Source organism: Chiloscyllium punctatum, chromosome 20, assembly GCF_047496795.1.
Source record: "Chiloscyllium punctatum isolate Juve2018m chromosome 20, sChiPun1.3, whole genome shotgun sequence".
NCBI classification, from domain to species: Eukaryota; Metazoa; Chordata; class Chondrichthyes; order Orectolobiformes; family Hemiscylliidae; genus Chiloscyllium; species Chiloscyllium punctatum.
This window is the reverse complement of record NC_092758.1, coordinates 9,303,567-9,374,078: the sequence shown is the minus strand read 5'-3', so window position 1 is coordinate 9,374,078 and position 70,512 is coordinate 9,303,567.

Below are 70,512 nucleotides of genomic sequence, written 5' to 3'. Positions count from 1 at the left end.
CGTTTGGATACTCCAGTGCCGATGAGGCCACATTGCGTGCAGCCCAGCTGATACACAAGAGTGGAGGAGGTAGTGGCGAAACAGTGCTTCAGCTGGAAAGAGTGTTTAGGCCCTTGGAAGGTGAGCAGGCAGGAGGTAAAGGGGCCGGTGTTGCATCTTCTGCAGTTATGTGGGAAATTGAGGTGGGAAGGGGAGTGGTGTTGGTGTCAAGAAGTGTAGTAGGCTGTCCTGGAGGGAAGGATCCCTGTGAAATGCGGACGGGGGGGGGGTGTGGGGGGAAGGGGGAGATGTGTTTGGTGGTGGCATTGTGCTGGAGTTGAATGTGGAGGCTGGTGCGAGGAAAAGTGAGAAGTATGGGGACTCTGGTGTTTTGAGTGGGTGTTGCATTGTGTGTGAGTCTCTGTTCCCCACTCCAATGGGAGAGTGTGTTGTTTGCAGTGTGGCAGTTAGACACACCAGAGTTGTGGCAGTTCCAGATTGCGATGAATTCTTGTGAAGTATGAAGAGCCCTTCTCCCCCCAGAGTCCTCGCTGGTCGAGCCCACTATTGCATAAATGCTGGCTTGTCCACAGCAGTGAGCTGTGGTGAAGAGTGATGAAGACTGGAGAGTTTAGCTTGGTGTTTGAGGATGGATGGCGCGCGAGCGGCTGTGATGTGCAGCATTTGTGGTTTTGACTTGGAGGTAAGGACTTAGGAAGGAAGGCAGAAGGGAGAGAGTGAGTTTGAATGTGAAACTCCTCAAAGTGTGAAAAAAAAAACAGGGCGCATATCCAGAAAGAAATGACTCTTGGTGTCAGCAGTGAAATAGCTTTTGCTGGGCGCCGCTTGCCGGCGCTGGCTTTAGCTCAGTAGCTACTTCGATTTCACTCAAATCCGTCTGGCCGCGAGTTCGCGTCCAGTTAACTACGGGCGCTGCCCGGCGTTTTATTCCTTCGGTAACTTGGCTTGTTACCCCACCGGCAAATCTACACACTTTTCGGATCAATTTTATCCTGTCATTTCTCTCTTCGTGCAATCTATAAACATAGATTGCGTATAAGAAGCGCTGCTTTTCAAGTGGAACTGCGCAACAACAGCAAAGAGAGACTGTTCACAACTTGGACGGGTCTTTTGGATGAAAGTTTCAGAAATTTAATACGCTCCAAAAGTAACACTATTTTCATACATGAAACCACCTTGCTACAGTTCACGCCAGAGTTGCCGAGAAGGGGAGCTGCCTCCTCTCTCCCGTCTCAAAGCCGTCACTCTGTCTCACTGGGGTCACTCACCCTTACATTTCACAGACACCGTCGCGATGGGATTATCGGCAGCGCAAAGACGCGCTGGAAATGCCAATTGGCAAAGAATGGGATTAAAAAAAAACGGCATTTTCGCAGAAGCAGGCTTTTCGGCCGACCGTTTTAGTGGCTGCTCTGTGAGCGTTTGGAGTCAGGATCAAACTCCCGCCTTTTCCCCATCATCCTGCGCGCTGCTGCTATTTAAACCTGATGTGGAGGTGCCATAGCGACCTGAAGAAGGAGCAGCACAATTGGGTCAATGGGCTGAGGAGTGGCAGATGGAGTTTAACTTGGATGTATGCGGGGAATTGCATTTTGGTCAAACAAACAAAGGCAAGACTTATACAAAGAAAAGTAGGGCGTTGGGGCCTCTTGTAGGCCAGAGAGACCTTCGGGTTCAGGTGCATACTTTTTCTTGTAATTTGCATCACATCTAGACAAGGAGGTTAAGAAGTTGTTTAGCACGCTTGCTGTCTTTTGGTCAGACTTTGAGTTTAGGAGTTGTAATGTTCTGTTGAGGTCGTGCGGGATTTGAAGGTATTGAACTCATTATAGATCCGAGCAGGTTGTAAAGTGCCGAGTTTGAAGACGAGGTATTGCTCTCCAGTTTGCACTGCCATTCACTGGGACTTGCCCAGGACAGACAAATGGGCATGTGAGCAGGACACTGTGTTAAAATGACCGGCTTCGGGTAGGTCAGGGTCAAGCTTGCAGACAGAATGGAGGCGTTCTGCAAAGCGGTCACCCAGTCTGCGTTTGGATACTCCAGTGCCGATGAGGCCACATTGCGTGCAGCCCAGCTGATACACAAGAGTGGAGGAGGTAGTGGCGAAACAGTGCTTCAGCTGGAAAGAGTGTTTAGGCCCTTGGAAGGTGAGCAGGCAGGAGGTAAAGGGGCCGGTGTTGCATCTTCTGCAGTTATGTGGGAAATTGAGGTGGGAAGGGGAGTGGTGTTGGTGTCAAGAAGTGTAGTAGGCTGTCCTGGAGGGAAGGATCCCTGTGAAATGCGGACGGGAGGGTGTGTGGGGGGAAGGGGGAGATGTGTTTGGTGGTGGCATTGTGCTGGAGTTGAATGTGGAGGCTGGTGCGAGGAAAAGTGAGAAGTATGGGGACTCTGGTGTTTTGAGTGGGTGTTGCATTGTGTGTGAGTCTCTGTTCCCCACTCCAATGGGAGAGTGTGTTGTTTGCAGTGTGGCAGTTAGACACACCAGAGTTGTGGCAGTTCCAGATTGCGATGAATTTTTGTGAAGTATGAAGAGCCCTTCTCCCCCCAGAGTCCTCGCTGGTCGAGCCCACTATTGCATAAATGCTGGCTTGTCCACAGCAGTGAGCTGTGGTGAAGAGTGATGAAGACTGGAGAGTTTAGCTTGGTGTTTGAGGATGGATGGCGCGCGAGCGGCTGTGATGTGCAGCATTTGTGGTTTTGACTTGGAGGTAAGGACTTAGGAAGGAAGGCAGAAGGGAGAGAGTGAGTTTGAATGTGAAACTCCTCAAAGTGTGAAAAAAAAAACAGAGCGCATATCCAGAAAGAAATGACTGTTGATGTCAGCAGTGAAATAGCTTTTGCTGGGCGCCACTTGCCGGCGCCGGCTTTAGCTCAGTAGCTACTTCGATTTCACTCAAATCCGTCTAGCCGCGAGTTCGCGTCCAGTTAACTACGGGCGCTGCCCGGCGTTTTATTCCTTCGGTAACTTGGCTTGTTACCCCACCGGCAAATCTACACACTTTTCGGATCAATTTTATCCTGTCATTTCTCTCTTCGTGCAATCTATAAACATAGATTGCGTATAAGAAGCGCTGCTTTTCAAGTGGAACTGCGCAACAACAGCAAAGAGAGACTGTTCACAACTTGGACGGGTCTTTTGGATGAAAGTTTCAGAAATTTAATACGCTCCAAAAGTAACACTATTTTCATACATGAAACCACCTTGCTACAGTTCACGCCAGAGTTGCCGAGAAGGGGAGCTGCCTCCTCTCTCCCGTCTCAAAGCCGTCACTCTGTCTCACTGGGGTCACTCACCCTTACATTTCACAGACACAGTCGCGATGGGATTATCGGCAGCGCAAAGACGCGCTGGAAATGCCAATTGGCAAAGAATGGGATTAAAAAAAAACGGCATTTTCGCAGAAGCAGGCTTTTCGGCCGACCGTTTTAGTGGCTGCTCTGTGAGCGTTTGGAGTCAGGATCAAACTCCCGCCTTTTCCCCATCATCCTGCGCGCTGCTGCTATTTAAACCTGATGTGGAGGTGCCATAGCGACCTGAAGAAGGAGCAGCACAATTGGGTCAATGGGCTGAGGAGTGGCAGATGGAGTTTAACTTGGATGTATGCGGGGAATTGCATTTTGGTCAAACAAACAAAGGCAAGACTTATACAAAGAAAAGTAGGGCGTTGGGCCCTCTTGTAGGCCAGAGAGACCTTCGGGTTCAGGTGCATACTTTTTCTTGTAATTTGCATCACATCTAGACAAGGAGGTTAAGAAGTTGTTTAGCACGCTTGCTGTCTTTTGGTCAGACTTTGAGTTTAGGAGTTGTAATGTTCTGTTGAGGTCGTGCGGGATTTGAAGGTATTGAACTCATTATAGATCCGAGCAGGTTGTAAAGTGCCGAGTTTGAAGACGAGGTATTGCTCTCCAGTTTGCACTGCCATTCACTGGGACTTGCCCAGGACAGACAAATGGGCATGTGAGCAGGACACTGTGTTAAAATGACCGGCTTCGGGTAGGTCAGGGTCAAGCTTGCAGACAGAATGGAGGCGTTCTGCAAAGCGGTCACCCAGTCTGCGTTTGGATACTCCAGTGCCGATGAGGCCACATTGCGTGCAGCCCAGCTGATACACAAGAGTGGAGGAGGTAGTGGCGAAACAGTGCTTCAGCTGGAAAGAGTGTTTAGGCCCTTGGAAGGTGAGCAGGCAGGAGGTAAAGGGGCCGGTGTTGCATCTTCTGCAGTTATGTGGGAAATTGAGGTGGGAAGGGGAGTGGTGTTGGTGTCAAGAAGTGTAGTAGGCTGTCCTGGAGGGAAGGATCCCTGTGAAATGCGGACGGGAGGGTGTGTGGGGGGAAGGGGGAGATGTGTTTGGTGGTGGCATTGTGCTGGAGTTGAATGTGGAGGCTGGTGCGAGGAAAAGTGAGAAGTATGGGGACTCTGGTGTTTTGAGTGGGTGTTGCATTGTGTGTGAGTCTCTGTTCCCCACTCCAATGGGAGAGTGTGTTGTTTGCAGTGTGGCAGTTAGACACACCAGAGTTGTGGCAGTTCCAGATTGCGATGAATTCTTGTGAAGTATGAAGAGCCCTTCTCCCCCCAGAGTCCTCGCTGGTCGAGCCCACTATTGCATAAATGCTGGCTTGTCCACAGCAGTGAGCTGTGGTGAAGAGTGATGAAGACTGGAGAGTTTAGCTTGGTGTTTGAGGATGGATGGCGCGCGAGCGGCTGTGATGTGCAGCATTTGTGGTTTTGACTTGGAGGTAAGGACTTAGGAAGGAAGGCAGAAGGGAGAGAGTGAGTTTGAATGTGAAACTCCTCAAAGTGTGAAAAAAAAAACAGAGCGCATATCCAGAAAGAAATGACTCTTGGTGTCAGCAGTGAAATAGCTTTTGCTGGGCGCCACTTGCCGGCGCCGGCTTTAGCTCAGTAGCTGCTTCGATTTCACTCAAATCCGTCTGGCCGCGAGTTCGCGTCCAGTTAACTACGGGCGCTGCCCGGCGTTTTATTCCTTCGGTAACTTGGCTTGTTACCCCACCGGCAAATCTACACACTTTTCGGATCAATTTTATCCTGTCATTTCTCTCTTCGTGCAATCTATAAACATAGATTGCGTATAAGAAGCGCTGCTTTTCAAGTGGAACTGCGCAACAACTGCAAAGAGAGACTGTTCACAACTTGGACGGGTCTTTTGGATGAAAGTTTCAGAAATTTAATACGCTCCAAAAGTAACACTATTTTCATACATGAAACCACCTTGCTACAGTTCACGCCAGAGTTGCCGAGAAGGGGAGCTGCCTCCTCTCTCCCGTCTCAAAGCCGTCACTCTGTCTCACTGGGGTCACTCACCCTTACATTTCACAGACACAGTCGCGATGGGATTATCGGCAGCGCAAAGACGCGCTGGAAATGCCAATTGGCAAAGAATGGGATTAAAAAAAAACGGCATTTTCGCAGAAGCAGGCTTTTCGGCCGACCGTTTTAGTGGCTGCTCTGTGAGCGTTTGGAGTCAGGATCAAACTCCCGCCTTTTCCCCATCATCCTGCGCGCTGCTGCTATTTAAACCTGATGTGGAGGTGCCATAGCGACCTGAAGAAGGAGCAGCACAATTGGGTCAATGGGCTGAGGAGTGGCAGATGGAGTTTAACTTGGATGTATGCGGGGAATTGCATTTTGGTCAAACAAACAAAGGCAAGACTTATACAAAGAAAAGTAGGGCGTTGGGGCCTCTTGTAGGCCAGAGAGACCTTCGGGTTCAGGTGCATACTTTTTCTTGTAATTTGCATCACATCTAGACAAGGAGGTTAAGAAGTTGTTTAGCACGCTTGCTGTCTTTTGGTCAGACTTTGAGTTTAGGAGTTGTAATGTTCTGTTGAGGTCGTGCGGGATTTGAAGGTATTGAACTGATTATAGATCCGAGCAGGTTGTAAAGTGCCGAGTTTGAAGACGAGGTATTGCTCTCCAGTTTGCACTGCCATTCACTGGGACTTGCCCAGGACAGACAAATGGGCATGTGAGCAGGACACTGTGTTAAAATGACCGGCTTCGGGTAGGTCAGGGTCAAGCTTGCAGACAGAATGGAGGCGTTCTGCAAAGCGGTCACCCAGTCTGCGTTTGGATACTCCAGTGCCGATGAGGCCACATTGCGTGCAGCCCAGCTGATACACAAGAGTGGAGGAGGTAGTGGCGAAACAGTGCTTCAGCTGGAAAGAGTGTTTAGGCCCTTGGAAGGTGAGCAGGCAGGAGGTAAAGGGGCCGGTGTTGCATCTTCTGCAGTTATGTGGGAAATTGAGGTGGGAAGGGGAGTGGTGTTGGTGTCAAGAAGTGTAGTAGGCTGTCCTGGAGGGAAGGATCCCTGTGAAATGCGGACGGGAGGGTGTGTGGGGGGAAGGGGGAGATGTGTTTGGTGGTGGCATTGTGCTGGAGTTGAATGTGGAGGCTGGTGCGAGGAAAAGTGAGAAGTATGGGGACTCTGGTGTTTTGAGTGGGTGTTGCATTGTGTGTGAGTCTCTGTTCCCCACTCCAATGGGAGAGTGTGTTGTTTGCAGTGTGGCAGTTAGACACACCAGAGTTGTGGCAGTTCCAGATTGCGATGAATTCTTGTGAAGTATGAAGAGCCCTTCTCCCCCCAGAGTCCTCGCTGGTCGAGCCCACTATTGCATAAATGCTGGCTTGTCCACAGCAGTGAGCTGTGGTGAAGAGTGATGAAGACTGGAGAGTTTAGCTTGGTGTTTGAGGATGGATGGCGCGCGAGCGGCTGTGATGTGCAGCATTTGTGGTTTTGACTTGGAGGTAAGGACTTAGGAAGGAAGGCAGAAGGGAGAGAGTGAGTTTGAATGTGAAACTCCTCAAAGTGTGAAAAAAAAAACAGGGCGCATATCCAGAAAGAAATGACTCTTGGTGTCAGCAGTGAAATAGCTTTTGCTGGGCGCCACTTGCCGGCGCCGGCTTTAGCTCAGTAGCTACTTCGATTTCACTCAAATCCGTCTGGCGGCGAGTTCGCGTTCAGTTAACTACGGGCGCTGCCCGGCGTTTTATTCCTTCGGTAACTTGGCTTGTTACCCCACCGGCAAATCTACACACTTTTCGGATCAATTTTATCCTGTCATTTCTCTCTTCGTGCAATCTATAAACATAGATTGCGTATAAGAAGCGCTGCTTTTCAAGTGGAACTGCGCAACAACAGCAAAGAGAGACTGTTCACAACTTGGACGGGTCTTTTGGATGAAAGTTTCAGAAATTTAATACGCTCCAAAAGTAACACTATTTTCATACATGAAACCACCTTGCTACAGTTCACGCCAGAGTTGCCGAGAAGGGGAGCTGCCTCCTCTCCCCCGTCTCAAAGCCGTCACTCTGTCTCACTGGGGTCACTCACCCTTACATTTCACAGACACCGTCGCGATGGGATTATCGGCAGCGCAAAGACGCGCTGGAAATGCCAATTGGCAAAGAATGGGATTTAAAAAAAACGGCATTTTCGCAGAAGCAGGCTTTTCGGCCGACCGTTTTAGTGGCTGCTCTGTGAGCGTTTGGAGTCAGGATCAAACTCCCGCCTTTTCCCCATCATCCTGCGCGCTGCTGCTATTTAAACCTGATGTGGAGGTGCCATAGCGACCTGAAGAAGGAGCAGCACAATTGGGTCAATGGGCTGAGGAGTGGCAGATGGAGTTTAACTTGGATGTATGCGGGGAATTGCATTTTGGTCAAACAAACAAAGGCAAGACTTATACAAAGAAAAGTAGGGCGTTGGGCCCTCTTGTAGGCCAGAGAGACCTTCGGGTTCAGGTGCATACTTTTTCTTGTAATTTGCATCACATCTAGACAAGGAGGTTAAGAAGTTGTTTAGCACGCTTGCTGTCTTTTGGTCAGACTTTGAGTTTAGGAGTTGTAATGTTCTGTTGAGGTCGTGCGGGATTTGAAGGTATTGAACTGATTATAGATCCGAGCAGGTTGTAAAGTGCCGAGTTTGAAGACGAGGTATTGCTCTCCAGTTTGCACTGCCATTCACTGGGACTTGCCCAGGACAGACAAATGGGCATGTGAGCAGGACACTGTGTTAAAATGACCGGCTTCGGGTAGGTCAGGGTCAAGCTTGCAGACAGAATGGAGGCGTTCTGCAAAGCGGTCACCCAGTCTGCGTTTGGATACTCCAGTGCCGATGAGGCCACATTGCGTGCAGCCCAGCTGATACACAAGAGTGGAGGAGGTAGTGGCGAAACAGTGCTTCAGCTGGAAAGAGTGTTTAGGCCCTTGGAAGGTGAGCAGGCAGGAGGTAAAGGGGCCGGTGTTGCATCTTCTGCAGTTATGTGGGAAATTGAGGTGGGAAGGGGAGTGGTGTTGGTGTCAAGAAGTGTAGTAGGCTGTCCTGGAGGGAAGGATCCCTGTGAAATGCGGACGGGGGGGTGTGTGGGGGGAAGGGGGAGATGTGTTTGGTGGTGGCATTGTGCTGGAGTTGAATGTGGAGGCTGGTGCGAGGAAAAGTGAGAAGTATGGGGACTCTGGTGTTTTGAGTGGGTGTTGCATTGTGTGTGAGTCTCTGTTCCCCACTCCAGTGGGAGAGTGTGTTGTTTGCAGTGTGGCAGTTAGACACACCAGAGTTGTGGCAGTTCCAGATTGCGATGAATTTTTGTGAAGTATGAAGAGCCCTTCTCCCCCCAGAGTCCTCGCTGGTCGAGCCCACTATTGCATAAATGCTGGCTTGTCCACAGCAGTGAGCTGTGGTGAAGAGTGATGAAGACTGGAGAGTTTAGCTTGGTGTTTGAGGATGGATGGCGCGCGAGCGGCTGTGATGTGCAGCATTTGTGGTTTTGACTTGGAGGTAAGGACTTAGGAAGGAAGGCAGAAGGGAGAGAGTGAGTTTGAATGTGAAACTCCTCAAAGTGTGAAAAAAAAAACAGGGCGCATATCCAGAAAGAAATGACTCTTGGTGTCAGCAGTGAAATAGCTTTTGCTGGGCGCCACTTGCCGGCGCCGGCTTTAGCTCAGTAGCTACTTCGATTTCACTCAAATCCGTCTGGCCGCGAGTTCGCGTTCAGTTAACTACGGGCGCTGCCCGGCGTTTTATTCCTTCGGTAACTTGGCTTGTTACCCCACCGGCAAATCTACACACTTTTCGGATCAATTTTATCCTGTCATTTCTCTCTTCGTGCAATCTATAAACATAGATTGCGTATAAGAAGCGCTGCTTTTCAAGTGGAACTGCGTAACAACAGCAAAGAGAGACTGTTCACAACTTGGACGGGTCTTTTGGATGAAAGTTTCAGAAATTTAATACGCTCCAAAAGTAACACTATTTTCATACATGAAACCACCTTGCTACAGTTCACGCCAGAGTTGCCGAGAAGGGGAGCTGCCTCCTCTCTCCCGTCTCAAAGCCGTCACTCTGTCTCACTGGGGTCACTCACCCTTACATTTCACAGACACCGTCGCGATGGGATTATCGGCAGCGCAAAGACGCGCTGGAAATGCCAATTGGCAAAGAATGGGATTTAAAAAAAACGGCATTTTCGCAGAAGCAGGCTTTTCGGCCGACCGTTTTAGTGGCTGCTCTGTGAGCGTTTGGAGTCAGGATCAAACTCCCGCCTTTTCCCCATCATCCTGCGCGCTGCTGCTATTTAAACCTGATGTGGAGGTGCCATAGCGACCTGAAGAAGGAGCAGCACAATTGGGTCAATGGGCTGAGGAGTGGCAGATGGAGTTTAACTTGGATGTATGCGGGGAATTGCATTTTGGTCAAACAAACAAAGGCAAGACTTATACAAAGAAAAGTAGGGCGTTGGGCCCTCTTGTAGGCCAGAGAGACCTTCGGGTTCAGGTGCATACTTTTTCTTGTAATTTGCATCACATCTAGACAAGGAGGTTAAGAAGTTGTTTAGCACGCTTGCTGTCTTTTGGTCAGACTTTGAGTTTAGGAGTTGTAATGTTCTGTTGAGGTCGTGCGGGATTTGAAGGTATTGAACTCATTATAGATCCGAGCAGGTTGTAAAGTGCCGAGTTTGAAGACGAGGTATTGCTCTCCAGTTTGCACTGCCATTCACTGGGACTTGCCCAGGACAGACAAATGGGCATGTGAGCAGGACACTGTGTTAAAATGACCGGCTTCGGGTAGGTCAGGGTCAAGCTTGCAGACAGAATGGAGGCGTTCTGCAAAGCGGTCACCCAGTCTGCGTTTGGATACTCCAGTGCCGATGAGGCCACATTGCGTGCAGCCCAGCTGATACACAAGAGTGGAGGAGGTAGTGGCGAAACAGTGCTTCAGCTGGAAAGAGTGTTTAGGCCCTTGGAAGGTGAGCAGGCAGGAGGTAAAGGGGCCGGTGTTGCATCTTCTGCAGTTATGTGGGAAATTGAGGTGGGAAGGGGAGTGGTGTTGGTGTCAAGAAGTGTAGTAGGCTGTCCTGGAGGGAAGGATCCCTGTGAAATGCGGACGGGGGCGGGGTGTGGGGGGAAGGGGGAGATGTGTTTGGTGGTGGCATTGTGCTGGAGTTGAATGTGGAGGCTGGTGCGAGGAAAAGTGAGAAGTATGGGGACTCTGGTGTTTTGAGTGGGTGTTGCATTGTGTGTGAGTCTCTGTTCCCCACTCCAATGGGAGAGTGTGTTGTTTGCAGTGTGGCAGTTAGACACACCAGAGTTGTGGCAGTTCCAGATTGCGATGAATTTTTGTGAAGTATGAAGAGCCCTTCTCCCCCCAGAGTCCTCGCTGGTCGAGCCCACTATTGCATAAATGCTGGCTTGTCCACAGCAGTGAGCTGTGGTGAAGAGTGATGAAGACTGGAGAGTTTAGCTTGGTGTTTGAGGATGGATGGCGCGCGAGCGGCTGTGATGTGCAGCATTTGTGGTTTTGACTTGGAGGTAAGGACTTAGGAAGGAAGGCAGAAGGGAGAGAGTGAGTTTGAATGTGAAACTCCTCAAAGTGTGAAAAAAAAAACAGAGCGCATATCCAGAAAGAAATGACTCTTGGTGTCAGCAGTGAAATAGCTTTTGCTGGGCGCCACTTGCCGGCGCCGGCTTTAGCTCAGTAGCTGCTTCGATTTCACTCAAATCCGTCTGGCCGCGAGTTCGCGTCCAGTTAACTACGGGCGCTGCCCGGCGTTTTATTCCTTCGGTAACTTGGCTTGTTACCCCACCGGCAAATCTACACACTTTTCGGATCAATTTTATCCTGTCATTTCTCTCTTCGTGCAATCTATAAACATAGATTGCGTATAAGAAGCGCTGCTTTTCAAGTGGAACTGCGCAACAACAGCAAAGAGAGACTGTTCACAACTTGGACGGGTCTTTTGGATGAAAGTTTCAGAAATTTAATACGCTCCAAAAGTAACACTATTTTCATACATGAAACCACCTTGCTACAGTTCACGCCAGAGTTGCCGAGAAGGGGAGCTGCCTCCTCTCTCCCGTCTCAAAGCCGTCACTCTGTCTCACTGGGGTCACTCACCCTTACATTTCACAGACACAGTCGCGATGGGATTATCGGCAGCGCAAAGACGCGCTGGAAATGCCAATTGGCAAAGAATGGGATTAAAAAAAAACGGCATTTTCGCAGAAGCAGGCTTTTCGGCCGACCGTTTTAGTGGCTGCTCTGTGAGCGTTTGGAGTCAGGATCAAACTCCCGCCTTTTCCCCATCATCCTGCGCGCTGCTGCTATTTAAACCTGATGTGGAGGTGCCATAGCGACCTGAAGAAGGAGCAGCACAATTGGGTCAATGGGCTGAGGAGTGGCAGATGGAGTTTAACTTGGATGTATGCGGGGAATTGCATTTTGGTCAAACAAACAAAGGCAAGACTTATACAAAGAAAAGTAGGGCGTTGGGGCCTCTTGTAGGCCAGAGAGACCTTCGGGTTCAGGTGCATACTTTTTCTTGTAATTTGCATCACATCTAGACAAGGAGGTTAAGAAGTTGTTTAGCACGCTTGCTGTCTTTTGGTCAGACTTTGAGTTTAGGAGTTGTAATGTTCTGTTGAGGTCGTGCGGGATTTGAAGGTATTGAACTGATTATAGATCCGAGCAGGTTGTAAAGTGCCGAGTTTGAAGACGAGGTATTGCTCTCCAGTTTGCACTGCCATTCACTGGGACTTGCCCAGGACAGACAAATGGGCATGTGAGCAGGACACTGTGTTAAAATGACCGGCTTCGGGTAGGTCAGGGTCAAGCTTGCAGACAGAATGGAGGCGTTCTGCAAAGCGGTCACCCAGTCTGCGTTTGGATACTCCAGTGCCGATGAGGCCACATTGCGTGCAGCCCAGCTGATACACAAGAGTGGAGGAGGTAGTGGCGAAACAGTGCTTCAGCTGGAAAGAGTGTTTAGGCCCTTGGAAGGTGAGCAGGCAGGAGGTAAAGGGGCCGGTGTTGCATCTTCTGCAGTTATGTGGGAAATTGAGGTGGGAAGGGGAGTGGTGTTGGTGTCAAGAAGTGTAGTAGGCTGTCCTGGAGGGAAGGATCCCTGTGAAATGCGGACGGGAGGGTGTGTGGGGGGAAGGGGGAGATGTGTTTGGTGGTGGCATTGTGCTGGAGTTGAATGTGGAGGCTGGTGCGAGGAAAAGTGAGAAGTATGGGGACTCTGGTGTTTTGAGTGGGTGTTGCATTGTGTGTGAGTCTCTGTTCCCCACTCCAATGGGAGAGTGTGTTGTTTGCAGTGTGGCAGTTAGACACACCAGAGTTGTGGCAGTTCCAGATTGCGATGAATTCTTGTGAAGTATGAAGAGCCCTTCTCCCCCCAGAGTCCTCGCTGGTCGAGCCCACTATTGCATAAATGCTGGCTTGTCCACAGCAGTGAGCTGTGGTGAAGAGTGATGAAGACTGGAGAGTTTAGCTTGGTGTTTGAGGATGGATGGCGCGCGAGCGGCTGTGATGTGCAGCATTTGTGGTTTTGACTTGGAGGTAAGGACTTAGGAAGGAAGGCAGAAGGGAGAGAGTGAGTTTGAATGTGAAACTCCTCAAAGTGTGAAAAAAAAAACAGGGCGCATATCCAGAAAGAAATGACTCTTGGTGTCAGCAGTGAAATAGCTTTTGCTGGGCGCCACTTGCCGGCGCCGGCTTTAGCTCAGTAGCTACTTCGATTTCACTCAAATCCGTCTGGCCGCGAGTTCGCGTTCAGTTAACTACGGGCGCTGCCCGGCGTTTTATTCCTTCGGTAACTTGGCTTGTTACCCCACCGGCAAATCTACACACTTTTCGGATCAATTTTATCCTGTCATTTCTCTCTTCGTGCAATCTATAAACATAGATTGCGTATAAGAAGCGCTGCTTTTCAAGTGGAACTGCGCAACAACAGCAAAGAGAGACTGTTCACAACTTGGACGGGTCTTTTGGATGAAAGTTTCAGAAATTTAATACGCTCCAAAAGTAACACTATTTTCATACATGAAACCACCTTGCTACAGTTCACGCCAGAGTTGCCGAGAAGGGGAGCTGCCTCCTCTCTCCCGTCTCAAAGCCGTCACTCTGTCTCACTGGGGTCACTCACCCTTACATTTCACAGACACCGTCGCGATGGGATTATCGGCAGCGCAAAGACGCGCTGGAAATGCCAATTGGCAAAGAATGGGATTTAAAAAAAACGGCATTTTCGCAGAAGCAGGCTTTTCGGCCGACCGTTTTAGTGGCTGCTCTGTGAGCGTTTGGAGTCAGGATCAAACTCCCGCCTTTTCCCCATCATCCTGCGCGCTGCTGCTATTTAAACCTGATGTGGAGGTGCCATAGCGACCTGAAGAAGGAGCAGCACAATTGGGTCAATGGGCTGAGGAGTGGCAGATGGAGTTTAACTTGGATGTATGCGGGGAATTGCATTTTGGTCAAACAAACAAAGGCAAGACTTATACAAAGAAAAGTAGGGCGTTGGGCCCTCTTGTAGGCCAGAGAGACCTTCGGGTTCAGGTGCATACTTTTTCTTGTAATTTGCATCACATCTAGACAAGGAGGTTAAGAAGTTGTTTAGCACGCTTGCTGTCTTTTGGTCAGACTTTGAGTTTAGGAGTTGTAATGTTCTGTTGAGGTCGTGCGGGATTTGAAGGTATTGAACTGATTATAGATCCGAGCAGGTTGTAAAGTGCCGAGTTTGAAGACGAGGTATTGCTCTCCAGTTTGCACTGCCATTCACTGGGACTTGCCCAGGACAGACAAATGGGCATGTGAGCAGGACACTGTGTTAAAATGACCGGCTTCGGGTAGGTCAGGGTCAAGCTTGCAGACAGAATGGAGGCGTTCTGCAAAGCGGTCACCCAGTCTGCGTTTGGATACTCCAGTGCCGATGAGGCCACATTGCGTGCAGCCCAGCTGATACACAAGAGTGGAGGAGGTAGTGGCGAAACAGTGCTTCAGCTGGAAAGAGTGTTTAGGCCCTTGGAAGGTGAGCAGGCAGGAGGTAAAGGGGCCGGTGTTGCATCTTCTGCAGTTATGTGGGAAATTGAGGTGGGAAGGGGAGTGGTGTTGGTGTCAAGAAGTGTAGTAGGCTGTCCTGGAGGGAAGGATCCCTGTGAAATGCGGACGGGGGGGGGGGTGTTGGGGGGAAGGGGGAGATGTGTTTGGTGGTGGCATTGTGCTGGAGTTGAATGTGGAGGCTGGTGCGAGGAAAAGTGAGAAGTATGGGGACTCTGGTGTTTTGAGTGGGTGTTGCATTGTGTGTGAGTCTCTGTTCCCCACTCCAGTGGGAGAGTGTGTTGTTTGCAGTGTGGCAGTTAGACACACCAGAGTTGTGGCAGTTCCAGATTGCGATGAATTTTTGTGAAGTATGAAGAGCCCTTCTCCCCCCAGAGTCCTCGCTGGTCGAGCCCACTATTGCATAAATGCTGGCTTGTCCACAGCAGTGAGCTGTGGTGAAGAGTGATGAAGACTGGAGAGTTTAGCTTGGTGTTTGAGGATGGATGGCGCGCGAGCGGCTGTGATGTGCAGCATTTGTGGTTTTGACTTGGAGGTAAGGACTTAGGAAGGAAGGCAGAAGGGAGAGAGTGAGTTTGAATGTGAAACTCCTCAAAGTGTGAAAAAAAAACAGAGCGCATATCCAGAAAGAAATGACTCTTGGTGTCAGCAGTGAAATAGCTTTTGCTGGGCGCCACTTGCCGGCGCCGGCTTTAGCTCAGTAGCTGCTTCGATTTCACTCAAATCCGTCTGGCCGCGAGTTCGCGTCCAGTTTACTACGGGCGCTGCCCGGCGTTTTATTCCTTCGGTAACTTGGCTTGTTACCCCACCGGCAAATCTACACACTTTTCGGATCAATTTTATCCTGTCATTTCTCTCTTCGTGCAATCTATAAACATAGATTGCGTATAAGAAGCGCTGCTTTTCAAGTGGAACTGCGCAACAACAGCAAAGAGAGACTGTTCACAACTTGGACGGGTCTTTTGGATGAAAGTTTCAGAAATTTAATACGCTCCAAAAGTAACACTATTTTCATACATGAAACCACCTTGCTACAGTTCACGCCAGAGTTGCCGAGAAGGGGAGCTGCCTCCTCTCTCCCGTCTCAAAGCCGTCACTCTGTCTCACTGGGGTCACTCACCCTTACATTTCACAGACACAGTCGCGATGGGATTATCGGCAGCGCAAAGACGCGCTGGAAATGCCAATTGGCAAAGAATGGGATTAAAAAAAAACGGCATTTTCGCAGAAGCAGGCTTTTCGGCCGACCGTTTTAGTGGCTGCTCTGTGAGCGTTTGGAGTCAGGATCAAACTCCCGCCTTTTCCCCATCATCCTGCGCGCTGCTGCTATTTAAACCTGATGTGGAGGTGCCATAGCGACCTGAAGAAGGAGCAGCACAATTGGGTCAATGGGCTGAGGAGTGGCAGATGGAGTTTAACTTGGATGTATGCGGGGAATTGCATTTTGGTCAAACAAACAAAGGCAAGACTTATACAAAGAAAAGTAGGGCGTTGGGCCCTCTTGTAGGCCAGAGAGACCTTCGGGTTCAGGTGCATACTTTTTCTTGTAATTTGCATCACATCTAGACAAGGAGGTTAAGAAGTTGTTTAGCACGCTTGCTGTCTTTTGGTCAGACTTTGAGTTTAGGAGTTGTAATGTTCTGTTGAGGTCGTGCGGGATTTGAAGGTATTGAACTGATTATAGATCCGAGCAGGTTGTAAAGTGCCGAGTTTGAAGACGAGGTATTGCTCTCCAGTTTGCACTGCCATTCACTGGGACTTGCCCAGGACAGACAAATGGGCATGTGAGCAGGACACTGTGTTAAAATGACCGGCTTCGGGTAGGTCAGGGTCAAGCTTGCAGACAGAATGGAGGCGTTCTGCAAAGCGGTCACCCAGTCTGCGTTTGGATACTCCAGTGCCGATGAGGCCACATTGCGTGCAGCCCAGCTGATACACAAGAGTGGAGGAGGTAGTGGCGAAACAGTGCTTCAGCTGGAAAGAGTGTTTAGGCCCTTGGAAGGTGAGCAGGCAGGAGGTAAAGGGGCCGGTGTTGCATCTTCTGCAGTTATGTGGGAAATTGAGGTGGGAAGGGGAGTGGTGTTGGTGTCAAGAAGTGTAGTAGGCTGTCCTGGAGGGAAGGATCCCTGTGAAATGCGGACGGGAGGGTGTGTGGGGGGAAGGGGGAGATGTGTTTGGTGGTGGCATTGTGCTGGAGTTGAATGTGGAGGCTGGTGCGAGGAAAAGTGAGAAGTATGGGGACTCTGGTGTTTTGAGTGGGTGTTGCATTGTGTGTGAGTCTCTGTTCCCCACTCCAATGGGAGAGTGTGTTGTTTGCAGTGTGGCAGTTAGACACACCAGAGTTGTGGCAGTTCCAGATTGCGATGAATTCTTGTGAAGTATGAAGAGCCCTTCTCCCCCCAGAGTCCTCGCTGGTCGAGCCCACTATTGCATAAATGCTGGCTTGTCCACAGCAGTGAGCTGTGGTGAAGAGTGATGAAGACTGGAGAGTTTAGCTTGGTGTTTGAGGATGGATGGCGCGCGAGCGGCTGTGATGTGCAGCATTTGTGGTTTTGACTTGGAGGTAAGGACTTAGGAAGGAAGGCAGAAGGGAGAGAGTGAGTTTGAATGTGAAACTCCTCAAAGTGTGAAAAAAAAAACAGAGCGCATATCCAGAAAGAAATGACTCTTGGTGTCAGCAGTGAAATAGCTTTTGCTGGGCGCCACTTGCCGGCGCCGGCTTTAGCTCAGTAGCTGCTTCGATTTCACTCAAATCCGTCTGGCCGCGAGTTCGCGTCCAGTTAACTACGGGCGCTGCCCGGCGTTTTATTCCTTCGGTAACTTGGCTTGTTACCCCACCGGCAAATCTACACACTTTTCGGATCAATTTTATCCTGTCATTTCTCTCTTCGTGCAATCTATAAACATAGATTGCGTATAAGAAGCGCTGCTTTTCAAGTGGAACTGCGCAACAACAGCAAAGAGAGACTGTTCACAACTTGGACGGGTCTTTTGGATGAAAGTTTCAGAAATTTAATACGCTCCAAAAGTAACACTATTTTCATACATGAAACCACCTTGCTACAGTTCACGCCAGAGTTGCCGAGAAGGGGAGCTGCCTCCTCTCTCCCGTCTCAAAGCCGTCACTCTGTCTCACTGGGGTCACTCACCCTTACATTTCACAGACACAGTCGCGATGGGATTATCGGCAGCGCAAAGACGCGCTGGAAATGCCAATTGGCAAAGAATGGGATTAAAAAAAAACGGCATTTTCGCAGAAGCAGGCTTTTCGGCCGACCGTTTTAGTGGCTGCTCTGTGAGCGTTTGGAGTCAGGATCAAACTCCCGCCTTTTCCCCATCATCCTGCGCGCTGCTGCTATTTAAACCTGATGTGGAGGTGCCATAGCGACCTGAAGAAGGAGCAGCACAATTGGGTCAATGGGCTGAGGAGTGGCAGATGGAGTTTAACTTGGATGTATGCGGGGAATTGCATTTTGGTCAAACAAACAAAGGCAAGACTTATACAAAGAAAAGTAGGGCGTTGGGGCCTCTTGTAGGCCAGAGAGACCTTCGGGTTCAGGTGCATACTTTTTCTTGTAATTTGCATCACATCTAGACAAGGAGGTTAAGAAGTTGTTTAGCACGCTTGCTGTCTTTTGGTCAGACTTTGAGTTTAGGAGTTGTAATGTTCTGTTGAGGTCGTGCGGGATTTGAAGGTATTGAACTGATTATAGATCCGAGCAGGTTGTAAAGTGCCGAGTTTGAAGACGAGGTATTGCTCTCCAGTTTGCACTGCCATTCACTGGGACTTGCCCAGGACAGACAAATGGGCATGTGAGCAGGACACTGTGTTAAAATGACCGGCTTCGGGTAGGTCAGGGTCAAGCTTGCAGACAGAATGGAGGCGTTCTGCAAAGCGGTCACCCAGTCTGCGTTTGGATACTCCAGTGCCGATGAGGCCACATTGCGTGCAGCCCAGCTGATACACAAGAGTGGAGGAGGTAGTGGCGAAACAGTGCTTCAGCTGGAAAGAGTGTTTAGGCCCTTGGAAGGTGAGCAGGCAGGAGGTAAAGGGGCCGGTGTTGCATCTTCTGCAGTTATGTGGGAAATTGAGGTGGGAAGGGGAGTGGTGTTGGTGTCAAGAAGTGTAGTAGGCTGTCCTGGAGGGAAGGATCCCTGTGAAATGCGGACGGGAGGGTGTGTGGGGGGAAGGGGGAGATGTGTTTGGTGGTGGCATTGTGCTGGAGTTGAATGTGGAGGCTGGTGCGAGGAAAAGTGAGAAGTATGGGGACTCTGGTGTTTTGAGTGGGTGTTGCATTGTGTGTGAGTCTCTGTTCCCCACTCCAATGGGAGAGTGTGTTGTTTGCAGTGTGGCAGTTAGACACACCAGAGTTGTGGCAGTTCCAGATTGCGATGAATTCTTGTGAAGTATGAAGAGCCCTTCTCCCCCCAGAGTCCTCGCTGGTCGAGCCCACTATTGCATAAATGCTGGCTTGTCCACAGCAGTGAGCTGTGGTGAAGAGTGATGAAGACTGGAGAGTTTAGCTTGGTGTTTGAGGATGGATGGCGCGCGAGCGGCTGTGATGTGCAGCATTTGTGGTTTTGACTTGGAGGTAAGGACTTAGGAAGGAAGGCAGAAGGGAGAGAGTGAGTTTGAATGTGAAACTCCTCAAAGTGTGAAAAAAAAAACAGGGCGCATATCCAGAAAGAAATGACTCTTGGTGTCAGCAGTGAAATAGCTTTTGCTGGGCGCCACTTGCCGGCGCCGGCTTTAGCTCAGTAGCTACTTCGATTTCACTCAAATCCGTCTGGCCGCGAGTTCGCGTTCAGTTAACTACGGGCGCTGCCCGGCGTTTTATTCCTTCGGTAACTTGGCTTGTTACCCCACCGGCAAATCTACACACTTTTCGGATCAATTTTATCCTGTCATTTCTCTCTTCGTGCAATCAATAAACATAGATTGCGTATAAGAAGCGCTGCTTTTCAAGTGGAACTGCGCAACAACAGCAAAGAGAGACTGTTCACAACTTGGACGGGTCTTTTGGATGAAAGTTTCAGAAATTTAATACGCTCCAAAAGTAACACTATTTTCATACATGAAACCACCTTGCTACAGTTCACGCCAGAGTTGCCGAGAAGGGGAGCTGCCTCCTCTCCCCCGTCTCAAAGCCGTCACTCTGTCTCACTGGGGTCACTCACCCTTACATTTCACAGACACCGTCGCGATGGGATTATCGGCAGCGCAAAGACGCGCTGGAAATGCCAATTGGCAAAGAATGGGATTTAAAAAAAACGGCATTTTCGCAGAAGCAGGCTTTTCGGCCGACCGTTTTAGTGGCTGCTCTGTGAGCGTTTGGAGTCAGGATCAAACTCCCGCCTTTTCCCCATCATCCTGCGCGCTGCTGCTATTTAAACCTGATGTGGAGGTGCCATAGCGACCTGAAGAAGGAGCAGCACAATTGGGTCAATGGGCTGAGGAGTGGCAGATGGAGTTTAACTTGGATGTATGCGGGGAATTGCATTTTGGTCAAACAAACAAAGGCAAGACTTATACAAAGAAAAGTAGGGCGTTGGGCCCTCTTGTAGGCCAGAGAGACCTTCGGGTTCAGGTGCATACTTTTTCTTGTAATTTGCATCACATCTAGACAAGGAGGTTAAGAAGTTGTTTAGCACGCTTGCTGTCTTTTGGTCAGACTTTGAGTTTAGGAGTTGTAATGTTCTGTTGAGGTCGTGCGGGATTTGAAGGTATTGAACTGATTATAGATCCGAGCAGGTTGTAAAGTGCCGAGTTTGAAGACGAGGTATTGCTCTCCAGTTTGCACTGCCATTCACTGGGACTTGCCCAGGACAGACAAATGGGCATGTGAGCAGGACACTGTGTTAAAATGACCGGCTTCGGGTAGGTCAGGGTCAAGCTTGCAGACAGAATGGAGGCGTTCTGCAAAGCGGTCACCCAGTCTGCGTTTGGATACTCCAGTGCCGATGAGGCCACATTGCGTGCAGCCCAGCTGATACACAAGAGTGGAGGAGGTAGTGGCGAAACAGTGCTTCAGCTGGAAAGAGTGTTTAGGCCCTTGGAAGGTGAGCAGGCAGGAGGTAAAGGGGCCGGTGTTGCATCTTCTGCAGTTATGTGGGAAATTGAGGTGGGAAGGGGAGTGGTGTTGGTGTCAAGAAGTGTAGTAGGCTGTCCTGGAGGGAAGGATCCCTGTGAAATGCGGACGGGGGGGTGTGTGGGGGGAAGGGGGAGATGTGTTTGGTGGTGGCATTGTGCTGGAGTTGAATGTGGAGGCTGGTGCGAGGAAAAGTGAGAAGTATGGGGACTCTGGTGTTTTGAGTGGGTGTTGCATTGTGTGTGAGTCTCTGTTCCCCACTCCAGTGGGAGAGTGTGTTGTTTGCAGTGTGGCAGTTAGACACACCAGAGTTGTGGCAGTTCCAGATTGCGATGAATTTTTGTGAAGTATGAAGAGCCCTTCTCCCCCCAGAGTCCTCGCTGGTCGAGCCCACTATTGCATAAATGCTGGCTTGTCCACAGCAGTGAGCTGTGGTGAAGAGTGATGAAGACTGGAGAGTTTAGCTTGGTGTTTGAGGATGGATGGCGCGCGAGCGGCTGTGATGTGCAGCATTTGTGGTTTTGACTTGGAGGTAAGGACTTAGGAAGGAAGGCAGAAGGGAGAGAGTGAGTTTGAATGTGAAACTCCTCAAAGTGTGAAAAAAAAAACAGGGCGCATATCCAGAAAGAAATGACTCTTGGTGTCAGCAGTGAAATAGCTTTTGCTGGGCGCCACTTGCCGGCGCCGGCTTTAGCTCAGTAGCTACTTCGATTTCACTCAAATCCGTCTGGCCGCGAGTTCGCGTTCAGTTAACTACGGGCGCTGCCCGGCGTTTTATTCCTTCGGTAACTTGGCTTGTTACCCCACCGGCAAATCTACACACTTTTCGGATCAATTTTATCCTGTCATTTCTCTCTTCGTGCAATCTATAAACATAGATTGCGTATAAGAAGCGCTGCTTTTCAAGTGGAACTGCGTAACAACAGCAAAGAGAGACTGTTCACAACTTGGACGGGTCTTTTGGATGAAAGTTTCAGAAATTTAATACGCTCCAAAAGTAACACTATTTTCATACATGAAACCACCTTGCTACAGTTCACGCCAGAGTTGCCGAGAAGGGGAGCTGCCTCCTCTCTCCCGTCTCAAAGCCGTCACTCTGTCTCACTGGGGTCACTCACCCTTACATTTCACAGACACCGTCGCGATGGGATTATCGGCAGCGCAAAGACGCGCTGGAAATGCCAATTGGCAAAGAATGGGATTTAAAAAAAACGGCATTTTCGCAGAAGCAGGCTTTTCGGCCGACCGTTTTAGTGGCTGCTCTGTGAGCGTTTGGAGTCAGGATCAAACTCCCGCCTTTTCCCCATCATCCTGCGCGCTGCTGCTATTTAAACCTGATGTGGAGGTGCCATAGCGACCTGAAGAAGGAGCAGCACAATTGGGTCAATGGGCTGAGGAGTGGCAGATGGAGTTTAACTTGGATGTATGCGGGGAATTGCATTTTGGTCAAACAAACAAAGGCAAGACTTATACAAAGAAAAGTAGGGCGTTGGGCCCTCTTGTAGGCCAGAGAGACCTTCGGGTTCAGGTGCATACTTTTTCTTGTAATTTGCATCACATCTAGACAAGGAGGTTAAGAAGTTGTTTAGCACGCTTGCTGTCTTTTGGTCAGACTTTGAGTTTAGGAGTTGTAATGTTCTGTTGAGGTCGTGCGGGATTTGAAGGTATTGAACTCATTATAGATCCGAGCAGGTTGTAAAGTGCCGAGTTTGAAGACGAGGTATTGCTCTCCAGTTTGCACTGCCATTCACTGGGACTTGCCCAGGACAGACAAATGGGCATGTGAGCAGGACACTGTGTTAAAATGACCGGCTTCGGGTAGGTCAGGGTCAAGCTTGCAGACAGAATGGAGGCGTTCTGCAAAGCGGTCACCCAGTCTGCGTTTGGATACTCCAGTGCCGATGAGGCCACATTGCGTGCAGCCCAGCTGATACACAAGAGTGGAGGAGGTAGTGGCGAAACAGTGCTTCAGCTGGAAAGAGTGTTTAGGCCCTTGGAAGGTGAGCAGGCAGGAGGTAAAGGGGCCGGTGTTGCATCTTCTGCAGTTATGTGGGAAATTGAGGTGGGAAGGGGAGTGGTGTTGGTGTCAAGAAGTGTAGTAGGCTGTCCTGGAGGGAAGGATCCCTGTGAAATGCGGACGGGGGCGGGGTGTGGGGGGAAGGGGGAGATGTGTTTGGTGGTGGCATTGTGCTGGAGTTGAATGTGGAGGCTGGTGCGAGGAAAAGTGAGAAGTATGGGGACTCTGGTGTTTTGAGTGGGTGTTGCATTGTGTGTGAGTCTCTGTTCCCCACTCGAATGGGAGAGTGTGTTGTTTGCAGTGTGGCAGTTAGACACACCAGAGTTGTGGCAGTTCCAGATTGCGATGAATTTTTGTGAAGTATGAAGAGCCCTTCTCCCCCCAGAGTCCTCGCTGGTCGAGCCCACTATTGCATAAATGCTGGCTTGTCCACAGCAGTGAGCTGTGGTGAAGAGTGATGAAGACTGGAGAGTTTAGCTTGGTGTTTGAGGATGGATGGCGCGCGAGCGGCTGTGATGTGCAGCATTTGTGGTTTTGACTTGGAGGTAAGGACTTAGGAAGGAAGGCAGAAGGGAGAGAGTGAGTTTGAATGTGAAACTCCTCAAAGTGTGAAAAAAAAAACAGAGCGCATATCCAGAAAGAAATGACTCTTGGTGTCAGCAGTGAAATAGCTTTTGCTGGGCGCCACTTGCCGGCGCCGGCTTTAGCTCAGTAGCTGCTTCGATTTCACTCAAATCCGTCTGGCCACGAGTTCGCGTCCAGTTAACTACGGGCGCTGCCCGGCGTTTTATTCCTTCGGTAACTTGGCTTGTTACCCCACCGGCAAATCTACACACTTTTCGGATCAATTTTATCCTGTCATTTCTCTCTTCGTGCAATCTATAAACATAGATTGCGTATAAGAAGCGCTGCTTTTCAAGTGGAACTGCGCAACAACAGCAAAGAGAGACTGTTCACAACTTGGACGGGTCTTTTGGATGAAAGTTTCAGAAATTTAATACGCTCCAAAAGTAACACTATTTTCATACATGAAACCACCTTGCTACAGTTCACGCCAGAGTTGCCGAGAAGGGGAGCTGCCTCCTCTCTCCCGTCTCAAAGCCGTCACTCTGTCTCACTGGGGTCACTCACCCTTACATTTCACAGACACAGTCGCGATGGGATTATCGGCAGCGCAAAGACGCGCTGGAAATGCCAATTGGCAAAGAATGGGATTAAAAAAAAACGGCATTTTCGCAGAAGCAGGCTTTTCGGCCGACCGTTTTAGTGGCTGCTCTGTGAGCGTTTGGAGTCAGGATCAAACTCCCGCCTTTTCCCCATCATCCTGCGCGCTGCTGCTATTTAAACCTGATGTGGAGGTGCCATAGCGACCTGAAGAAGGAGCAGCACAATTGGGTCAATGGGCTGAGGAGTGGCAGATGGAGTTTAACTTGGATGTATGCGGGGAATTGCATTTTGGTCAAACAAACAAAGGCAAGACTTATACAAAGAAAAGTAGGGCGTTGGGGCCTCTTGTAGGCCAGAGAGACCTTCGGGTTCAGGTGCATACTTTTTCTTGTAATTTGCATCACATCTAGACAAGGAGGTTAAGAAGTTGTTTAGCACGCTTGCTGTCTTTTGGTCAGACTTTGAGTTTAGGAGTTGTAATGTTCTGTTGAGGTCGTGCGGGATTTGAAGGTATTGAACTGATTATAGATCCGAGCAGGTTGTAAAGTGCCGAGTTTGAAGACGAGGTATTGCTCTCCAGTTTGCACTGCCATTCACTGGGACTTGCCCAGGACAGACAAATGGGCATGTGAGCAGGACACTGTGTTAAAATGACCGGCTTCGGGTAGGTCAGGGTCAAGCTTGCAGACAGAATGGAGGCGTTCTGCAAAGCGGTCACCCAGTCTGCGTTTGGATACTCCAGTGCCGATGAGGCCACATTGCGTGCAGCCCAGCTGATACACAAGAGTGGAGGAGGTAGTGGCGAAACAGTGCTTCAGCTGGAAAGAGTGTTTAGGCCCTTGGAAGGTGAGCAGGCAGGAGGTAAAGGGGCCGGTGTTGCATCTTCTGCAGTTATGTGGGAAATTGAGGTGGGAAGGGGAGTGGTGTTGGTGTCAAGAAGTGTAGTAGGCTGTCCTGGAGGGAAGGATCCCTGTGAAATGCGGACGGGAGGGTGTGTGGGGGGAAGGGGGAGATGTGTTTGGTGGTGGCATTGTGCTGGAGTTGAATGTGGAGGCTGGTGCGAGGAAAAGTGAGAAGTATGGGGACTCTGGTGTTTTGAGTGGGTGTTGCATTGTGTGTGAGTCTCTGTTCCCCACTCCAATGGGAGAGTGTGTTGTTTGCAGTGTGGCAGTTAGACACACCAGAGTTGTGGCAGTTCCAGATTGCGATGAATTCTTGTGAAGTATGAAGAGCCCTTCTCCCCCCAGAGTCCTCGCTGGTCGAGCCCACTATTGCATAAATGCTGGCTTGTCCACAGCAGTGAGCTGTGGTGAAGAGTGATGAAGACTGGAGAGTTTAGCTTGGTGTTTGAGGATGGATGGCGCGCGAGCGGCTGTGATGTGCAGCATTTGTGGTTTTGACTTGGAGGTAAGGACTTAGGAAGGAAGGCAGAAGGGAGAGAGTGAGTTTGAATGTGAAACTCCTCAAAGTGTGAAAAAAAAAACAGGGCGCATATCCAGAAAGAAATGACTCTTGGTGTCAGCAGTGAAATAGCTTTTGCTGGGCGCCACTTGCCGGCGCCGGCTTTAGCTCAGTAGCTACTTCGATTTCACTCAAATCCGTCTGGCCGCGAGTTCGCGTTCAGTTAACTACGGGCGCTGCCCGGCGTTTTATTCCTTCGGTAACTTGGCTTGTTACCCCACCGGCAAATCTACACACTTTTCGGATCAATTTTATCCTGTCATTTCTCTCTTCGTGCAATCTATAAACATAGATTGCGTATAAGAAGCGCTGCTTTTCAAGTGGAACTGCGCAACAACAGCAAAGAGAGACTGTTCACAACTTGGACGGGTCTTTTGGATGAAAGTTTCAGAAATTTAATACGCTCCAAAAGTAACACTATTTTCATACATGAAACCACCTTGCTACAGTTCACGCCAGAGTTGCCGAGAAGGGGAGCTGCCTCCTCTCTCCCGTCTCAAAGCCGTCACTCTGTCTCACTGGGGTCACTCACCCTTACATTTCACAGACACCGTCGCGATGGGATTATCGGCAGCGCAAAGACGCGCTGGAAATGCCAATTGGCAAAGAATGGGATTTAAAAAAAACGGCATTTTCGCAGAAGCAGGCTTTTCGGCCGACCGTTTTAGTGGCTGCTCTGTGAGCGTTTGGAGTCAGGATCAAACTCCCGCCTTTTCCCCATCATCCTGCGCGCTGCTGCTATTTAAACCTGATGTGGAGGTGCCATAGCGACCTGAAGAAGGAGCAGCACAATTGGGTCAATGGGCTGAGGAGTGGCAGATGGAGTTTAACTTGGATGTATGCGGGGAATTGCATTTTGGTCAAACAAACAAAGGCAAGACTTATACAAAGAAAAGTAGGGCGTTGGGCCCTCTTGTAGGCCAGAGAGACCTTCGGGTTCAGGTGCATACTTTTTCTTGTAATTTGCATCACATCTAGACAAGGAGGTTAAGAAGTTGTTTAGCACGCTTGCTGTCTTTTGGTCAGACTTTGAGTTTAGGAGTTGTAATGTTCTGTTGAGGTCGTGCGGGATTTGAAGGTATTGAACTGATTATAGATCCGAGCAGGTTGTAAAGTGCCGAGTTTGAAGACGAGGTATTGCTCTCCAGTTTGCACTGCCATTCACTGGGACTTGCCCAGGACAGACAAATGGGCATGTGAGCAGGACACTGTGTTAAAATGACCGGCTTCGGGTAGGTCAGGGTCAAGCTTGCAGACAGAATGGAGGCGTTCTGCAAAGCGGTCACCCAGTCTGCGTTTGGATACTCCAGTGCCGATGAGGCCACATTGCGTGCAGCCCAGCTGATACACAAGAGTGGAGGAGGTAGTGGCGAAACAGTGCTTCAGCTGGAAAGAGTGTTTAGGCCCTTGGAAGGTGAGCAGGCAGGAGGTAAAGGGGCCGGTGTTGCATCTTCTGCAGTTATGTGGGAAATTGAGGTGGGAAGGGGAGTGGTGTTGGTGTCAAGAAGTGTAGTAGGCTGTCCTGGAGGGAAGGATCCCTGTGAAATGCGGACGGGGGGGGGGGTGTTGGGGGGAAGGGGGAGATGTGTTTGGTGGTGGCATTGTGCTGGAGTTGAATGTGGAGGCTGGTGCGAGGAAAAGTGAGAAGTATGGGGACTCTGGTGTTTTGAGTGGGTGTTGCATTGTGTGTGAGTCTCTGTTCCCCACTCCAGTGGGAGAGTGTGTTGTTTGCAGTGTGGCAGTTAGACACACCAGAGTTGTGGCAGTTCCAGATTGCGATGAATTTTTGTGAAGTATGAAGAGCCCTTCTCCCCCCAGAGTCCTCGCTGGTCGAGCCCACTATTGCATAAATGCTGGCTTGTCCACAGCAGTGAGCTGTGGTGAAGAGTGATGAAGACTGGAGAGTTTAGCTTGGTGTTTGAGGATGGATGGCGCGCGAGCGGCTGTGATGTGCAGCATTTGTGGTTTTGACTTGGAGGTAAGGACTTAGGAAGGAAGGCAGAAGGGAGAGAGTGAGTTTGAATGTGAAACTCCTCAAAGTGTGAAAAAAAAACAGAGCGCATATCCAGAAAGAAATGACTCTTGGTGTCAGCAGTGAAATAGCTTTTGCTGGGCGCCACTTGCCGGCGCCGGCTTTAGCTCAGTAGCTGCTTCGATTTCACTCAAATCCGTCTGGCCGCGAGTTCGCGTCCAGTTTACTACGGGCGCTGCCCGGCGTTTTATTCCTTCGGTAACTTGGCTTGTTACCCCACCGGCAAATCTACACACTTTTCGGATCAATTTTATCCTGTCATTTCTCTCTTCGTGCAATCTATAAACATAGATTGCGTATAAGAAGCGCTGCTTTTCAAGTGGAACTGCGCAACAACAGCAAAGAGAGACTGTTCACAACTTGGACGGGTCTTTTGGATGAAAGTTTCAGAAATTTAATACGCTCCAAAAGTAACACTATTTTCATACATGAAACCACCTTGCTACAGTTCACGCCAGAGTTGCCGAGAAGGGGAGCTGCCTCCTCTCTCCCGTCTCAAAGCCGTCACTCTGTCTCACTGGGGTCACTCACCCTTACATTTCACAGACACAGTCGCGATGGGATTATCGGCAGCGCAAAGACGCGCTGGAAATGCCAATTGGCAAAGAATGGGATTAAAAAAAAACGGCATTTTCGCAGAAGCAGGCTTTTCGGCCGACCGTTTTAGTGGCTGCTCTGTGAGCGTTTGGAGTCAGGATCAAACTCCCGCCTTTTCCCCATCATCCTGCGCGCTGCTGCTATTTAAACCTGATGTGGAGGTGCCATAGCGACCTGAAGAAGGAGCAGCACAATTGGGTCAATGGGCTGAGGAGTGGCAGATGGAGTTTAACTTGGATGTATGCGGGGAATTGCATTTTGGTCAAACAAACAAAGGCAAGACTTATACAAAGAAAAGTAGGGCGTTGGGGCCTCTTGTAGGCCAGAGAGACCTTCGGGTTCAGGTGCATACTTTTTCTTGTAATTTGCATCACATCTAGACAAGGAGGTTAAGAAGTTGTTTAGCACGCTTGCTGTCTTTTGGTCAGACTTTGAGTTTAGGAGTTGTAATGTTCTGTTGAGGTCGTGCGGGATTTGAAGGTATTGAACTCATTATAGATCCGAGCAGGTTGTAAAGTGCCGAGTTTGAAGACGAGGTATTGCTCTCCAGTTTGCACTGCCATTCACTGGGACTTGCCCAGGACAGACAAATGGGCATGTGAGCAGGACACTGTGTTAAAATGACCGGCTTCGGGTAGGTCAGGGTCAAGCTTGCAGACAGAATGGAGGCGTTCTGCAAAGCGGTCACCCAGTCTGCGTTTGGATACTCCAGTGCCGATGAGGCCACATTGCGTGCAGCCCAGCTGATACACAAGAGTGGAGGAGGTAGTGGCGAAACAGTGCTTCAGCTGGAAAGAGTGTTTAGGCCCTTGGAAGGTGAGCAGGCAGGAGGTAAAGGGGCCGGTGTTGCATCTTCTGCAGTTATGTGGGAAATTGAGGTGGGAAGGGGAGTGGTGTTGGTGTCAAGAAGTGTAGTAGGCTGTCCTGGAGGGAAGGATCCCTGTGAAATGCGGACGGGAGGGTGTGTGGGGGGAAGGGGGAGATGTGTTTGGTGGTGGCATTGTGCTGGAGTTGAATGTGGAGGCTGGTGCGAGGAAAAGTGAGAAGTATGGGGACTCTGGTGTTTTGAGTGGGTGTTGCATTGTGTGTGAGTCTCTGTTCCCCACTCCAATGGGAGAGTGTGTTGTTTGCAGTGTGGCAGTTAGACACACCAGAGTTGTGGCAGTTCCAGATTGCGATGAATTCTTGTGAAGTATGAAGAGCCCTTCTCCCCCCAGAGTCCTCGCTGGTCGAGCCCACTATTGCATAAATGCTGGCTTGTCCACAGCAGTGAGCTGTGGTGAAGAGTGATGAAGACTGGAGAGTTTAGCTTGGTGTTTGAGGATGGATGGCGCGCGAGCGGCTGTGATGTGCAGCATTTGTGGTTTTGACTTGGAGGTAAGGACTTAGGAAGGAAGGCAGAAGGGAGAGAGTGAGTTTGAATGTGAAACTCCTCAAAGTGTGAAAAAAAAAACAGAGCGCATATCCAGAAAGAAATGACTCTTGGTGTCAGCAGTGAAATAGCTTTTGCTGGGCGCCACTTGCCGGCGCCGGCTTTAGCTCAGTAGCTACTTCGATTTCACTCAAATCCGTCTGGCCGCGAGTTCGCGTCCAGTTAACTACGGGCGCTGCCCGGCGTTTTATTCCTTCGGTAACTTGGCTTGTTACCCCACCGGCAAATCTACACACTTTTCGGATCAATTTTATCCTGTCATTTCTCTCTTCGTGCAATCTATAAACATAGATTGCGTATAAGAAGCGCTGCTTTTCAAGTGGAACTGCGCATCAACAGCAAAGAGAGACTGTTCACAACTTGGACGGGTCTTTTGGATGAAAGTTTCAGAAATTTAATACGCTCCAAAAGTAACACTATTTTCATACATGAAACCACCTTGCTACAGTTCACGCCAGAGTTGCCGAGAAGGGGAGCTGCCTCCTCTCTCCCGTCTCAAAGCCGTCACTCTGTCTCACTGGGGTCACTCACCCTTACATTTCACAGACACAGTCGCGATGGGATTATCGGCAGCGCAAAGACGCGCTGGAAATGCCAATTGGCAAAGAATGGGATTAAAAAAAAACGGCATTTTCGCAGAAGCAGGCTTTTCGGCCGACCGTTTTAGTGGCTGCTCTGTGAGCGTTTGGAGTCAGGATCAAACTCCCGCCTTTTCCCCATCATCCTGCGCGCTGCTGCTATTTAAACCTGATGTGGAGGTGCCATAGCGACCTGAAGAAGGAGCAGCACAATTGGGTCAATGGGCTGAGGAGTGGCAGATGGAGTTTAACTTGGATGTATGCGGGGAATTGCATTTTGGTCAAACAAACAAAGGCAAGACTTATACAAAGAAAAGTAGGGCGTTGGGGCCTCTTGTAGGCCAGAGAGACCTTCGGGTTCAGGTGCATACTTTTTCTTGTAATTTGCATCACATCTAGACAAGGAGGTTAAGAAGTTGTTTAGCACGCTTGCTGTCTTTTGGTCAGACTTTGAGTTTAGGAGTTGTAATGTTCTGTTGAGGTCGTGCGGGATTTGAAGGTATTGAACTGATTATAGATCCGAGCAGGTTGTAAAGTGCCGAGTTTGAAGACGAGGTATTGCTCTCCAGTTTGCACTGCCATTCACTGGGACTTGCCCAGGACAGACAAATGGGCATGTGAGCAGGACACTGTGTTAAAATGACCGGCTTCGGGTAGGTCAGGGTCAAGCTTGCAGACAGAATGGAGGCGTTCTGCAAAGCGGTCACCCAGTCTGCGTTTGGATACTCCAGTGCCGATGAGGCCACATTGCGTGCAGCCCAGCTGATACACAAGAGTGGAGGAGGTAGTGGCGAAACAGTGCTTCAGCTGGAAAGAGTGTTTAGGCCCTTGGAAGGTGAGCAGGCAGGAGGTAAAGGGGCCGGTGTTGCATCTTCTGCAGTTATGTGGGAAATTGAGGTGGGAAGGGGAGTGGTGTTGGTGTCAAGAAGTGTAGTAGGCTGTCCTGGAGGGAAGGATCCCTGTGAAATGCGGACGGGAGGGTGTGTGGGGGGAAGGGGGAGATGTGTTTGGTGGTGGCATTGTGCTGGAGTTGAATGTGGAGGCTGGTGCGAGGAAAAGTGAGAAGTATGGGGACTCTGGTGTTTTGAGTGGGTGTTGCATTGTGTGTGAGTCTCTGTTCCCCACTCCAATGGGAGAGTGTGTTGTTTGCAGTGTGGCAGTTAGACACACCAGAGTTGTGGCAGTTCCAGATTGCGATGAATTTTTGTGAAGTATGAAGAGCCCTTCTCCCCCCAGAGTCCTCGCTGGTCGAGCCCACTATTGCATAAATGCTGGCTTGTCCACAGCAGTGAGCTGTGGTGAAGAGTGATGAAGACTGGAGAGTTTAGCTTGGTGTTTGAGGATGGATGGCGCGCGAGCGGCTGTGATGTGCAGCATTTGTGGTTTTGACTTGGAGGTAAGGACTTAGGAAGGAAGGCAGAAGGGAGAGAGTGAGTTTGAATGTGAAACTCCTCAAAGTGTGAAAAAAAAAACAGAGCGCATATCCAGAAAGAAATGACTCTTGGTGTCAGCAGTGAAATAGCTTTTGCTGGGCGCCACTTGCCGGCGCCGGCTTTAGCTCAGTAGCTACTTCCATTTCACTCAAATCCGTCTGGCCGCGAGTTCGCGTCCAGTTAACTACGGGCGCTGCCCGGCGTTTTATTCCTTCGGTAACTTGGCTTGTTACCCCACCGGCAAATCTACACACTTTTCGGATCAATTTTATCCTGTCATTTCTCTCTTCGTGCAATCTATAAACATAGATTGCGTATAAGAAGCGCTGCTTTTCAAGTGGAACTGCGCAACAACAGCAAAGAGAGACTGTTCACAACTTGGACGGGTCTTTTGGATGAAAGTTTCAGAAATTTAATACGCTCCAAAAGTAACACTATTTTCATACATGAAACCACCTTGCTACAGTTCACGCCAGAGTTGCCGAGAAGGGGAGCTGCCTCCTCTCTCCCGTCTCAAAGCCGTCACTCTGTCTCACTGGGGTCACTCACCCTTACATTTCACAGACACAGTCGCGATGGGATTATCGGCAGCGCAAAGACGCGCTGGAAATGCCAATTGGCAAAGAATGGGATTAAAAAAAAACGGCATTTTCGCAGAAGCAGGCTTTTCGGCCGACCGTTTTAGTGGCTGCTCTGTGAGCGTTTGGAGTCAGGATCAAACTCCCGCCTTTTCCCCATCATCCTGCGCGCTGCTGCTATTTAAACCTGATGTGGAGGTGCCATAGCGACCTGAAGAAGGAGCAGCACAATTGGGTCAATGGGCTGAGGAGTGGCAGATGGAGTTTAACTTGGATGTATGCGGGGAATTGCATTTTGGACAAACAAACAAAGGCAAGACTTATACAAAGAAAAGTAGGGCGTTGGGGCCTCTTGTAGGCCAGAGAGACCTTCGGGTTCAGGTGCATACTTTTTCTTGTAATTTGCATCACATCTAGACAAGGAGGTTAAGAAGTTGTTTAGCACGCTTGCTGTCTTTTGGTCAGACTTTGAGTTTAGGAGTTGTAATGTTCTGTTGAGGTCGTGCGGGATTTGAAGGTATTGAACTGATTATAGATCCGAGCAGGTTGTAAAGTGCCGAGTTTGAAGACGAGGTATTGCTCTCCAGTTTGCACTGCCATTCACTGGGACTTGCCCAGGACAGACAAATGGGCATGTGAGCAGGACACTGTGTTAAAATGACCGGCTTCGGGTAGGTCAGGGTCAAACTTGCAGACAGAATGGAGGCGTTCTGCAAAGCGGTCACCCAGTCTGCGTTTGGATACTCCAGTGCCGATGAGGCCACATTGCGTGCAGCCCAGCTGATACACAAGAGTGGAGGAGGTAGTGGCGAAACAGTGCTTCAGCTGGAAAGAGTGTTTAGGCCCTTGGAAGGTGAGCAGGCAGGAGGTAAAGGGGCCGGTGTTGCATCTTCTGCAGTTATGTGGGAAATTGAGGTGGGAAGGGGAGTGGTGTTGGTGTCAAGAAGTGTAGTAGGCTGTCCTGGAGGGAAGGATCCCTGTGAAATGCGGACGGGGGGGGGTGTGGGGGGAAGGGGGAGATGTGTTTGGTGGTGGCATTGTGCTGGAGTTGAATGTGGAGGCTGGTGCGAGGAAAAGTGAGAAGTATGGGGACTCTGGTGTTTTGAGTGGGTGTTGCATTGTGTGTGAGTCTCTGTTCCCCACTCCAATGGGAGAGTGTGTTGTTTGCAGTGTGGCAGTTAGACACACCAGAGTTGTGGCAGTTCCAGATTGCGATGAATTCTTGTGAAGTATGAAGAGCCCTTCTCCCCCCAGAGTCCTCGCTGGTCGAGCCCACTATTGCATAAATGCTGGCTTGTCCACAGCAGTGAGCTGTGGTGAAGAGTGATGAAGACTGGAGAGTTTAGCTTGGTGTTTGAGGATGGATGGCGCGCGAGCGGCTGTGATGTGCAGCATTTGTGGTTTTGACTTGGAGGTAAGGACTTAGGAAGGAAGGCAGAAGGGAGAGAGTGAGTTTGAATGTGAAACTCCTCAAAGTGTGAAAAAAAAAACAGGGCGCATATCCAGAAAGAAATGACTCTTGGTGTCAGCAGTGAAATAGCTTTTGCTGGGCGCCACTTGCCGGCGCCGGCTTTAGCTCAGTAGCTACTTCGATTTCACTCAAATCCGTCTGGCCGCGAGTTCGCGTTCAGTTAACTACGGGCGATGCCCGGCGTTTTATTCCTTCGGTAACTTGGCTTGTTACCCCACCGGCAAATCTACACACTTTTCGGATCAATTTTATCCTGTCATTTCTCTCTTCGTGCAATCTATAAACATAGATTGCGTATAAGAAGCGCTGCTTTTCAAGTGGAACTGCGCAACAACAGCAAAGAGAGACTGTTCACAACTTGGACGGGTCTTTTGGATGAAAGTTTCAGAAATTTAATACGCTCCAAAAGTAACACTATTTTCATACATGAAACCACCTTGCTACAGTTCACGCCAGAGTTGCCGAGAAGGGGAGCTGCCTCCTCTCTCCCGTCTCAAAGCCGTCACTCTGTCTCACTGGGGTCACTCACCCTTACATTTCACAGACACAGTCGCGATGAGATTATCGGCAGCGCAAAGACGCGCTGGAAATGCCAATTGGCAAAGAATGGGATTTAAAAAAAACGGCATTTTCGCAGAAGCAGGCTTTTCGGCCGACCGTTTTAGTGGCTGCTCTGTGAGCGTTTTGAGTCAGGATCAAACTCCCGCCTTTTCCCCATCATCCTGCGCGCTGCTGCTATTTAAACCTGATGTGGAGGTGCCATAGCGACCTGAAGAAGGAGCAGCACAATTGGGTCAATGGGCTGAGGAGTGGCAGATGGAGTTTAACTTGGATGTATGCGGGGAATTGCATTTTGGTCAAACAAACAAAGGCAAGACTTATACAAAGAAAAGTAGGGCGTTGGGCCCTCTTGTAGGCCAGAGAGACCTTCGGGTTCAGGTGCATACTTTTTCTTGTAATTTGCATCACATCTAGACAAGGAGGTTAAGAAGTTGTTTAGCACGCTTGCTGTCTTTTGGTCAGACTTTGAGTTTAGGAGTTGTAATGTTCTGTTGAGGTTGTGCGGGATTTGAAGGTATTGAACTCATTATAGATCCGAGCAGGTTGTAAAGTGCCGAGTTTGAAGACGAGGTATTGCTCGCCAGTTTGCACTGCCATTCACTGGGACTTGCCCAGGACAGACAAATGGGCATGTGAGCAGGACACTGTGTTAAAATGACCGGCTTCGGGTAGGTCAGGGTCAAGCTTGCAGACAGAATGGAGGCGTTCTGCAAAGCGGTCACCCAGTCTGCGTTTGGATACTCCAGTGTCGATGAGGCCACATTGCGTGCAGCCCAGCTGATACACAAGAGTGGAGGAGGTAGTGGCGAAACAGTGCTTCAGCTGGAAAGAGTGTTTAGGCCCTTGGAAGGTGAGCAGGCAGGAGGTAAAGGGGCCGGTGTTGCATCTTCTGCAGTTATGTGGGAAATTGAGGTGGGAAGGGGAGTGGTGTTGGTGTCAAGAAGTGTAGTAGGCTGTCCTGGAGGGAAGGATCCCTGTGAAATGCGGACGGGGGGGTGGGGGGGTGGGGGGGGGTGTGGGGGGAAGGGGGAGATGTGTTTGGTGGTGGCATTGTGCTGGAGTTGAATGTGGAGGCTGGTGCGAGGAAAAGTGAGAAGAATGGGGACTCTGGTGTTTTGAGTGGGTGTTGCATTGTGTGTGAGTCTCTGTTCCCCACTCGAATGGGAGAGTGTGTTGTTTGCAGTGTGGCAGTTAGACACACCAGAGTTGTGGCAGTTCCAGATTGCGATGAATTCTTGTGAAGTATGAAGAGCCCTTCTCCCCCCAGAGTCCTCGCCGGTCGAGCCCACTATTGCATAAATGCTGGCTTGTCCACAGCAGTGAGCTGTGGTGAAGAGTGATGAAGAGTGGAGAGTTTAGCTTGGTGTTTGTGGATGGATGGCGCGCGAGCGGCTGTGATGTGCAGCATTTGTGGTTTTGACTTGGAGGTAAGGACTTAGGAAGGAAGGCAGAAGGGAGAGAGTGAGTTTGAATGTGAAACTCCTCAAAGTGTGAAAAAAAAACAGAGCGCATATCCAGAAAGAAATGACTCTTGGTGTCAGCAGTGAAATAGCTGTTGCTGGGCGCCACTTACCGGCGCCGGCTTTAGCTCAGTAGCTACTTCGATTTCACTCAAATCCGTCTGGCCGCGAGTTCGCGTCCAGTTAACTACGGGCGCTGCCCGGCGTTTTATTCCTTCGGTAACTTGGCTTGTTACCCCACCGGCAAATCTACACACTTTTCGGATCAATTTTATCCTGTCATTTCTCTCTGCGTGCAATCTATAAACATAGATTGCGTATAAGAAGCGCTGCTTTTCAAGTGGAACTGCGCAACAACAGCAAAGAGAGACTGTTCACAACTTGGACGGGTCTTTTGGATGAAAGTTTCAGAAATTTAATACGCTCCAAAAGTAACACTATTTTCATACATGAAACCACCTTGCTACAGTTCACGCCAGAGTTGCCGAGAAGGGGAGCTGCCTCCTCTCTCCCGTCTCAAAGCTGTCACTCTGTCTCACTGGGGTCACTCACCCTTACATTTCACAGACACAGTCGCGATGAGATTATCGGCAGCGCAAAGACGCGCTGGAAATGCCAATTGGCAAAGAATGGGATTTAAAAAAAACGGCATTTTCGCAGAAGCAGGCTTTTCGGCCGACCGTTTTAGTGGCTGCTCTGTGAGCGTTTTGAGTCAGGATCAAACTCCCGCCTTTTCCCCATCATCCTGCGCGCTGCTGCTATTTAAACCTGATGTGGAGGTGCCATAGCGACCTGAAGAAGGAGCAGCACAATTGGGTCAATGGGCTGAGGAGTGGCAGATGGAGTTGAACTTGGATGTATGCGGGGAATTGCATTTTGGTCAAACAAACAAAGGCAAGACTTATACAAAGAAAAGTAGGGCGTTGGGCCCTCTTGTAGGCCAGAGAGACCTTCGGGTTCAGGTGCATACTTTTTCTTGTAATTTGCATCACATCTAGACAAGGAGGTTAAGAAGTTGTTTAGCACGCTTGCTGTCTTTTGGTCAGACTTTGAGTTTAGGAGTTGTAATGTTCTGTTGAGGTTGTGCGGGATTTGAAGGTATTGAACTCATTATAGATCCGAGCAGGTTGTAAAGTGCCGAGTTTGAAGACGAGGTATTGCTCGCCAGTTTGCACTGCCATTCACTGGGACTTGCCCAGGACAGACAAATGGGCATGTGAGCAGGACACTGTGTTAAAATGACCGGCTTCGGGTAGGTCAGGGTCAAGCTTGCAGACAGAATGGAGGCGTTCTGCAAAGCGGTCACCCAGTCTGCGTTTGGATACTCCAGTGTCGATGAGGCCACATTGCGTGCAGCCCAGCTGATACACAAGAGTGGAGGAGGTAGTGGCGAAACAGTGCTTCAGCTGGAAAGAGTGTTTAGGCCCTTGGAAGGTGAGCAGGCAGGAGGTAAAGGGGCCGGTGTTGCATCTTCTGCAGTTATGTGGGAAATTGAGGTGGGAAGGGGAGTGGTGTTGGTGTCAAGAAGTGTAGTAGGCTGTCCTGGAGGGAAGGATCCCTGTGAAATGCGGACGGGGGGGTGGGGGGGGGTGTGTGGGGGGAAGGGGGAGATGTGTTTGGTGGTGGCATTGTGCTGGAGTTGAATGTGGAGGCTGGTGCGAGGAAAAGTGAGAAGAATGGGGACTCTGGTGTTTTGAGTGGGTGTTGCATTGTGTGTGAGTCTCTGTTCCCCACTCGAATGGGAGAGTGTGTTGTTTGCAGTGTGGCAGTTAGATACACCAGAGTTGTGGCAGTTCCAGATTGTGATGAATTCTTGTGAAGTATGAAGAGCCCTTCTCCCCCCAGAGTCCTCGCTGGTCGAGCCCACTATTGCATAAATGCTGGCTTGTCCACAGCAGTGAGCTGTGGTGAAGAGTGATGAAGAGTGGAGAGTTTAGCTTGGTGTTTGTGGATGGATGGCGCGCGAGCGGCTGTGATGTGCAGCATTTGTGGTTTTGACTTGGAGGTAAGGACTTAGGAAGGAAGGCAGAAGGGAGAGAGTGAGTTTGAATATGAAACTCCTCAAAGTGTGAAAAAAAAACAGAGCGCATATCCAGAAAGAAATGACTCTTGGTGTCAGCAGTGAAATAGCTGTTGCTGGGCGCCACTTACCGGCGCCGGCTTTAGCTCAGTAGCTACTTCGATTTCACTCAAATCCGTCTGGCCGCGAGTTCGCGTCCAGTTAACTACGGGCGCTGCCCGGCGTTTTATTCCTTCGGTAACTTGGCTTGTTACCCCACCGGCAAATCTACACACTTTTCGGATCAATTTTATCCTGTCATTTCTCTCTGCGTGCAATCTATAAACATAGATTGCGTATAAGAAGCGCTGCTTTTCAAGTGGAACTGCGCACCAACAGCAAAGAGAGACTGTTCACAACTTGGACGGGTCTTTTGGATGAAAGTTTCAGAAATTTAATACGCTCCAAAAGTAACACTATTTTCATACATGAAACCACCTTGCTACAGTTCACGCCAGAGTTGCCGAGAAGGGGAGCTGCCTCCTCTCTCCCGTCTCAAAGCTGTCACTCTGTCTCACTGGGGTCACTCACCCTTACATTTCACAGACACAGTCGCGATGAGATTATCGGCAGCGCAAAGACGCGCTGGAAATGCCAATTGGCAAAGAATGGGATTTAAAAAAAACGGCATTTTCGCAGAAGCAGGCTTTTCGGCCGACCGTTTTAGTGGCTGCTCTGTGAGCGTTTTGAGTCAGGATCAAACTCCCGCCTTTTCCCCATCATCCTGCGCGCTGCTGCTATTTAAACCTGATGTGGAGGTGCCATAGCGACCTGAAGAAGGAGCAGCACAATTGGGTCAATGGGCTGAGGAGTGGCAGATGGAGTTGAACTTGGATGTATGCGGGGAATTGCATTTTGGTCAAACAAACAAAGGCAAGACTTATACAAAGAAAAGTAGGGCGTTGGGCCCTCTTGTAGGCCAGAGAGACCTTCGGGTTCAGGTGCATACTTTTTCTTGTAATTTGCATCACATCTAGACAAGGAGGTTAAGAAGTTGTTTAGCACGCTTGCTGTCTTTTGGTCAGACTTTGAGTTTAGGAGTTGTAATGTTCTGTTGAGGTTGTGCGGGATTTGAAGGTATTGAACTCATTATAGATCCGAGCAGGTTGTAAAGTGCCGAGTTTGAAGACGAGGTATTGCTCGCCAGTTTGCACTGCCATTCACTGGGACTTGCCCAGGACAGACAAATGGGCATGTGAGCAGGACACTGTGTTAAAATGACCGGCTTCGGGTAGGTCAGGGTCAAGCTTGCAGACAGAATGGAGGCGTTCTGCAAAGCGGTCACCCAGTCTGCGTTTGGATACTCCAGTGTCGATGAGGCCACATTGCGTGCAGCCCAGCTGATACACAAGAGTGGAGGAGGTAGTGGCGAAACAGTGCTTCAGCTGGAAAGAGTGTTTAGGCCCTTGGAAGGTGAGCAGGCAGGAGGTAAAGGGGCCGGTGTTGCATCTTCTGCAGTTATGTGGGAAATTGAGGTGGGAAGGGGAGTGGTGTTGGTGTCAAGAAGTGTAGTAGGCTGTCCTGGAGGGAAGGATCCCTGTGAAATGCGGACGGGGGGGTGGGGGGGTGGGGGGGGGGGTGTGGGGGGAAGGGGGAGATGTGTTTGGTGGTGGCATTGTGCTGGAGTTGAATGTGGAGGCTGGTGCGAGGAAAAGTGAGAAGAATGGGGACTCTGGTGTTTTGAGTGGGTGTTGCATTGTGTGTGAGTCTCTGTTCCCCACTCGAATGGGAGAGTGTGTTGTTTGCAGTGTGGCAGTTAGACACACCAGAGTTGTGGCAGTTCCAGATTGCGATGAATTCTTGTGAAGTATGAAGAGCCCTTCTCCCCCCAGAGTCCTCGCTGGTCGAGCCCACTATTGCATAAATGCTGGCTTGTCCACAGCAGTGAGCTGTGGTGAAGAGTGATGAAGAGTGGAGAGTTTAGCTTGGTGTTTGTGGATGGATGGCGCGCGAGCGGCTGTGATGTGCAGCATTTGTGGTTTTGACTTGGAGGTAAGGACTTAGGAAGGAAGGCAGAAGGGAGAGAGTGAGTTTGAATGTGAAACTCCTCAAAGTGTGAAAAAAAAACAGAGCGCATATCCAGAAAGAAATGACTCTTGGTGTCAGCAGTGAAATAGCTGTTGCTGGGCGCCACTTACCGGCGCCGGCTTTAGCTCAGTAGCTACTTCGATTTCACTCAAATCCGTCTGGCCGCGAGTTCGCGTCCAGTTAACTACGGGCGCTGCCCGGCGTTTTATTCCTTCGGTAACTTGGCTTGTTACCCCACCGGCAAATCTACACACTTTTCGGATCAATTTTATCCTGTCATTTCTCTCTGCGTGCAATCTATAAACATAGATTGCGTATAAGAAGCGCTGCTTTTCAAGTGGAACTGCGCAACAACAGCAAAGAGAGACTGTTCACAACTTGGACGGGTCTTTTGGATGAAAGTTTCAGAGATTTAATACGCTCCAAAAGTAACACTATTTTCATACATGAAACCACCTTGCTACAGTTCACGCCAGAGTTGCCGAGAAGGGGAGCTGCCTCCTCTCTCCCGTCTCAAAGCTGTCACTCTGTCTCACTGGGGTCACTCACCCTTACATTTCACAGACACAGTCGCGATGAGATTATCGGCAGCGCAAAGACGCGCTGGAAATGCCAATTGGCAAAGAATGGGATTTAAAAAAAACGGCATTTTCGCAGAAGCAGGCTTTTCGGCCGACCGTTTTAGTGGCTGCTCTGTGAGCGTTTTGAGTCAGGATCAAACTCCCGCCTTTTCCCCATCATCCTGCGCGCTGCTGCTATTTAAACCTGATGTGGAGGTGCCATAGCGACCTGAAGAAGGAGCAGCACAATTGGGTCAATGGGCTGAGGAGTGGCAGATGGAGTTTAACTTGGATGTATGCGGGGAATTGCATTTTGGTCAAACAAACAAAGGCAAGACTTATACAAAGAAAAGTAGGGCGTTGGGCCCTCTTGTAGGCCAGAGAGACCTTCGGGTTCAGGTGCATACTTTTTCTTGTAATTTGCATCACATCTAGACAAGGAGGTTAAGAAGTTGTTTAGCACGCTTGCTGTCTTTTGGTCAGACTTTGAGTTTAGGAGTTGTAATGTTCTGTTGAGGTTGTGCGGGATTTGAAGGTATTGAACTCATTATAGATCCGAGCAGGTTGTAAAGTGCCGAGTTTGAAGACGAGGTATTGCTCGCCAGTTTGCACTGCCATTCACTGGGACTTGCCCAGGACAGACAAATGGGCATGTGAGCAGGACACTGTGTTAAAATGACCGGCTTCGGGTAGGTCAGGGTCAAGCTTGCAGACAGAATGGAGGCGTTCTGCAAAGCGGTCACCCAGTCTGCGTTTGGATACTCCAGTGTCGATGAGGCCACATTGCGTGCAGCCCAGCTGATACACAAGAGTGGAGGAGGTAGTGGCGAAACAGTGCTTCAGCTGGAAAGAGTGTTTAGGCCCTTGGAAGGTGAGCAGGCAGGAGGTAAAGGGGCCGGTGTTGCATCTTCTGCAGTTATGTGGGAAATTGAGGTGGGAAGGGGAGTGGTGTTGGTGTCAAGAAGTGTAGTAGGCTGTCCTGGAGGGAAGGATCCCTGTGAAATGCGGACGGGGGTGTGGGGGTGTGGGGGGGGGGGGTGTGGGGGGAAGGGGGAGATGTGTTTGGTGGTGGCATTGTGCTGGAGTTGAATGTGGAGGCTGGTGCGAGGAAAAGTGAGAAGAATGGGGACTCTGGTGTTTTGAGTGGGTGTTGCATTGTGTGTGAGTCTCTGTTCCCCACTCGAATGGGAGAGTGTGTTGTTTGCAGTGTGGCAGTTAGACACACCAGAGTTGTGGCAGTTCCAGATTGCGATGAATTCTTGTGAAGTATGAAGAGCCCTTCTCCCCCCAGAGTCCTCGCTGGTCGAGCCCACTATTGCATAAATGCTGGCTTGTCCACAGCAGTGAGCTGTGGTGAAGAGTGATGAAGAGTGGAGAGTTTAGCTTGGTGTTTGTGGATGGATGGCGCGCGAGCGGCTGTGATGTGCAGCATTTGTGGTTTTGACTTGGAGGTAAGGACTTAGGAAGGAAGGCAGAAGGGAGAGAGTGAGTTTGAATGTGAAACTCCTCAAAGTGTGAAAAAAAAACAGAGCGCATATCCAGAAAGAAATGACTCTTGGTGTCAGCAGTGAAATAGCTGTTGCTGGGCGCCACTTACCGGCGCCGGCTTTAGCTCAGTAGCTACTTCGATTTCACTCAAATCCGTCTGGCCGCGAGTTCGCGTCCAGTTAACTACGGGCGCTGCCCGGCGTTTTATTCCTTCGGTAACTTGGCTTGTTACCCCACCGGCAAATCTACACACTTTTCGGATCAATTTTATCCTGTCATTTCTCTCTGCGTGCAATCTATAAACATAGATTGCGTATAAGAAGCGCTGCTTTTCAAGTGGAACTGCGCAACAACAGCAAAGAGAGACTGTTCACAACTTGGACGGGTCTTTTGGATGAAAGTTTCAGAGATTTAATACGCTCCAAAAGTAACACTATTTTCATACATGAAACCACCTTGCTACAGTTCACGCCAGAGTTGCCGAGAAGGGGAGCTGCCTCCTCTCTCCCGTCTCAAAGCTGTCACTCTGTCTCACTGGGGTCACTCACCCTTACATTTCACAGACACAGTCGCGATGAGATTATCGGCAGCGCAAAGACGCGCTGGAAATGCCAATTGGCAAAGAATGGGATTTAAAAAAAACGGCATTTTCGCAGAAGCAGGCTTTTCGGCCGACCGTTTTAGTGGCTGCTCTGTGAGCGTTTTGAGTCAGGATCAAACTCCCGCCTTTTCCCCATCATCCTGCGCGCTGCTGCTATTTAAACCTGATGTGGAGGTGCCATAGCGACCTGAAGAAGGAGCAGCACAATTGGGTCAATGGGCTGAGGAGTGGCAGATGGAGTTGAACTTGGATGTATGCGGGGAATTGCATTTTGGTCAAACAAACAAAGGCAAGACTTATACAAAGAAAAGTAGGGCGTTGGGCCCTCTTGTAGGCCAGAGAGACCTTCGGGTTCAGGTGCATACTTTTTCTTGTAATTTGCATCACATCTAGACAAGGAGGTTAAGAAGTTGTTTAGCACGCTTGCTGTCTTTTGGTCAGACTTTGAGTTTAGGAGTTGTAATGTTCTGTTGAGGTTGTGCGGGATTTGAAGGTATTGAACTCATTATAGATCCGAGCAGGTTGTAAAGTGCCGAGTTTGAAGACGAGGTATTGCTCGCCAGTTTGCACTGCCATTCACTGGGACTTGCCCAGGACAGACAAATGGGCATGTGAGCAGGACACTGTGTTAAAATGACCGGCTTCGGGTAGGTCAGGGTCAAGCTTGCAGACAGAATGGAGGCGTTCTGCAAAGCGGTCACCCAGTCTGCGTTTGGATACTCCAGTGTCGATGAGGCCACATTGCGTGCAGCCCAGCTGATACACAAGAGTGGAGGAGGTAGTGGCGAAACAGTGCTTCAGCTGGAAAGAGTGTTTAGGCCCTTGGAAGGTGAGCAGGCAGGAGGTAAAGGGGCCGGTGTTGCATCTTCTGCAGTTATGTGGGAAATTGAGGTGGGAAGGGGAGTGGTGTTGGTGTCAAGAAGTGTAGTAGGCTGTCCTGGAGGGAAGGATCCCTGTGAAATGCGGACGGGGGGGTGGGGGTTTGGGGGGGTGGGGGGGGAAGGGGGAGATGTGTTTGGTGGTGGCATTGTGCTGGAGTTGAATGTGGAGGCTGGTGCGAGGAAAAGTGAGAAGAATGGGGACTCTGGTGTTTTGAGTGGGTGTTGCATTGTGTGTGAGTCTCTGTTCCCCACTCGAATGGGAGAGTGTGTTGTTTGCAGTGTGGCAGTTAGACACACCAGAGTTGTGGCAGTTCCAGATTGCGATGAATTCTTGTGAAGTATGAAGAGCCCTTCTCCCCCCAGAGTCCTCGCTGGTCGAGCCCACTATTGCATAAATGCTGGCTTGTCCACAGCAGTGAGCTGTGGTGAAGAGTGATGAAGAGTGGAGAGTTTAGCTTGGTGTTTGTGGATGGATGGCGCGCGAGCGGCTGTGATGTGCAGCATTTGTGGTTTTGACTTGGAGGTAAGGACTTAGGAAGGAAGGCAGAAGGGAGAGAGTGAGTTTGAATGTGAAACTCCTCAAAGTGTGAAAAAAAAACAGAGCGCATATCCAGAAAGAAATGACTCTTGGTGTCAGCAGTGAAATAGCTGTTGCTGGGCGCCACTGCCCGGCGCCGGCTTTAGCTCAGTAGCTACTTCGATTTCACTCAAATCCGTCTGGCCGCGAGTTCGCGTCCAGTTAACTACGGGCGCTGCCCGGCGTTTTATTCCTTCGGTAACTTGGCTTGTTACCCCACCGGCAAATCTACACACTTTTCGGATCAATTTTATCCTGTCATTTCTCTCTGCGTGCAATCTATAAACATAGATTGCGTATAAGAAGCGCTGCTTTTCAAGTGGAACTGCGCAACAACAGCAAAGAGAGACTGTTCACAACTTGGACGGGTCTTTTGGATGAAAGTTTCAGAGATTTAATACGCTCCAAAAGTAACACTATTTTCATACATGAAACCACCTTGCTACAGTTCACGCCAGAGTTGCCGAGAAGGGGAGCTGCCTCCTCTCTCCCGTCTCAAAGCTGTCACTCTGTCTCACTGGGGTCACTCACCCTTACATTTCACAGACACAGTCGCGATGAGATTATCGGCAGCACAAAGACGCGCTGGAAATGCCAATTGGCAAAGAATGGGATTTAAAAAAAACGGCATTTTCGCAGAAGCAGGCTTTTCGGCCGACCGTTTTAGTGGCTGCTCTGTGAGCGTTTTGAGTCAGGATCAAACTCCCGCCTTTTCCCCATCATCCTGCGCGCTGCTGCTATTTAAACCTGATGTGGAGGTGCCATAGCGACCTGAAGAAGGAGCAGCACAATTGGGTCAATGGGCTGAGGAGTGGCAGATGGAGTTTAACTTGGATGTATGCGGGGAATTGCATTTTGGTCAAACAAACAAAGGCAAGACTTATACAAAGAAAAGTAGGGCGTTGGGCCCTCTTGTAGGCCAGAGAGACCTTCGGGTTCAGGTGCATACTTTTTCTTGTAATTTGCATCACATCTAGACAAGGAGGTTAAGAAGTTGTTTAGCACGCTTGCTGTCTTTTGGTCAGACTTTGAGTTTAGGAGTTGTAATGTTCTGTTGAGGTTGTGCGGGATTTGAAGGTATTGAACTCATTATACATCCGAGCAGGTTGTAAAGTGCCGAGTTTGAAGACGAGGTATTGCTCGCCAGTTTGCACTGCCATTCACTGGGACTTGCCCAGGACAGACAAATGGGCATGTGAGCAGGACACTGTGTTAAAATGACCGGCTTCGGGTAGGTCAGGGTCAAGCTTGCAGACAGAATGGAGGCGTTCTGCAAAGCGGTCACCCAGTCTGCGTTTGGATACTCCAGTGTCGATGAGGCCACATTGCGTGCAGCCCAGCTGATACACAAGAGTGGAGGAGGTAGTGGCGAAACAGTGCTTCAGCTGGAAAGAGTGTTTAGGCCCTTGGAAGGTGAGCAAACAGGAGGTAAAGGGGCCGGTGTTGCATCTTCTGCAGTTATGTGGGAAATTGAGGTGGGAAGGGGAGTGGTGTTGGTGTCAAGAAGTGTAGTAGGCTGTCCTGGAGGGAAGGATCCCTGTGAAATGCGGACGGGGGGGTGGGGGGGTGGGGGGGGGTGTGGGGGGAAGGGGGAGATGTGTTTGGTGGTGGCATTGTGCTGGAGTTGAATGTGGAGGCTGGTGCGAGGAAAAGTGAGAAGAATGGGGACTCTGGTGTTTTGAGTGGGTGTTGCATTGTGTGTGAGTCTCTGTTCCCCACTCGAATGGGAGAGTGTGTTGTTTGCAGTGTGGCAGTTAGACACACCAGAGTTGTGGCAGTTCCAGATTGCGATGAATTCTTGTGAAGTATGAAGAGCCCTTCTCCCCCCAGAGTCCTCGCTGGTCGAGCCCACTATTGCATAAATGCTGGCTTGTCCACAGCAGTGAGCTGTGGTGAAGAGTGATGAAGAGTGGAGAGTTTAGCTTGGTGTTTGTGGATGGATGGCGCGCGAGCGGCTGTGATGTGCAGCATTTGTGGTTTTGACTTGGAGGTAAGGACTTAGGAAGGAAGGCAGAAGGGAGAGAGTGAGTTTGAATGTGAAACTCCTCAAAGTGTGAAAAAAAAACAGAGCGCATATCCAGAAAGAAATGACTCTTGGTGTCAGCAGTGAAATAGCTGTTGCTGGGCGCCACTTGCCGGCGCCGGCTTTAGCTCAGTAGCTACTTCGATTTCACTCAAATCCGTCTGGCCGCGAGTTCGCGTCCAGTTAACTTCGGGCGCTGCCCGGCGTTTTATTCCTTCGGTAACTTGGCTTGTTACCCCACCGGCAAATCTACACACTTTTCGGATCAATTTTATCCTGTCATTTCTCTCTGCGTGCAATCTATAAACATAGATTGCGTATAAGAAGCGCTGCTTTTCAAGTGGAACTGCGCAACAACAGCAAAGAGAGACTGTTCACAACTTGGACGGGTCTTTTGGATGAAAGTTTCAGAAATTTAATACGCTCCAAAAGTAACACTATTTTCATACATGAAACCACCTTGCTACAGTTCACGCCAGAGTTGCCGAGAAGGGGAGCTGCCTCCTCTCTCCCGTCTCAAAGCTGTCACTCTGTCTCACTGGGGTCACTCACCCTTACATTTCACAGACACAGTCGCGATGAGATTATCGGCAGCGCAAAGACGCGCTGGAAATGCCAATTGGCAAAGAATGGGATTTAAAAAAAACGGCATTTTCGCAGAAGCAGGCTTTTCGGCCGACCGTTTTAGTGGCTGCTCTGTGAGCGTTTTGAGTCAGGATCAAACTCCCGCCTTTTCCCCATCATCCTGCGCGCTGCTGCTATTTAAACCTGATGTGGAGGTGCCATAGCGACCTGAAGAAGGAGCAGCACAATTGGGTCAATGGGCTGAGGAGTGGCAGATGGAGTTTAACTTGGATGTATGCGGGGAATTGCATTTTGGTCAAACAAACAAAGGCAAGACTTATACAAAGAAAAGTAGGGCGTTGGGCCCTCTTGTAGGCCAGAGAGACCTTCGGGTTCAGGTGCATACTTTTTCTTGTAATTTGCATCACATCTAGACAAGGAGGTTAAGAAGTTGTTTAGCACGCTTGCTGTCTTTTGGTCAGACTTTGAGTTTAGGAGTTGTAATGTTCTGTTGAGGTTGTGCGGGATTTGAAGGTATTGAACTCATTATAGATCCGAGCAGGTTGTAAAGTGCCGAGTTTGAAGACGAGGTATTGCTCGCCAGTTTGCACTGCCATTCACTGGGACTTGCCCAGGACAGACAAATGGGCATGTGAGCAGGACACTGTGTTAAAATGACCGGCTTCGGGTAGGTCAGGGTCAAGCTTGCAGACAGAATGGAGGCGTTCTGCAAAGCGGTCACCCAGTCTGCGTTTGGATACTCCAGTGTCGATGAGGCCACATTGCGTGCAGCCCAGCTGATACACAAGAGTGGAGGAGGTAGTGGCGAAACAGTGCTTCAGCTGGAAAGAGTGTTTAGGCCCTTGGAAGGTGAGCAGGCAGGAGGTAAAGGGGCCGGTGTTGCATCTTCTGCAGTTATGTGGGAAATTGAGGTGGGAAGGGGAGTGGTGTTGGTGTCAAGAAGTGTAGTAGGCTGTCCTGGAGGGAAGGATCCCTGTGAAATGCGGACGGGGGGGTGGGGGGGTGGGGGGTGTGTGGGGGGAAGGGGGAGATGTGTTTGGTGGTGGCATTGTGCTGGAGTTGAATGTGGAGGCTGGTGCGAGGAAAAGTGAGAAGAATGGGGACTCTGGTGTTTTGAGTGGGTGTTGCATTGTGTGTGAGTCTCTGTTCCCCACTCGAATGGGAGAGTGTGTTGTTTGCAGTGTGGCAGTTAGACACACCAGAGTTGTGGCAGTTCCAGATTGCGATGAATTCTTGTGAAGTATGAAGAGCCCTTCTCCCCCCAGAGTCCTCGCTGGTCGAGCCCACTATTGCATAAATGCTGGCTTGTCCACAGCAGTGAGCTGTGGTGAAGAGTGATGAAGAGTGGAGAGTTTAGCTTGGTGTTTGTGGATGGATGGCGCGCGAGCGGCTGTGATGTGCAGCATTTGTGGTTTTGACTTGGAGGTAAGGACTTAGGAAGGAAGGCAGAAGGGAGAGAGTGAGTTTGAATGTGAAACTCCTCAAAGTGTGAAAAAAAAACAGAGCGCATATCCAGAAAGAAATGACTCTTGGTGTCAGCAGTGAAATAGCTGTTGCTGGGCGCCACTTACCGGCGCCGGCTTTAGCTCAGTAGCTACTTCGATTTCACTCAAATCCGTCTGGCCGCGAGTTCGCGTCCAGTTAACTACGGGCGCTGCCCGGCGTTTTATTCCTTCGGTAACTTGGCTTGTTACCCCACCGGCAAATCTACACACTTTTCGGATCAATTTTATCCTGTCATTTCTCTCTGCGTGCAATCTATAAACATAGATTGCGTATAAGAAGCGCTGCTTTTCAAGTGGAACTGCGCAACAACAGCAAAGAGAGACTGTTCACAACTTGGACGGGTCTTTTGGATGAAAGTTTCAGAAATTTAATACGCTCCAAAAGTAACACTATTTTCATACATGAAACCACCTTGCTACAGTTCACGCCAGAGTTGCCGAGAAGGGGAGCTGCCTCCTCTCTCCCGTCTCAAAGCTGTCACTCTGTCTCACTGAGGTCACTCACCCTTACATTTCACAGACACAGTCGCGATGAGATTATCGGCAGCGCAAAGACGCGCTGGAAATGCCAATTGGCAAAGAATGGGATTTTAAAAAAACGGCATTTTCGCAGAAGCAGGCTTTTCGGCCGACCGTTTTAGTGGCTGCTCTGTGAGCGTTTTGAGTCAGGATCAAACTCCCGCCTTTTCCCCATCATCCTGCGCGCTGCTGCTATTTAAACCTGATGTGGAGGTGCCATAGCGACCTGAAGAAGGAGCAGCACAATTGGGTCAATGGGCTGAGGAGTGGCAGATGGAGTTTAACTTGGATGTATGCGGGGAATTGCATTTTGGTCAAACAAACAAAGGCAAGACTTATACAAAGAAAAGTAGGGCGTTGGGCCCTCTTGTAGGCCAGAGAGACCTTCGGGTTCAGGTGCATACTTTTTCTTGTAATTTGCATCACATCTAGACAAGGAGGTTAAGAAGTTGTTTAGCACGCTTGCTGTCTTTTGGTCAGACTTTGAGTTTAGGAGTTGTAATGTTCTGTTGAGGTTGTGCGGGATTTGAAGGTATTGAACTCATTATAGATCCGAGCAGGTTGTAAAGTGCCGAGTTTGAAGACGAGGTATTGCTCGCCAGTTTGCACTGCCATTCACTGGGACTTGCCCAGGACAGACAAATGGGCATGTGAGCAGGACACTGTGTTAAAATGACCGGCTTCGGGTAGGTCAGGGTCAAGCTTGCAGACAGAATGGAGGCGTTCTGCAAAGCGGTCACCCAGTCTGCGTTTGGATACTCCAGTGTCGATGAGGCCACATTGCGTGCAGCCCAGCTGATACACAAGAGTGGAGGAGGTAGTGGCGAAACAGTGCTTCAGCTGGAAAGAGTGTTTAGGCCCTTGGAAGGTGAGCAGGCAGGAGGTAAAGGGGCCGGTGTTGCATCTTCTGCAGTTATGTGGGAAATTGAGGTGGGAAGGGGAGTGGTGTTGGTGTCAAGAAGTGTAGTAGGCTGTCCTGGAGGGAAGGATCCCTGTGAAATGCGGACGGGGGGGTGGGGGGGGTGGGGGGGGGTGTGGGGGGAAGGGGGAGATGTGTTTGGTGGTGGCATTGTGCTGGAGTTGAATGTGGAGGCTGGTGCGAGGAAAAGTGAGAAGAATGGGGACTCTGGTGTTTTGAGTGGGTGTTGCATTGTGTGTGAGTCTCTGTTCCCCACTCGAATGGGAGAGTGTGTTGTTTGCAGTGTGGCAGTTAGACACACCAGAGTTGTGGCAGTTCCAGATTGCGATGAATTCTTGTGAAGTATGAAGAGCCCTTCTCCCCCCAGAGTCCTCGCTGGTCGAGCCCACTATTGCATAAATGCTGGCTTGTCCACAGCAGTGAGCTGTGGTGAAGAGTGATGAAGAGTGGAGAGTTTAGCTTGGTGTTTGTGGATGGATGGCGCGCGAGCGGCTGTGATGTGCAGCATTTGTGGTTTTGACTTGGAGGTAAGGACTTAGGAAGGAAGGCAGAAGGGAGAGAGTGAGTTTGAATGTGAAACTCCTCAAAGTGTGAAAAAAAAACAGAGCGCATATCCAGAAAGAAATGACTCTTGGTGTCAGCAGTGAAATAGCTGTTGCTGGGCGCCACTTACCGGCGCCGGCTTTAGCTCAGTAGCTACTTCGATTTCACTCAAATCCGTCTGGCCGCGAGTTCGCGTCCAGTTAACTACGGGCGCTGCCCGGCGTTTTATTCCTTCGGTAACTTGGCTTGTTACCCCACCGGCAAATCTACACACTTTTCGGATCAATTTTATCCTGTCATTTCTCTCTGCGTGCAATCTATAAACATAGATTGCGTATAAGAAGCGCTGCTTTTCAAGTGGAACTGCGCAACAACAGCAAAGAGAGACTGTTCACAACTTGGACGGGTCTTTTGGATGAAAGTTTCAGAAATTTAATACGCTCCAAAAGTAACACTATTTTCATACATGAAACCACCTTGCTACAGTTCACGCCAGAGTTGCCGAGAAGGGGAGCTGCCTCCTCTCTCCCGTCTCAAAGCTGTCACTCTGTCTCACTGGGGTCACTCACCCTTACATTTCACAGACACAGTCGCGATGAGATTATCGGCAGCGCAAAGACGCGCTGGAAATGCCAATTGGCAAAGAATGGGATTTAAAAAAAACGGCATTTTCGCAGAAGCAGGCTTTTCGGCCGACCGTTTTAGTGGCTGCTCTGTGAGCGTTTTGAGTCAGGATCAAACTCCCGCCTTTTCCCTATCATCCTGCGCGCTGCTGCTATTTAAACCTGATGTGGAGGTGCCATAGCGACCTGAAGAAGGAGCAGCACAATTGGGTCAATGGGCTGAGGAGTGGCAGATGGAGTTTAACTTGGATGTATGCGGGGAATTGCATTTTGGTCAAACAAACAAAGGCAAGACTTATACAAAGAAAAGTAGGGCGTTGGGCCCTCTTGTAGGCCAGAGAGACCTTCGGGTTCAGGTGCATACTTTTTCTTGTAATTTGCATCACATCTAGACAAGGAGGTTAAGAAGTTGTTTAGCACACTTGCTGTCTTTTGGTCAGACTTTGAGTTTAGGAGTTGTAATGTTCTGTTGAGGTTGTGCGGGATTTGAAGGTATTGAACTCATTATAGATCCGAGCAGGTTGTAAAGTGCCGAGTTTGAAGACAAGGTATTGCTCGCCAGTTTGCACTGCCATTCACTGGGACTTGCCCAGGACAGACAAATGGGCATGTGAGCAGGACACTGTGTTAAAATGACCGGCTTCGGGTAGGTCAGGGTCAAGCTTGCAGACAGAATGGAGGCGTTCTGCAAAGCGGTCACCCAGTCTGCGTTTGGATACTCCAGTGTCGATGAGGCCACATTGCGTGCAGCCCAGCTGATACACAAGAGTGGAGGAGGTAGTGGCGAAACAGTGCTTCAGCTGGAAAGAGTGTTTAGGCCCTTGGAAGGTGAGCAGGCAGGAGGTAAAGGGGCCGGTGTTGCATCTTCTGCAGTTATGTGGGAAATTGAGGTGGGAAGGGGAGTGGTGTTGGTGTCAAGAAGTGTAGTAGGCTGTCCTGGAGGGAAGGATCCCTGTGAAATGCGGACGGGGGGGTGGGGGGGTGGGGGGGGGTGTGGGGGGAAGGGGGAGATGTGTTTGGTGGTGGCATTGTGCTGGAGTTGAATGTGGAGGCTGGTGCGAGGAAAAGTGAGAAGAATGGGGACTCTGGTGTTTTGAGTGGGTGTTGCATTGTGTGTGAGTCTCTGTTCCCCACTCGAATGGGAGAGTGTGTTGTTTGCAGTGTGGCAGTTAGACACACCAGAGTTGTGGCAGTTCCAGATTGCGATGAATTCTTGTGAAGTATGAAGAGCCCTTCTCCCCCCAGAGTCCTCGCTGGTCGAGCCCACTATTGCATAAATGCTGGCTTGTCCACAGCAGTGAGCTGTGGTGAAGAGTGATGAAGAGTGGAGAGTTTAGCTTGGTGTTTGTGGATGGATGGCGCGCGAGCGGCTGTGATGTGCAGCATTTGTGGTTTTGACTTGGAGGTAAGGACTTAGGAAGGAAGGCAGAAGGGAGAGAGTGAGTTTGAATGTGAAACTCCTCAAAGTGTGAAAAAAAAACAGAGCGCATATCCAGAAAGAAATGACTCTTGGTGTCAGCAGTGAAATAGCTGTTGCTGGGCGCCACTTACCGGCGCCGGCTTTAGCTCAGTAGCTACTTCGATTTCACTCAAATCCGTCTGGCCGCGAGTTCGCGTCCAGTTAACTACGGGCGCTGCCCGGCGTTTTATTCCTTCGGTAACTTGGCTTGTTACCCCACCGGCAAATCTACACACTTTTCGGATCAATTTTATCCTGTCATTTCTCTCTGCGTGCAATCTATAAACATAGATTGCGTATAAGAAGCGCTGCTTTTCAAGTGGAACTGCGCAACAACAGCAAAGAGAGACTGTTCACAACTTGGACGGGTCTTTTGGATGAAAGTTTCAGAAATTTAATACGCTCCAAAAGTAACACTATTTTCATACATGAAACCACCTTGCTACAGTTCACGCCAGAGTTGCCGAGAAGGGGAGCTGCCTCCTCTCTCCCGTCTCAAAGCTGTCACTCTGTCTCACTGGGGTCACTCACCCTTACATTTCACAGACACAGTCGCGATGAGATTATCGGCAGCGCAAAGACGCGCTGGAAATGCCAATTGGCAAAGAATGGGATTTAAAAAAAACGGCATTTTCGCAGAAGCAGGCTTTTCGGCCGACCGTTTTAGTGGCTGCTCTGTGAGCGTTTTGAGTCAGGATCAAACTCCCGCCTTTTCCCCATCATCCTGCGCGCTGCTGCTATTTAAACCTGATGTGGAGGTGCCATAGCGACCTGAAGAAGGAGCAGCACAATTGGGTCAATGGGCTGAGGAGTGGCAGATGGAGTTTAACTTGGATGTATGCGGGGAATTGCATTTTGGTCAAACAAACAAAGGCAAGACTTATACAAAGAAAAGTAGGGCGTTGGGCCCTCTTGTAGGCCAGAGAGACCTTCGGGTTCAGGTGCATACTTTTTCTTGTAATTTGCATCACATCTAGACAAGGAGGTTAAGAAGTTGTTTAGCACGCTTGCTGTCTTTTGGTCAGACTTTGAGTTTAGGAGTTGTAATGTTCTGTTGAGGTTGTGCGGGATTTGAAGGTATTGAACTCATTATAGATCCGAGCAGGTTGTAAAGTGCCGAGTTTGAAGACGAGGTATTGCTCGCCAGTTTGCACTGCCATTCACTGGGACTTGCCCAGGACAGACAAATGGGCATGTGAGCAGGACACTGTGTTAAAATGACCGGCTTCGGGTAGGTCAGGGTCAAGCTTGCAGACAGAATGGAGGCGTTCTGCAAAGCGGTCACCCAGTCTGCGTTTGGATACTCCAGTGTCGATGAGGCCACATTGCGTGCAGCCCAGCTGATACACAAGAGTGGAGGAGGTAGTGGCGAAACAGTGCTTCAGCTGGAAAGAGTGTTTAGGCCCTTGGAAGGTGAGCAGGCAGGAGGTAAAGGGGCCGGTGTTGCATCTTCTGCAGTTATGTGGGAAATTGAGGTGGGAAGGGGAGTGGTGTTGGTGTCAAGAAGTGTAGTAGGCTGTCCTGGAGGGAAGGATCCCTGTGAAATGCGGACGGGGGGGTGGGGGGGGGGGTGTGGGGGGAAGGGGGAGATGTGTTTGGTGGTGGCATTGTGCTGGAGTTGAATGTGGAGGCTGGTGCGAGGAAAAGTGAGAAGAATGGGGACTCTGGTGTTTTGAGTGGGTGTTGCATTGTGTGTGAGTCTCTGTTCCCCACTCGAATGGGAGAGTGTGTTGTTTGCAGTGTGGCAGTTAGACACACCAGAGTTGTGGCAGTTCCAGATTGTGATGAATTCTTGTGAAGTATGAAGAGCCCTTCTCCCCCCAGAGTCCTCGCTGGTCGAGCCCACTATTGCATAAATGCTGGCTTCTCCACAGCAGTGAGCTGTGGTGAAGAGTGATGAAGAGTGGAGAGTTTAGCTTGGTGTTTGTGGATGGATGGCGCGCGAGCGGCTGTGATGTGCAGCATTTGTGGTTTTGACTTGGAGGTAAGGACTTAGGAAGGAAGGCAGAAGGGAGAGAGTGAGTTTGAATGTGAAACTCCTCAAAGTGTGAAAAAAAAACAGAGCGCATATCCAGAAAGAAATGACTCTTGGTGTCAGCAGTGAGATAGCTGTTGCTGGGCGCCACTTACCGGCGCTGGCTTTAGCTCAGTAGCTACTTCGATTTCACTCAAATCCGTCTGACCGCGCGTTCGCGTCCAGTTAACTACGGGCGCTGCCCGGCGTTTTATTCCTTCCGGTAACTTGGCTTGTTACCCCACCGGCAAATCTACACACTTTTCGGATCAATTTTATCCTGTCATTTCTCTCTGCGTGCAATCTATAAACATAGATTGCGTATAAGAAGCGCTGCTTTTCAAGTGGAACTGCGCAACAACAGCAAAGAGAGACTGTTCACAACTTGGACGGGTCTTTTGGATGAAAGTTTCAGAAATTTAATACGCTCCAAAAGTAACACTATTTTCATACATGAAACCACCTTGCTACAGTTCACGCCAGAGTTGCCGAGAAGGGGAGCTGCCTCCTCTCTCCCGTCTCAAAGCTGTCACTCTGTCTCACTGGGGTCACTCACCCTTACATTTCACAGACACAGTCGCGATGAGATTATCGGCAGCGCAAAGACGCGCTGGAAATGCCAATTGGCAAAGAATGGGATTTTAAAAAAACGGCATTTTCTCAGAAGCAGGCTTTTCGGCCGACCGTTTTAGTGGCTGCTCTGTGAGCGTTTTGAGTCAGGATCAAACTCCCGCCTTTTCCCCATCATCCTGCGCGCTGCTGCTATTTAAACCTGATGTGGAGGTGCCATAGCGACCTGAAGAAGGAGCAGCACAATTGGGTCAATGGGCTGAGGAGTGGCAGATGGAGTTTAACTTGGATGTATGCGGGGAATTGCATTTTGGTCAAACAAACAAAGGCAAGACTTATACAAAGAAAAGTAGGGCGTTGGGCCCTCTTGTAGGCCAGAGAGACCTTCGGGTTCAGGTGCATACTTTTTCTTGTAATTTGCATCACATCTAGACAAGGAGGTTAAGAAGTTGTTTAGCACGCTTGCTGTCTTTTGGTCAGACTTTGAGTTTAGGAGTTGTAATGTTCTGTTGAGGTTGTGCGGGATTTGAAGGTATTGAACTCATTATAGATCCGAGCAGGTTGTAAAGTGCCGAGTTTGAAGACGAGGTATTGCTCGCCAGTTTGCACTGCCATTCACTGGGACTTGCCCAGGACAGACAAATGGGCATGTGAGCAGGACACTGTGTTAAAATGACCGGCTTCGGGTAGGTCAGGGTCAAGCTTGCAGACAGAATGGAGGCGTTCTGCAAAGCGGTCACCCAGTCTGCGTTTGGATACTCCAGTGTCGATGAGGCCACATTGCGTGCAGCCCAGCTGATACACAAGAGTGGAGGAGGTAGTGGCGAAACAGTGCTTCAGCTGGAAAGAGTGTTTAGGCCCTTGGAAGGTGAGCAGGCAGGAGGTAAAGGGGCCGGTGTTGCATCTTCTGCAGTTATGTGGGAAATTGAGGTGGGAAGGGGAGTGGTGTTGGTGTCAAGAAGTGTAGTAGGCTGTCCTGGAGGGAAGGATCCCTGTGAAATGCGGACGGGGGTGTGGGGGTGTGGGGGGGGGGTGTGGGGGGAAGGGGGAGATGTGTTTGGTGGTGGCATTGTGCTGGAGTTGAATGTGGAGGCTGGTGCGAGGAAAAGTGAGAAGAATGGGGACTCTGGTGTTTTGAGTGGGTGTTGCATTGTGTGTGAGTCTCTGTTCCCCACTCCAATGGGAGAGTGTGTTGTTTGCAGTGTGGCAGTTAGACACACCAGAGTTGTGGCAGTTCCAGATTGCGATGAATTCTTGTGAAGTATGAAGAGCCCTTCTCCCCCCAGAGTCCTCGCTGGTCGAGCCCACTATTGCATAAATGCTGGCTTGTCCACAGCAGTGAGCTGTGGTGAAGAGTGATGAAGAGTGGAGAGTTTAGCTTGGTGTTTGTGGATGGATGGCGCGCGAGCGGCTGTGATGTGCAGCATTTGTGGTTTTGACTTGGAGGTAAGGACTTAGGAAGGAAGGCAGAAGGGAGAGAGTGAGTTTGAATGTGAAACTCCTCAAAGTGTGAAAAAAAAACAGAGCGCATATCAAGAAAGAAATGACTCTTGGTGTCAGCAGTGAAATAGCTGTTGCTGGGCGCCACTTACCGGCGCCGGCTTTAGCTCAGTAGCTACTTCGATTTCACTCAAATCCGTCTGGCCGCGAGTTCGCGTCCAGTTAACTACGGGCGCTGCCCGGCGTTTTATTCCTTCGGTAACTTGGCTTGTTACCCCACCGGCAAATCTACACACTTTTCGGATCAATTTTATCCTGTCATTTCTCTCTGCGTGCAATCTATAAACATAGATTGCGTATAAGAAGCGCTGCTTTTCAAGTGGAACTGCGCAACAACAGCAAAGAGAGACTGTTCACAACTTGGACGGGTCTTTTGGATGAAAGTTTCAGAAATTTAATACGCTCCAAAAGTAACACTATTTTCATACATGAAACCACCTTGCTACAGTTCACGCCAGAGTTGCCGAGAAGGGGAGCTGCCTCCTCTCTCCCGTCTCAAAGCTGTCACTCTGTCTCACTGGGGTCACTCACCCTTACATTTCACAGACACAGTCACGATGAGATTATCGGCAGCGCAAAGACGCGCTGGAAATGCCAATTGGCAAAGAATGGGATTTAAAAAAAACGGCATTTTCGCAGAAGCAGGCTTTTCGGCCGACCGTTTTAGTGGCTGCTCTGTGAGCGTTTTGAGTCAGGATCAAACTCCCGCCTTTTCCCCATCATCCTGCGCGCTGCTGCTATTTAAACCTGATGTGGAGGTGCCATAGCGACCTGAAGAAGGAGCAGCACAATTGGGTCAATGGGCTGAGGAGTGGCAGATGGAGTTTAACTTGGATGTATGCGGGGAATTGCATTTTGGTCAAACAAACAAAGGCAAGACTTATACAAAGAAAAGTAGGGCGTTGGGCCCTCTTGTAGGCCAGAGAGACCTTCGCGTTCAGGTGCATACTTTTTCTTGTAATTTGCATCACATCTAGACAAGGAGGTTAAGAAGTTGTTTAGCACGCTTGCTGTCTTTTGGTCAGACTTTGAGTTTAGGAGTTGTAATGTTCTGTTGAGGTTGTGCGGGATTTGAAGGTATTGAACTCATTATAGATCCGAGCAGGTTGTAAAGTGCCGAGTTTGAAGACGAGGTATTGCTCGCCAGTTTGCACTGCCATTCACTGGGACTTGCCCAGGACAGACAAATGGGCATGTGAGCAGGACACTGTGTTAAAATGACCGGCTTCGGGTAGGTCAGGGTCAAGCTTGCAGACAGAATGGAGGCGTTCTGCAAAGCGGTCACCCAGTCTGCGTTTGGATACTCCAGTGTCGATGAGGCCACATTGCGTGCAGCCCAGCTGATACACAAGAGTGGAGGAGGTAGTGGCGAAACAGTGCTTCAGCTGGAAAGAGTGTTTAGGCCCTTGGAAGGTGAGCAGGCAGGAGGTAAAGGGGCCGGTGTTGCATCTTCTGCAGTTATGTGGGAAATTGAGGTGGGAAGGGGAGTGGTGTTGGTGTCAAGAAGTGTAGTAGGCTGTCCTGGAGGGAAGGATCCCTGTGAAATGCGGACGGGGGGGTGGGGGGGGGGGGTGTGGGGGGAAGGGGGAGATGTGTTTGGTGGTGGCATTGTGCTGGAGTTGAATGTGGAGGCTGGTGCGAGGAAAAGTGAGAAGAATGGGGACTCTGGTGTTTTGAGTGGGTGTTGCATTGTGTGTGAGTCTCTGTTCCCCACTCGAATGGGAGAGTGTGTTGTTTGCAGTGTGGCAGTTAGACACACCAGAGTTGTGGCAGTTCCAGATTGCGATGAATTCTTGTGAAGTATGAAGAGCCCTTCTCCCCCCAGAGTCCTCGCTGGTCGAGCCCACTATTGCATAAATGCTGGCTTGTCCACAGCAGTGAGCTGTGGTGAAGAGTGATGAAGAGTGGAGAGTTTAGCTTGGTGTTTGTGGATGGATGGCGCGCGAGCGGCTGTGATGTGCAGCATTTGTGGTTTTGACTTGGAGGTAAGGACTTAGGAAGGAAGGCAGAAGGGAGAGAGTGAGTTTGAATGTGAAACTCCTCAAAGTGTGAAAAAAAAACAGAGCGCATATCCAGAAAGAAATGACTCTTGGTGTCAGCAGTGAAATAGCTGTTGCTGGGCGCCACTTACCGGCGCCGGCTTTAGCTCAGTAGCTACTTCGATTTCACTCAAATCCGTCTGGCCGCGAGTTCGCGTCCAGTTAACTACGGGCGCTGCCCGGCGTTTTATTCCTTCGGTAACTTGGCTTGTTACCCCACCGGCAAATCTACACACTTTTCGGATCAATTTTATCCTGTCATTTCTCTCTGCGTGCAATCTATAAACATAGATTGCGTATAAGAAGCGCTGCTTTTCAAGTGGAACTGCGCAACAACAGCAAAGAGAGACTGTTCACAACTTGGACGGGTCTTTTGGATGAAAGTTTCAGAAATTTAATACGCTCCAAAAGTAACACTATTTTCATACATGAAACCACCTTGCTACAGTTCACGCCAGAGTTGCCGAGAAGGGGAGCTGCCTCCTCTCTCCCGTCTCAAAGCTGTCACTCTGTCTCACTGGGGTCACTCACCCTTACATTTCACAGACACAGTCGCGATGAGATTATCGGCAGCGCAAAGACGCGCTGGAAATGCCAATTGGCAAAGAATGGGATTTAAAAAAAACGGCATTTTCGCAGAAGCAGGCTTTTCGGCCGACCGTTTTAGTGGCTGCTCTGTGAGCGTTTTGAGTCAGGATCAAACTCCCGCCTTTTCCCCATCATCCTGCGCGCTGCTGCTATTTAAACCTGATGTGGAGGTGCCATAGCGACCTGAAGAAGGAGCAGCACAATTGGGTCAATGGGCTGAGGAGTGGCAGATGGAGTTTAACTTGGATGTATGCGGGGAATTGCATTTTGGTCAAACAAACAAAGGCAAGACTTATACAAAGAAAAGTAGGGCGTTGGGCCCTCTTGTAGGCCAGAGAGACCTTCGGGTTCAGGTGCATACTTTTTCTTGTAATTTGCATCACATCTAGACAAGGAGGTTAAGAAGTTGTTTAGCACGCTTGCTGTCTTTTGGTCAGACTTTGAGTTTAGGAGTTGTAATGTTCTGTTGAGGTTGTGCGGGATTTGAAGGTATTGAACTCATTATAGATCCGAGCAGGTTGTAAAGTGCCGAGTTTGAAGACGAGGTATTGCTCGCCAGTTTGCACTGCCATTCACTGGGACTTGCCCAGGACAGACAAATGGGCATGTGAGCAGGACACTGTGTTAAAATGACCGGCTTCGGGTAGGTCAGGGTCAAGCTTGCAGACAGAATGGAGGCGTTCTGCAAAGCGGTCACCCAGTCTGCGTTTGGATACTCCAGTGTCGATGAGGCCACATTGCGTGCAGCCCAGCTGATACACAAGAGTGGAGGAGGTAGTGGCGAAACAGTGCTTCAGCTGGAAAGAGTGTTTAGGCCCTTGGAAGGTGAGCAGGCAGGAGGTAAAGGGGCCGGTGTTGCATCTTCTGCAGTTATGTGGGAAATTGAGGTGGGAAGGGGAGTGGTGTTGGTGTCAAGAAGTGTAGTAGGCTGTCCTGGAGGGAAGGATCCCTGTGAAATGCGGACGGGGGGGTGGGGGGGGGGTGTGGGGGGAAGGGGGAGATGTGTTTGGTGGTGGCATTGTGCTGGAGTTGAATGTGGAGGCTGGTGCGAGGAAAAGTGAGAAGAATGGGGACTCTGGTGTTTTGAGTGGGTGTTGCATTGTGTGTGAGTCTCTGTTCCCCACTCGAATGGGAGAGTGTGTTGTTTGCAGTGTGGCAGTTAGACACACCAGAGTTGTGGCAGTTCCAGATTGTGATGAATTCTTGTGAAGTATGAAGAGCCCTTCTCCCCCCAGAGTCCTCGCTGGTCGAGCCCACTATTGCATAAATGCTGGCTTCTCCACAGCAGTGAGCTGTGGTGAAGAGTGATGAAGAGTGGAGAGTTTAGCTTGGTGTTTGTGGATGGATGGCGCGCGAGCGGCTGTGATGTGCAGCATTTGTGGTTTTGACTTGGAGGTAAGGACTTAGGAAGGAAGGCAGAAGGGAGAGAGTGAGTTTGAATGTGAAACTCCTCAAAGTGTGAAAAAAAAACAGAGCGCATATCCAGAAAGAAATGACTCTTGGTGTCAGCAGTGAAATAGCTGTTGCTGGGCGCCACTTACCGGCGCTGGCTTTAGCTCAGTAGCTACTTCGATTTCACTCAAATCCGTCTGACCGCGAGTTCGCGTCCAGTTAACTACGGGCGCTGCCCGGCGTTTTATTCCTTCCGGTAACTTGGCTTGTTACCCCACCGGCAAATCTACACACTTTTCGGATCAATTTTATCCTGTCATTTCTCTCTGCGTGCAATCTATAAACATAGATTGCGTATAAGAAGCGCTGCTTTTCAAGTGGAACTGCGCAACAACAGCAAAGAGAGACTGTTCACAACTTGGACGGGTCTTTTGGATGAAAGTTTCAGAAATTTAATACGCTCCAAAAGTAACACTATTTTCATACATGAAACCACCTTGCTACAGTTCACGCCAGAGTTGCCGAGAAGGGGAGCTGCCTCCTCTCTCCCGTCTCAAAGCTGTCACTCTGTCTCACTGGGGTCACTCACCCTTACATTTCACAGACACAGTCGCGATGAGATTATCGGCAGCGCAAAGACGCGCTGGAAATGCCAATTGGCAAAGAATGGGATTTTAAAAAAACGGCATTTTCTCAGAAGCAGGCTTTTCGGCCGACCGTTTTAGTGGCTGCTCTGTGAGCGTTTTGAGTCAGGATCAAACTCCCGCCTTTTCCCCATCATCCTGCGCGCTGCTGCTATTTAAACCTGATGTGGAGGTGCCATAGCGACCTGAAGAAGGAGCAGCACAATTGGGTCAATGGGCTGAGGAGTGGCAGATGGAGTTTAACTTGGATGTATGCGGGGAATTGCATTTTGGTCAAACAAACAAAGGCAAGACTTATACAAAGAAAAGTAGGGCGTTGGGCCCTCTTGTAGGCCAGAGAGACCTTCGGGTTCAGGTGCATACTTTTTCTTGTAATTTGCATCACATCTAGACAAGGAGGTTAAGAAGTTGTTTAGCACGCTTGCTGTCTTTTGGTCAGACTTTGAGTTTAGGAGTTGTAATGTTCTGTTGAGGTTGTGCGGGATTTGAAGGTATTGAACTCATTATAGATCCGAGCAGGTTGTAAAGTGCCGAGTTTGAAGACGAGGTATTGCTCGCCAGTTTGCACTGCCATTCACTGGGACTTGCCCAGGACAGACAAATGGGCATGTGAGCAGGACACTGTGTTAAAATGACCGGCTTCGGGTAGGTCAGGGTCAAGCTTGCAGACAGAATGGAGGCGTTCTGCAAAGCGGTCACCCAGTCTGCGTTTGGATACTCCAGTGTCGATGAGGCCACATTGCGTGCAGCCCAGCTGATACACAAGAGTGGAGGAGGTAGTGGCGAAACAGTGCTTCAGCTGGAAAGAGTGTTTAGGCCCTTGGAAGGTGAGCAGGCAGGAGGTAAAGGGGCCGGTGTTGCATCTTCTGCAGTTATGTGGGAAATTGAGGTGGGAAGGGGAGTGGTGTTGGTGTCAAGAAGTGTAGTAGGCTGTCCTGGAGGGAAGGATCCCTGTGAAATGCGGACGGGGGTGTGGGGGTGTGGGGGGGGGTGTGGGGGGAAGGGGGAGATGTGTTTGGTGGTGGCATTGTGCTGGAGTTGAATGTGGAGGCTGGTGCGAGGAAAAGTGAGAAGAATGGGGACTCTGGTGTTTTGAGTGGGTGTTGCATTGTGTGTGAGTCTCTGTTCCCCACTCCAATGGGAGAGTGTGTTGTTTGCAGTGTGGCAGTTAGACACACCAGAGTTGTGGCAGTTCCAGATTGCGATGAATTCTTGTGAAGTATGAAGAGCCCTTCTCCCCCCAGAGTCCTCGCTGGTCGAGCCCACTATTGCATAAATGCTGGCTTGTCCACAGCAGTGAGCTGTGGTGAAGAGTGATGAAGAGTGGAGAGTTTAGCTTGGTGTTTGTGGATGGATGGCGCGCGAGCGGCTGTGATGTGCAGCATTTGTGGTTTTGACTTGGAGGTAAGGACTTAGGAAGGAAGGCAGAAGGGAGAGAGTGAGTTTGAATGTGAAACTCCTCAAAGTGTGAAAAAAAAACAGAGCGCATATCAAGAAAGAAATGACTCTTGGTGTCAGCAGTGAAATAGCTGTTGCTGGGCGCCACTTACCGGCGCCGGCTTTAGCTCAGTAGCTACTTCGATTTCACTCAAATCCGTCTGGCCGCGAGTTCGCGTCCAGTTAACTACGGGCGCTGCCCGGCGTTTTATTCCTTCGGTAACTTGGCTTGTTACCCCACCGGCAAATCTACACACTTTTCGGATCAATTTTATCCTGTCATTTCTCTCTGCGTGCAATCTATAAACATAGATTGCGTATAAGAAGCGCTGCTTTTCAAGTGGAACTGCGCAACAACAGCAAAGAGAGACTGTTCACAACTTGGACGGGTCTTTTGGATGAAAGTTTCAGAAATTTAATACGCTCCAAAAGTAACACTATTTTCATACATGAAACCACCTTGCTACAGTTCACGCCAGAGTTGCCGAGAAGGGGAGCTGCCTCCTCTCTCCCGTCTCAAAGCTGTCACTCTGTCTCACTGGGGTCACTCACCCTTACATTTCACAGACACAGTCACGATGAGATTATCGGCAGCGCAAAGACGCGCTGGAAATGCCAATTGGCAAAGAATGGGATTTAAAAAAAACGGCATTTTCGCAGAAGCAGGCTTTTCGGCCGACCGTTTTAGTGGCTGCTCTGTGAGCGTTTTGAGTCAGGATCAAACTCCCGCCTTTTCCCCATCATCCTGCGCGCTGCTGCTATTTAAACCTGATGTGGAGGTGCCATAGCGACCTGAAGAAGGAGCAGCACAATTGGGTCAATGGGCTGAGGAGTGGCAGATGGAGTTTAACTTGGATGTATGCGGGGAATTGCATTTTGGTCAAACAAACAAAGGCAAGACTTATACAAAGAAAAGTAGGGCGTTGGGCCCTCTTGTAGGCCAGAGAGACCTTCGGGTTCAGGTGCATACTTTTTCTTGTAATTTGCATCACATCTAGACAAGGAGGTTAAGAAGTTGTTTAGCACGCTTGCTGTCTTTTGGTCAGACTTTGAGTTTAGGAGTTGTAATGTTCTGTTGAGGTTGTGCGGGATTTGAAGGTATTGAACTCATTATAGATCCGAGCAGGTTGTAAAGTGCCGAGTTTGAAGACGAGGTATTGCTCGCCAGTTTGCACTGCCATTCACTGGGACTTGCCCAGGACAGACAAATGGGCATGTGAGCAGGACACTGTGTTAAAATGACCGGCTTCGGGTAGGTCAGGGTCAAGCTTGCAGACAGAATGGAGGCGTTCTGCAAAGCGGTCACCCAGTCTGCGTTTGGATACTCCAGTGTCGATGAGGCCACATTGCGTGCAGCCCAGCTGATACACAAGAGTGGAGGAGGTAGTGGCGAAACAGTGCTTCAGCTGGAAAGAGTGTTTAGGCCCTTGGAAGGTGAGCAGGCAGGAGGTAAAGGGGCCGGTGTTGCATCTTCTGCAGTTATGTGGGAAATTGAGGTGGGAAGGGGAGTGGTGTTGGTGTCAAGAAGTGTAGTAGGCTGTCCTGGAGGGAAGGATCCCTGTGAAATGCGGACGGGGGGGTGGGGGGGGGGGGTGTGGGGGGAAGGGGGAGATGTGTTTGGTGGTGGCATTGTGCTGGAGTTGAATGTGGAGGCTGGTGCGAGGAAAAGTGAGAAGAATGGGGACTCTGGTGTTTTGAGTGGGTGTTGCATTGTGTGTGAGTCTCTGTTCCCCACTCGAATGGGAGAGTGTGTTGTTTGCAGTGTGGCAGTTAGACACACCAGAGTTGTGGCAGTTCCAGATTGTGATGAATTCTTGTGAAGTATGAAGAGCCCTTCTCCCCCCAGAGTCCTCGCTGGTCGAGCCCACTATTGCATAAATGCTGGCTTCTCCACAGCAGTGAGCTGTGGTGAAGAGTGATGAAGAGTGGAGAGTTTAGCTTGGTGTTTGTGGATGGATGGGGCGCGAGCGGCTGTGATGTGCAGCATTTGTGGTTTTGACTTGGAGGTAAGGACTTAGGAAGGAAGGCAGAAGGGAGAGAGTGAGTTTGAATGTGAAACTCCTCAAAGTGTGAAAAAAAAACAGAGCGCATATCCAGAAAGAAATGACTCTTGGTGTCAGCAGTGAAATAGCTGTTGCTGGGCGCCACTTACCGGCGCTGGCTTTAGCTCAGTAGCTACTTCGATTTCACTCAAATCCGTCTGACCGCGAGTTCGTGTCCAGTTAACTACGGGCGCTGCCCGGCGTTTTATTCCTTCCGGTAACTTGGCTTGTTACCCCACCGGCAAATCTACACACTTTTCGGATCAATTTTATCCTGTCATTTCTCTCTGCGTGCAATCTATAAACATAGATTGCGTATAAGAAGCGCTGCTTTTCAAGTGGAACTGCGCAACAACAGCAAAGAGAGACTGTTCACAACTTGGACGGGTCTTTTGGATGAAAGTTTCAGAAATTTAATACGCTCCAAAAGTAACACTATTTTCATACATGAAACCACCTTGCTACAGTTCACGCCAGAGTTGCCGAGAAGGGGAGCTGCCTCCTCTCTCCCGTCTCAAAGCTGTCACTCTGTCTCACTGGGGTCACTCACCCTTACATTTCACAGACACAGTCGCGATGAGATTATCGGCAGCGCAAAGACGCGCTGGAAATGCCAATTGGCAAAGAATGGGATTTAAAAAAAACGGCATTTTCGCAGAAGCAGGCTTTTCGGCCGACCGTTTTAGTGGCTGCTCTGTGAGCGTTTTGAGTCAGGATCAAACTCCCGCCTTTTCCCCATCATCCTGCGCGCTGCTGCTATTTAAACCTGATGTGGAGGTGCCATAGCGACCTGAAGAAGGAGCAGCACAATTGGGTCAATGGGCTGAGGAGTGGCAGATGGAGTTTAACTTGGATGTATGCGGGGAATTGCATTTTGGTCAAACAAACAAAGGCAAGACTTATACAAAGAAAAGTAGGGCGTTGGGCCCTCTTGTAGGCCAGAGAGACCTTCGGGTTCAGGTGCATACTTTTTCTTGTAATTTGCATCACATCTAGACAAGGAGGTTAAGAAGTTGTTTAGCACGCTTGCTGTCTTTTGGTCAGACTTTGAGTTTAGGAGTTGTAATGTTCTGTTGAGGTTGTGCGGGATTTGAAGGTATTGAACTCATTATAGATCCGAGCAGGTTGTAAAGTGCCGAGTTTGAAGACGAGGTATTGCTCGCCAGTTTGCACTGCCATTCACTGGGACTTGCCCAGGACAGACAAATGGGCATGTGAGCAGGACACTGTGTTAAAATGACCGGCTTCGGGTAGGTCAGGGTCAAGCTTGCAGACAGAATGGAGGCGTTCTGCAAAGCGGTCACCCAGTCTGCGTTTGGATACTCCAGTGTCGATGAGGCCACATTGCGTGCAGCCCAGCTGATACACAAGAGTGGAGGAGGTAGTGGCGAAACAGTGCTTCAGCTGGAAAGAGTGTTTAGGCCCTTGGAAGGTGAGCAGGCAGGAGGTAAAGGGGCCGGTGTTGCATCTTCTGCAGTTATGTGGGAAATTGAGGTGGGAAGGGGAGTGGTGTTGGTGTCAAGAAGTGTAGTAGGCTGTCCTGGAGGGAAGGATCCCTGTGAAATGCGGACGGGGGTGTGGGGGTGTGGGGGGGGGTGTGGGGGGAAGGGGGAGATGTGTTTGGTGGTGGCATTGTGCTGGAGTTGAATGTGGAGGCTGGTGCGAGGAAAAGTGAGAAGAATGGGGACTCTGGTGTTTTGAGTGGGTGTTGCATTGTGTGTGAGTCTCTGTTCCCCACTCGAATGGGAGAGTGTGTTGTTTGCAGTGTGGCAGTTAGACACACCAGAGTTGTGGCAGTTCCAGATTGCGATGAATTCTTGTGAAGTATGAAGAGCCCTTCTCCCCCCAGAGTCCTCGCTGGTCGAGCCCACTATTGCATAAATGCTGGCTTGTCCACAGCAGTGAGCTGTGGTGAAGAGTGATGAAGAGTGGAGAGTTTAGCTTGGTGTTTGTGGATGGATGGCGCGCGAGCGGCTGTGATGTGCAGCATTTGTGGTTTTGACTTGGAGGTAAGGACTTAGGAAGGAAGGCAGAAGGGAGAGAGTGAGTTTGAATGTGAAACTCCTCAAAGTGTGAAAAAAAAACAGAGCGCATATCCAGAAAGAAATGACTCTTGGTGTCAGCAGTGAAATAGCTGTTGCTGGGCGCCACTTACCGGCGCCGGCTTTAGCTCAGTAGCTACTTCGATTTCACTCAAATCCGTCTGGCCGCGAGTTCGCGTCCAGTTAACTACGGGCGCTGCCCGGCGTTTTATTCCTTCGGTAACTTGGCTTGTTACCCCACCGGCAAATCTACACACTTTTTGGATCAATTTTATCCTGTCATTTCTCTCTGCGTGCAATCTATAAACATAGATTGCGTATAAGAAGCGCTGCTTTTCAAGTGGAACTGCGCAACAACAGCAAAGAGAGACTGTTCACAACTTGGACGGGTCTTTTGGATGAAAGTTTCAGAAATTTAATACGCTCCAAAAGTAACACTATTTTCATACATGAAACCACCTTGCTACAGTTCACGCCAGAGTTGCCGAGAAGGGGAGCTGCCTCCTCTCTCCCGTCTCAAAGCTGTCACTCTGTCTCACTGGGGTCACTCACCCTTACATTTCACAGACACAGTCGCGATGAGATTATCGGCAGCGCAAAGACGCGCTGGAAATGCCAATTGGCAAAGAATGGGATTTAAAAAAAACGGCATTTTCGCAGAAGCAGGCTTTTCGGCCGACCGTTTTAGTGGCTGCTCTGTGAGCGTTTTGAGTCAGGATCAAACTCCCGCCTTTTCCCCATCATCCTGCGCGCTGCTGCTATTTAAACCTGATGTGGAGGTGCCATAGCGACCTGAAGAAGGAGCAGCACAATTGGGTCAATGGGCTGAGGAGTGGCAGATGGAGTTTAACTTGGATGTATGCGGGGAATTGCATTTTGGTCAAACAAACAAAGGCAAGACTTATACAAAGAAAAGTAGGGCGTTGGGCCCTCTTGTAGGCCAGAGAGACCTTCGGGTTCAGGTGCATACTTTTTCTTGTAATTTGCATCACATCTAGACAAGGAGGTTAAGAAGTTGTTTAGCACGCTTGCTGTCTTTTGGTCAGACTTTGAGTTTAGGAGTTGTAATGTTCTGTTGAGGTTGTGCGGGATTTGAAGGTATTGAACTCATTATAGATCCGAGCAGGTTGTAAAGTGCCGAGTTTGAAGACGAGGTATTGCTCGCCAGTTTGCACTGCCATTCACTGGGACTTGCCCAGGACAGACAAATGGGCATGTGAGCAGGACACTGTGTTAAAATGACCGGCTTCGGGTAGGTCAGGGTCAAGCTTGCAGACAGAATGGAGGCGTTCTGCAAAGCGGTCACCCAGTCTGCGTTTGGATACTCCAGTGTCGATGAGGCCACATTGCGTGCAGCCCAGCTGATACACAAGAGTGGAGGAGGTAGTGGCGAAACAGTGCTTCAGCTGGAAAGAGTGTTTAGGCCCTTGGAAGGTGAGCAGGCAGGAGGTAAAGGGGCCGGTGTTGCATCTTCTGCAGTTATGTGGGAAATTGAGGTGGGAAGGGGAGTGGTGTTGGTGTCAAGAAGTGTAGTAGGCTGTCCTGGAGGGAAGGATCCCTGTGAAATGCGGACGGGGGGGTGGGGGGGTGGGGGGGGGTGTGGGGGGAAGGGGGAGATGTGTTTGGTGGTGGCATTGTGCTGGAGTTGAATGTGGAGGCTGGTGCGAGGAAAAGTGAGAAGAATGGGGACTCTGGTGTTTTGAGTGGGTGTTGCATTGTGTGTGAGTCTCTGTTCCCCACTCGAATGGGAGAGTGTGTTGTTTGCAGTGTGGCAGTTAGACACACCAGAGTTGTGGCAGTTCCAGATTGCGATGAATTCTTGTGAAGTATGAAGAGCCCTTCTCCCCCCAGAGTCCTCGCTGGTCGAGCCCACTATTGCATAAATGCTGGCTTGTCCACAGCAGTGAGCTGTGGTGAAGAGTGATGAAGAGTGGAGAGTTTAGCTTGGTGTTTGTGGATGGATGGCGCGCGAGCGGCTGTGATGTGCAGCATTTGTGGTTTTGACTTGGAGGTAAGGACTTAGGAAGGAAGGCAGAAGGGAGAGAGTGAGTTTGAATGTGAAACTCCTCAAAGTGTGAAAAAAAAACAGAGCGCATATCCAGAAAGAAATGACTCTTGGTGTCAGCAGTGAAATAGCTGTTGCTGGGCGCCACTTACCGGCGCCGGCTTTAGCTCAGTAGCTACTTCGATTTCACTCAAATCCGTCTGGCCGCGAGTTCGCGTCCAGTTAACTACGGGCGCTGCCCGGCGTTTTATTCCTTCGGTAACTTGGCTTGTTACCCCACCGGCAAATCTACACACTTTTTGGATCAATTTTATCCTGTCATTTCTCTCTGCGTGCAATCTATAAACATAGATTGCGTATAAGAAGCGCTGCTTTTCAAGTGGAACTGCGCAACAACAGCAAAGAGAGACTGTTCACAACTTGGACGGGTCTTTTGGATGAAAGTTTCAGAAATTTAATACGCTCCAAAAGTAACACTATTTTCATACATGAAACCACCTTGCTACAGTTCACGCCAGAGTTGCCGAGAAGGGGAGCTGCCTCCTCTCTCCCGTCTCAAAGCTGTCACTCTGTCTCACTGGGGTCACTCACCCTTACATTTCACAGACACAGTCGCGATGAGATTATCGGCAGCGCAAAGACGCGCTGGAAATGCCAATTGGCAAAGAATGGGATTTAAAAAAAACGGCATTTTCGCAGAAGCAGGCTTTTCGGCCGACCGTTTTAGTGGCTGCTCTGTGAGCGTTTTGAGTCAGGATCAAACTCCCGCCTTTTCCCCATCATCCTGCGCGCTGCTGCTATTTAAACCTGATGTGGAGGTGCCATAGCGACCTGAAGAAGGAGCAGCACAATTGGGTCAATGGGCTGAGGAGTGGCAGATGGAGTTTAACTTGGATGTATGCGGGGAATTGCATTTTGGTCAAACAAACAAAGGCAAGACTTATACAAAGAAAAGTAGGGCGTTGGGCCCTCTTGTAGGCCAGAGAGACCTTCGGGTTCAGGTGCATACTTTTTCTTGTAATTTGCATCACATCTAGACAAGGAGGTTAAGAAGTTGTTTAGCACGCTTGCTGTCTTTTGGTCAGACTTTGAGTTTAGGAGTTGTAATGTTCTGTTGAGGTTGTGCGGGATTTGAAGGTATTGAACTCATTATAGATCCGAGCAGGTTGTAAAGTGCCGAGTTTGAAGACGAGGTATTGCTCGCCAGTTTGCACTGCCATTCACTGGGACTTGCCCAGGACAGACAAATGGGCATGTGAGCAGGACACTGTGTTAAAATGACCGGCTTCGGGTAGGTCAGGGTCAAGCTTGCAGACAGAATGGAGGCGTTCTGCAAAGCGGTCACCCAGTCTGCGTTTGGATACTCCAGTGTCGATGAGGCCACATTGCGTGCAGCCCAGCTGATACACAAGAGTGGAGGAGGTAGTGGCGAAACAGTGCTTCAGCTGGAAAGAGTGTTTAGGCCCTTGGAAGGTGAGCAGGCAGGAGGTAAAGGGGCCGGTGTTGCATCTTCTGCAGTTATGTGGGAAATTGAGGTGGGAAGGGGAGTGGTGTTGGTGTCAAGAAGTGTAGTAGGCTGTCCTGGAGGGAAGGATCCCTGTGAAATGCGGACGGGGGGGTGGGGGGGGGGGGTGTGGGGGGAAGGGGGAGATGTGTTTGGTGGTGGCATTGTGCTGGAGTTGAATGTGGAGGCTGGTGCGAGGAAAAGTGAGAAGAATGGGGACTCTGGTGTTTTGAGTGGGTGTTGCATTGTGTGTGAGTCTCTGTTCCCCACTCGAATGGGAGAGTGTATTGTTTGCAGTGTGGCAGTTAGACACACCAGAGTTGTGGCAGTTCCAGATTGCGATGAATTCTTGTGAAGTATGAAGAGCCCTTCTCCCCCCAGAGTCCTCGCTGGTCGAGCCCACTATTGCATAAATGCTGGCTTGTCCACAGCAGTGAGCTGTGGTGAAGAGTGATGAAGAGTGGAGAGTTTAGCTTGGTGTTTGTGGATGGATGGCGCGCGAGCGGCTGTGATGTGCAGCATTTGTGGTTTTGACTTGGAGGTAAGGACTTAGGAAGGAAGGCAGAAGGGAGAGAGTGAGTTTGAATGTGAAACTCCTCAAAGTGTGAAAAAAAAACAGAGCGCATATCCAGAAAGAAATGACTCTTGGTGTCAGCAGTGAAATAGCTGTTGCTGGGCGCCTCTTACCGGCGCCGGCTTTAGCTCAGTAGCTACTTCGATTTCACTCAAATCCGTCTGGCCGCGAGTTCGCGTCCAGTTAACTACGGGCGCTGCCCGGCGTTTTATTCCTTCGGTAACTTGGCTTGTTACCCCACCGGCAAATCTACACACTTTTCGGATCAATTTTATCCTGTCATTTCTCTCTGCGTGCAATCTATAAACATAGATTGCGTATAAGAAGCGCTGCTTTTCAAGTGGAACTGCGCAACAACAGCAAAGAGAGACTGTTCACAACTTGGACGGGTCTTTTGGATGAAAGTTTCAGAAATTTAATACGCTCCAAAAGTAACACTATTTTCATACATGAAACCACCTTGCTACAGTTCACGCCAGAGTTGCCGAGAAGGGGAGCTGCCTCCTCTCTCCCGTCTCAAAGCTGTCACTCTGTCTCACTGGGGTCACTCACCCTTACATT